The following is a 72089-nucleotide window of genomic DNA, read 5'->3' on the forward strand; positions in this document are numbered from 1 at the left end:
TCTCCTATTTTCCATTACTTTCTTTTGATGCTACAATTTGATGATGAGGTTATTTGTGCTTTTGTCTTTAAAATTTATAAACTTTTCTCCAGATTTGGTTCAAATTTTTCATCCTCCATGAATACTTTGTATTCCATGAAAACTTACCTTATTCTACTCCCTATACTATTTATTTTCATGTTTCTGCACTCAGATCGCACATAGTCTTCTCCCAGTGGTATTTACCTGCTGTCTAATTATTTTATGTTTTTATTTTCTCCTTCAAACTAGTTTACAATCTTTGGAAGAAAGCCATGTCTCTTACAGAGGTTCTCACAGCTACTACCAAAATGATTTTAAAAATAAAATTAATTGATTCATTTCTCATTAGCAAATATAAAATAATACCAATAATATTCTTGATTTCTTTTGTAATACTCAAATAAATTATTTAAAGTCTTTTGTAAAATTTAACTCAGTATTGTATCCAGAATAGGTCTCATTTTGCTCAAATACTAACAATACAAATATATGTTAAGAGATAAGTCATTTGATTTCTAAACTTCTTTAATTAAATACACCTGTTGTAACTTTGCCAAAGACTAAGATAAGCAATCCCTGTATTTGAGCCTTCTGTATCCAGTGAGTGCATAAATCCCAGCATCATATATTAATCCTGTCACATTAATAAGATGTGCTGGATGCACAAACAAAGTTAATGATTGTCGTATTTGAACTACCCTGAAAAGAAAATTATGTTTGCCGTTGGAGACTCTGAAAAAACCTAGGAGATCGTCGTATGACCTGACGTGTTTTATATTCCAACAGCAGAATGAACTTAACCCTATAAACAATATTATGAGGACTATTCTAAAGCTATTTTTTTTTCCTGGAATATAAGGCTTAAGATATTAGGTAGGTGTTTTCTGTACTTTTTCTTTTTAAAATCTCAAAATCTCACTCTTGTGGGGTTTTGTTTATTTGTTTGTTTTTAAGAAAAACATCATTGATAAAACCAGAAGACATACTCATTTCTGTGTATCTTGCTATTAGTAATATAAACCCACAATTTGGTTGGCATGGTGCCAGGGCATAGCTAAACAGAGTCTAGCTTATTTCTCTGTTTCCAGCTTGCCTTCTTAAAAATATCTTTGTCTGTGCCTATTCCTTAATAGACTCCAGTTTTTAAATATTCAACGAATAGTTGTGCTACCTCTAAAATATGTTAATTTAAAACATTACTGTCTCTTTACTACCTTACAGTGTACCAAATCATTCCCAATGGAACTTAAAGTTTGAGTATTTTTATCCATATGTGTTCCTCCAAATTTTGGACCCCTCACCATTCCACCGTCAATTGTCCCTTCTATTTACTTCTCTCTGTTTATGAATTATGCTTCATAAACTATTTCAATAATTTCTTATTTTCATAAGTCTTAAAGCACTAGACTCTCCTTCCACTGTGAACTCACCTGGACATTGTTCAATCCTCATTAAACCCACCTCTCCTCCTACTCAGTGGATGTATCTGCGTCAAAACTTAATCTTGTTGACTGAAACTTGGTGATTCTAAATTCGCAACTGGGTTCCAAGTGGCTGTTCAGTTTTGTCTTCTCTTCTTCCACAGGTTCCCAACAAAATTCCAAGATTGCTATTTAATACTGTCTTCCGTCTTTTAAACCTTTAAATCTCTCTCATAGCCCTCTCACTCCCAATGGAAAACTATTCACTTCCGAAAGCGAATAGCCTTCTTCCAACCAAATCTACCAAACATGCTTATCCGTTTACCCACATTTCTGCCTTTCTTCCTGTTACAGTGAAGAAACTGCTCCTGTTTTAAAGATCATAGCAATTACTTTGCCATGAATCCCATTTTTATTTTCTACTTAGGGCTTTTTCTTAGGTAATGACTCATTCCTTCCTCATCATTTCTGCACTGGAGCATCATTGCCATCAGCATCAAAACAGGTTGCATATTTTACATCTTAAAAATAACAAAACACTCTTTGCCCTCATGTCCCCTCTTTGAACAGACATCTTCCTCTGCAGTAGTGTACAGCAATATTTCTTGTTGGAATTATCTATCCTCACTGACTCTTAGTACCTCGCCTGCTGTTCTCTTATAGATCTGCAAGAATGAGCATAGGTTTCTACACTACAACCTCTTTCAAAATTTCTCTTTTTGAAAAGTTAATGCAGTTTAAAAAGTAAATTTAATTTTTATTTATTTTATAGAAATAGGGTCTCACTCTGTCATCCAGGTTGTAGTACAGTGGCGTAATCATATCTCACTGTAGCCTTGAATTCATGGGCTAAAGCGATCCTCCCACCTCAACCTCCTGAGCAGCTAAGACTATAGGCATGCACCACCATGCCCAGCTAATTTTTAAGTTTTAAATTTTTGTAGAGACAGGGTTTTACTATGTTTCTGAGGCTGGTTTCAAACTCCTGGTTATGAGTCATGAAGAGTGTGGCTGGGCAAGTACTCTGGGTATTTTTCAGTGGCTCTCAAATGTGTAAGAGGAGCCCAAATCTTTGAAGTGCCAGCAAGCCCCCAAAATTTCTTCATTACACCTATCGTTACCTACAAGTGTAGTAGTATGTTAATGTGTATTACTTATTTCCCCTGCTAAAATAAAAATTTCATATTGGCAGACAATTTTGTCTTATTTATTTTTATATATATTGGGCTCATTTCTTATTAAAATTAATTTTTACTTGAATGACTGTCTGAATGTAATATTGTACTACTCTAAATCACATTGGAATTATCAGTTCTTTAAAGATTGTTTGCTTTGAAAACAATTGGGCCTGATAAGATAATTTCCTATAATTTAAAAAAATCATTGTGTTTAAACTGATATCTCTTGGGGTCGAACGTAGGAAAGTATATAGTCTTAGAAAATTGTCCAGTCCTCCTAATTTTAAAATCCATTTGTACAGAGTGGTAGAAAATATAGTCAGAATCATAGTAATGATGTGATTCACCATCCAGAAACTTCTTCAGGAGTGAGGCAATCATTTTGTCAGATGTCAGGAATATTGGTTAAATGGGATACAGCTGAATCCCTCTCCAGTATTTTCTCTCTGTAGAAGAAAGATTCAAATCCAAGTTTACCCCTCCTTGGCAGCAGCCTGCATATGAATGACTAGTTGACAGGGATGTACAAAAGTCTTACCCTCTTTTCTGAAGTGGAAAACTCTGAAAGGCCACCAAGGCTCAGTGCTTACAAATGGATTGGCTGACGCCTCTGCTGCAACATCACTGCAGCTCAGCTTCTATGTTTAATCCTGCTTTCTGTATTTCTCTCAGTCGTCGTTCTTAAAATTAGTCACAGATATATAACCTGTGCCGAAATCTAAAATATAATAGGTTATTTCCTAGTCAAACCAAACTATAACAATTCATACTATAGGTTGCTTTAGGAAGCAGACTCTAAAGTGGGATTTTGAGTTGGATCATTCACCAACCAGCTGGCAGGGAAAACCTCACCATGGCTACAAATACAACATTGATAGCTCCTGACATAAGATTGCAAAGCAATATATACATATTTCATGGGTGGTAAAGTGGGAAGGGAATCACAGTAAAGAGGAATGTGCTAACTATTGAAAGATATTAGGCCTTTGAGTAACTACAGTCATTATAAAGGTCATGGTATCAGATATCTCTTTCCGGATTCTCAATGCACCAGCAACAGACAATGAAAGGCTCAGCATTATTTCTCACAAATGTAAGGTAAAGTGTGATAGCCAGAGAGCCTCCTTGGCAATATATAAGTAACAGAAATTTCCTGCAGCCAGAGAATCAAGCCCAGGACTTAATTGTAAGAGTAATAAGTCTCCAGAACAAGTTGAATTCTCAATCTTGACAGGTCTTCTACAGCAAAACTAAGCCTTAATTGAAAAGATGCAGGGCCCTAAAACTTAAGGTAAGAAAATATGGGTAGATATTCTTGAAAACTGTGAATTTTTAGGTTTCCCTGGAGCCTCTGGGCTGAGAGAAGTAGCTCAAAACAGAATAATAAAAGATAGTACTTCCTCTTTGCTCAATGGTGGTTCAAAACATCTGCACTGCAGGAAAAGTCTGCGACCTTCTCAAGATCTATTCCCACCTGCCCTCCTGGCCACCAGATCAATAACTGGGTAAAGTCACAAAATAACACAGCTGGGAAGTGCTAGTCTTTGTAAAGAAAGATCATAACTATACACTCAAAGAGATGTAGTCATAAGAAACATGTAGTAGCAGGAGCTTTGACACAGAGGTAGCCAATTCAAGTGAAATGGAATAGAAAGTTGTTGATTAGAAAACATTTTGCTGAGTTAAAGAACTTAACTTTCTGGGAGGAAACCCAAAGATACTGCTAGGTTGACTCTTGGCAAAAGTGATTGGCATTTTAAATGAGTTAGAAATGCTTTCTCTTGTATGAAAAATGATAGAGAAAAGAATGAAAATGGTAAGAGATCTACTAACATGGGTCTCCTATAATGTCACATTCTAACAAGGGGCTCACTTTATGGCACAGGAAGTATTGCAATGGGGATAAATTATGGAATCCATAGATCTCATCATCTAATTCATTACTCAGAAGCTGATGGTCAGATAGAAAAATGGAACCATCTTTTGAAGATACAGCTCTGCCACCTCTTTAATAATGATACTCTGCATCCACTTAAACCTAGTAGTAAAGAAATTTGTTTGGTCTTTGTTTAATTATATTATAAAATATTTGCATGTACATTACATGCACACACACACATATATGTGTGTATATATATACCTCCATGTGGATTGTCTTCTTTGTATTATGTTGTCTTGCATTACTTAAGACAGATTTTTTGCATGGTCAACACTTCCAATAAATAATATTTTTAGATGTCCTAGGATATATAAATAATAATTCATTTGTATTTTCTTCTCCATGCTTCTTCTCCCTCTCTAACCTCTACTTTTACCTAATATAAATATTTATACTAATATTTAACTTTAACCACTAAGTTATGTTCATACAGATTTTAAGGAATAATACTTTGACATAGTAACCATTCAACCTGAAGTTACAGCAAGCTTATCTTTTTTTCACCTTTTCTTCATCTCACTCTTCATATTTATTAAGTGCATTATGGTACCCAGTTACCATTAACAAGCTCTGCCGTAAGCAATTCAGACAACTTCTCCAGCATTTAGTGGGTTGTACCTACACTTTCTCCAACAAGATTGAATAGTAGCTTGGGGAGGGGGCCTCCTTCCTTGGGAAGTCTTCCTCAGCCCTGAGATATTTTTTAGAGCTCTATTTCTACCTTTAAAGTTACACCTCTGATACAGCCAATAAATTTGTATATGAAACTTTCTGTGTTCAAATTACTCTGTCTCCTGAATGAATATTGATTGATATGGATGTATCAGGTATTGTTTTCTCTTAGGCATCCTTAGATAAACTTTATACTGAATGTCCTTCCTCTCATTCTAGGGAGAAGTGCTTGATTCAAACTTTTTACTACTTGTAGCTCCAGCATTTTTATTTTCTCCCCATTTTAACCAGCTTCATCTTTAAAAAAAAAAAAAAAATCAGACGTATGTAGAAGCACTTAAAGAAGTATGGTGTTTTCAAATTTTGACTGTGTCCTCATTTTGTTTCAAATGTGTTCATGTAGTTGTTTTCTTTTCTTCTCCTTGTTGCTCTGTATGACCTAGAGAAAGGTAGATGCTGCCATATTCCTATTGGAAGACCCATCCAGTAAAGTTCTTTATTTGATTGGAGACCTATTTTATATACTCTTATTTCTAAAATTTAACTAGTTGGACAAGAGTGTCCAAGGGGAAAGTGAGAAGTTAAGGTTTGTTGCTAGATTTTTTCTGAAATGCTAATAACCACAGATACAGAGTAAAAATGGCTATATTGTCATACAAATTTGGTATAAACAGTATGATTCCAAAATAAGAACCATTTAGTTAAATATAAAATTCAAGCTGTCATTCCTGAAGAGCTTATCTTAGGGGAAAGCCTTGAAGCTCAGACAGGCAATGATGGCAGTAGATAGATAGTGTCCATGTGGAGATGAATTCTCTGGAAACCTAAAGTGCAGAAGGTGAAAATAATTCATGAATATTTTAATAGGTGTAAAAGCACTTATTTAGGTAGTGTGCATACTAAAAAAACACCTGCTGAAGAGCAATTGTTTTCATTCTTTATAAACATAGTCTATTGAATGGCTAGTTCTCTATCACAAACTAGTTCCTAATAAAGGAAACAAAAACACATAAATTGGTATAGAGCATTTAGGTTTACATTAACTACTACTATATAGATTTATTAATTTTTTTCCAACTGGCCTAAATCTTATATTTACTTATAAAGAATATGACTTTAAATTTAGTTTTCTGTTCCTCTGGAAAAAGAATCTCATACTCTTTCCACTATATGTCTTAATTATAAATAATTTTGTTTCTTAGATTAGATGTTTTGTGTCTAAAATTTCTCTTTAATTCTTTTGGGCCTTCTCTGCATCTATAAAATATATAGATAGTGATGTTACATAATATTTAAGATCTACAAAGTTTAAGTTCCACAAAGGATATGGAACTATGCTTTGTCACTATAGCAATGAAAATTTTATAAATTGGAAATATGAATGATAGAAAATATTATACTTGTAGTGGCAGATTTTAGTCTATCCAGAAAATTACTCTGTAACGATGACAAATTATGACTAGGGAATGGACCAACGTTCTGGTTTTAATAATAGACAACTAATAATTATAGAATAATGAATCATGAAGGAAAACATGGAGACTATCAAGGGAATCATATCATTGATGAAAAATTGCAAATTTATACTCTCGTCAGAGGAAGACATTCAAAAGTTGGGAACGGGAAGGGTTGAGGTGAAAAACGAGTTCGTTTTTGGATTTATTTAATTTTATTCACATGGTAGTAGTCTCCTGTAGTCTATTAAGAGTTTGTAGTGAATAAAGATATCCCTTGCCAAAATAAAATGAGAGGCAGATTCCATTGCTGCAATAACCTGCTTAATATAAATCAGAGTCCAAGAATATAATACGGACCAGGTCAGGGGTTGCAACTGAGAAGTAGGGAAATTAAAAATAAATAAAAGAACTAAGCTAGGAAGATAAAAAACCAGTTTAGTAGAAAGAAAATGTGATAGCAACTTCTTCCCAGCTAAGAATAAGTACTAAGTACCCAACATTGTAAAACAAAGATGTTTTCATTTTTTATAGCACCATTATATCCATAGGCTGACAATCACAGTGAATATCGGTAGCGCTAGACAGTATATAGTAACAGGATTGGTAAGGCATAAAATAACAGATATAATGAAATAGAATTAGCAGAACATCATGAATGAGACTGAAACACAAAAGAAAAAAAATACCTATTTGAGGGAGTTTCAGGATATCAGCCCAGTATAGCTGAAAACATTCAAAGTATTTGTCTCTAATTGCTCAACTGGAAAATGACGGGGTTGAGCTAGATATCTCACAAACACTCCAGCTTTAATGTTCTTTGATTCTATCTCAAAAATTAGTAATTTGCTTCATAGGATTTCATATTCAAAGATAGATATCATAAAATACCATAAGAAAAGTGACTATGTAAGAATATAGAGAATCTTTCTTCAGTCTACTTGCTTAAATATATCCCTAAATTTCACTTTTAAAAAGTCGTTGTTCAGGCCCAAGCATGATGGGTCACACCTGTAGTCTCAGCACTTTGGGAGGCTGAAGAAGGAGGATCTCTTGAGCCCAGGAGTTCGAGACCAGCCTCAGCAACTTAATGAGAGGCATCTTTTACAAAAAAAAAAAAAAGTCACAAAATCATGAGACATTCATTGCTTTGTTTTGATTGTAAACAATGAAGCCTGGGGGAAAACAATTAAATATTGTCATAAATTTAATTTAGTTCAACAAACATTTAAGATACTGTACTAATCCCCAGGCTACAAATATGAACATTATATAATTTGGTACCTAAAGTGATTTATAATCTGCTAGCACTATAAAGAAAATTATATTGGTTTAAAAATCTGCTGCAATATATTAGGTCTAAATTAAACTAGGTTTATATAAAATCGGTTTATACTTTAAAATATTTGTATGACATCAAGAATATTCAAGATGAAATGGGTTAAAACCAAAAGGCCAGAGATGTAAAGTAAATAGTAAAATACAAATTAACTGCAGAAAATAATAACATGTGGACAAGGCACTAAGAGAAATTCCTTTTGAAGGAGCACATTTAAAATGCGGTATAAAATAATAAAGACATTTTAAATGCATGGATGATGGGATACGAAATTAAGGTGATGTCCCAAAGCCTGCAACTTTTAAGAAAAATGAAAATCTAAAATAATTTGAATACAATAAAACTTGACTACATTTTGAGACTACCTGTCACCCCCTGGTGGTTTAGAATCTGAACTTTAATGTACAAAGCAGAGGAGACAACAGACGGGTTTTGTTAAAATCAGAGTCTCCAGATTTAAGTTCAGATCCATGAAGGGGATCTGAAAAAGGCGCTCTAATTGCTTGAACTAAAATAAATCTTGTTCCATAGAGAGAGTCATGCTTTAGCTCTTGTTGATCCTCTCCTGGTTCTAAATAAACCACACACTTATGTAGGTGAATTGAATCTATAAATATAGTCCCAAACCCCAACTCTACAGTTTGGTTAAAAGAGAACCCAGGTTGAAGTGCACCTAAGTATCAGGCAAAGGCAAATAAAAAGGTTCTGGAATAATGCATCTTAAAGTTAGGTTGAAAAGAATCCCCATAGAAAATATTTCAGAAATACACTATTCCAGAATAACAAAACACAAGAAAAAAAATCTATTGCAGCTGATAGCTCTCTAAAATGTATGGATATAGAAAATTCTAAAATAAAATTATTTTAAATGTTATACTAAGCAAATCAAAATCTGAACTGGTGTAGTAGGCCAAAGTGTGTTCCCACCCTCTACCTGCAAATTTGTAGGTGGAAGCCCTAAGCCTCCATATGACTATATTAGAGCTATGGTTCTTAAGAAGGTGATTAAGGTTAAATGTCACAAAACGTGGATCCCTTTTAAGAAGACGAAGAGTAACTAAGGCTATCTATCCACCATGTGAGGACCCAGAGAGAAGGCAGCCAACTACAAGCCAGCAATTCAGCTCTAACTAAAAAACCCAGCCATGCTAGTCAACTGACCCGACTTCACATCTAGACTTAGGTCAGACTGATCCAAAAACTGATCTTCCAGTCTCTAGAACTGTAAGAAAATTCATCTCTCTTAGTCTATAGGTGTTTTGTTATGGCATTACAAGCTGACTAATACAGATGGCATATCAGTTTAGGTCAAATCATGAGAAAAAAATTACATAGTAATTTGAAAAAGAGAAGCTTAGTATCAAAATTATTAAGTATAATGGAACATTGGGTTAATGAGTGATTAGAACATAAGAAGAACGCTAAAGAATATAGAATCAAAGATAAATGGAACATCCACTACCAGTAGGATTGAGATAAAACATTCAAGGAAGAGTCTCTGTAACCCATGGCTGAGGTTCAGATACTGCTGAAGAAGGCATGGCCATAGCTGACTGGATGGTAGAGAAGTAAATCACTGTGTTGCTACACTATGAAATGTGCTGAAAATCCACTCTCTAGGGTACCAGGGAAGGACCACGGGGTCTTTGCTACAGAAGATAATAAGATAGATGCTGGAGGAAGACATGGGCTACTCAGTACTGCTGACCACTGTGAAGGATGAGGGGACTAGAGAGGCCAGGTGCAATACATGAGCCAGGGTTGGGAAGAAATCAACACATTCTGTGGAAGCCTGCCAAGTGAGTAAACCGTTTATTCCTACAATGTCTCGTTAGGATACTCCACCTACCAAGATTAACATAGTGCCAACAGAAAAGAAATATATGAGGGCCATATATTTATTTTCACAAAGCAGCAATACAGATACATTTGAAGCAGAGAGGCAATGCATCCATGACTAAAATTCATGGTATAACAGCTATATTGATGTATGAAATCTTAAATAATAAAATTTTTAGCAGAGGTAAACAGTAATGCATAGGAATAGAAATTTCAACTCACTTGAACAGTGTTAACAATTCCAAGTAAATTAACTTTTAATGTACCAAATAAATTAACTTGAAAATATTTGAGGAAAAAGTTAATATAACTCCAAAGAGAAATGAATAGCTCCATAATTGTTGTGGAATAGCTCCATAATTGTGGAATATTTTAACATATTTCTCTTTTTAGTAAAAAGTGAAGAGATGTAATAGTAGTTTGACTGTAAAGGGTTTGAAAGATGACATTAAAGAATACTAAGAGACATACAGAGAACTTTGTATTCCATGCTTGTAGAATATATTTTTATTATTCACAAGGAGTACATGTACAAAATAATTGACTACATACGAGCTAATAGCACAAGTTACAAACTTAGAAATATTGGAGATTACAGAACTTATCCAACCAAAAAAAGTCATTTAGAAAGCAGAAATAAATGAATAACAACAAAGAGAAATTCCATCTATTTGAAAAATAGAATATGTTATCCTCAAGAACGTATGAGTCAAAGAAGAAACGGTAATCAAAATTAAAATATGCTTAGAATTGAATAATTAAAACAGTAAATATCAAATTATGCATAACACCATTAAAGCAGTACTATAGAGGGAAAATACCAGGTATCCAAGTTCCAAGGTTCCTTGAAATCAAAAAACAAAAGGCAGGTGAACTATTTTCTCTGCCAATTGTATATAGAGAATATTAACAGAAAATGTTAGAAAACATGTAGGATCATTCCAAATATTGATGACAACATCTGCAGCATGATATGCAATTGCCATGCATGCCAGGTGAGTTGGTGCTGTGTCCATGTGGGGTCCAATATCACTGCTGAGTCTACAGCAGCTGGTACACAGGGTGAGCAAAAAGTCTTCTTCTCTGAAACACTTGCACAACCTCATTTGGGCCTTGATCTGACTGGGATCTTTAAAGCCAGTTCTCTAGTCTTGCAAAAGGATTCTGTAAGCACAAAGATTTCCTTTCCACAATGTTCACTTCTGTTCTAATCATCCAGAGTCAGCTTCTGTTGCCTGAAACTTTTAATACCGACTGATATCCTTTAGTTCTTAAATTTCTTTAGTTCTTAAATTAGGTTAAATTCTTTAGTTCTTAAATTAGGTTTTCTACTACCTTTCATATACACCAAATCTTCTTCTAGTCTTATTTTCCTTTGGAACAATTATTAGAGTTGATATGTACTAGTAATTATAAACTTATTTCTTTAAAATGTGTCTCCCTGTGAAGTATACTAAGTAATGTCCTTTTTTTTCTCATCACAGTATACCCATTGACTGTCCTCTGTTTAGTTAACTATTTACTTAGTTAAGCAATCCATTATGTGCTGAATGGTCTGCAAAGTTGATGATTCTATAACTTCATATTTATTGAGATCCAATTTACTGAAATTATTGTTTCTTGAAAGGAATATAGGACCTGAACTCAGTTATAGGCTTGAATTTAAACTCTGCCACTAAATAAATGACGGATATTCAGAAATTTATTTATCTCATTTTTAAACCTGTTTCCTTACTTAGAAAATGAACATAATTGCCTCTGAGATGTTTTTCTTGGGAAGTTACTCTGCCCAGTATTTAATTACTTATCAACAGTTTATTTTTCCTTCATAACATCCTTCTTGATGTTCATTGATCATTCAACAAACTTCAGTAGATTAATGTGTGAGTCCAATTCTGTATTTCTTGCTGACATATTTTTCTTTTTATGTGCTTTAACTCTATAGATTTTATTGATCATGTAACTCTTAAGTAAAGATCAAAGTTCTCTTCCTGAGTCAACTAAATGGTCTTGTGAGAGATGGGACCTATATTTATAACCCGACGTACACTAGCAAAGCAACTATTCTTAATGTTACCTTAATCAGAAATTCTACTGTTTTTCTTTAAATTTATTCAAATAACTAATTTTATTTGGTATGCTTTATTGATCTGATCCAAAATATTTTGCCTGTTAACATAAAAACTATATGTAATTTTTTAACTATGAAGTCTTCCTTAAAAAATTTAATGATTTGTTGCTTATATATAATTAAAATATTAATTGTTATATGAATTTTAATTATTTCTATTAGTTTTCAAGACCTGGAAACAAAAAGAATAACATTAAAGGTAGAAAACATATATTCTAGGACTTTTCTCTCTTTGTATAAGTTAGGAGCTCAGAGTTCCTGGCTCAAATATCTTCTTTCAGACACCCAAGGGGATAAAAATCATACATCCTCTTATATCTTTTTAATATCTATAATTCTTTCTTTGATATTCCCTGCCAAGGAAACACTGGGCACACTATGTCATGATTGTATTGCTTCTGGTGCTAAGGTGAGCTCTATCAGCATCTTCCAAAAAGCCCACGTTATCTGAAGTAGTGTAGTAAATGCCTTCCTATACTAGTTTTACTCCTTATTTGCCTTTTCAAAATTGCCCCCAAATTAATTATTATCACAAATAAAATTAGTAAAACCACAACATTCACAATATCAACAAAACAATAGAATACTTAGAATAAAATCAAAAGAAGTTCAATTTTAAAATGGGCAAAATATTTGCATAGACATTCTATGCAAATCATAAAGTTCATATATGAATAGGAAATAGACACATGAAATGAGGTGTCACCGTAGAAAAGGGGTTCCAAACCTCAATGAGCTATCACTGTACACCCACTGGACTGGCTATTAAAAAGGACAGACACTACAAAATATTGGAAAGGATGGAGGGAAATTGAACCAATTATTCATTGCTGGCAAAAATGTAATATATTAATTTTACCTTGGAAAATAGTTTGGCAGTTTCTTAAGTTGGTAAATATAAACTTGCTATATGACCCAGCAATTCCTCTCCTAGGAATTTAAGAAAAACATAAACATACACCCCCACAAAGACATATGCACAGATTTTTACAGCAGCATTCTTTATAATTTTAAAACTGGAAATAACTGATATGTCAGTTAATTGATGATTGAATTTAAAAACAGTATATCCATCCAATGGAATATTATTGAGCAATAACAGAAAATAAACTTCTGTTACATGCAGTAACATGGATGGATCTAAAAAACTATGCTGAGCGAAAGTATCCTAATGCAAAAGATCACATATTATATCATTACATTTTTATGAAATGTGCAGAAAAGGCAAATCTATACAGACAAGTACAGTAGTGGTTTTCTGGGTTGTGGGTGCAAGCAAGATTAACTGCAAAAGGTCACAAGATAATATTTAGTGTGATGGAAATATGATAAAATTAGATTGTATTGGTGGTTGTACAACTCTATAAATTTACTTAAAATTTACTCGTTAAATTTTACACTTACAAGAGATGAATTTTATTTATGAAGAAATACCTCAATAAGGCTATTATAAGATACAAATATGCACAGTATCATGGTATTTATACTTCTATATATTAGAGCAACTCATATAAATATTCCTTTTGTTTATAGTCCCTGGCTCCATAAAAATTCAGACACCAATTTTGAGATTGGGAGGTAAGATATGGTCAGGTATATTTGGGCAAAATAGGAAACCAATACCAAATCTTACCTTTCTGTATTTTTCCTTCCCCCCGAGAATTCTGAGCAAACACTTTGATGAAAATCAACATAATATCTATGGGAGAACACTAAATAGATGGAGGCCTAGTTGAAACAATATTGACCATGAGTTGATAATTGTTGAAGCTGGGGAAATTTTATGGTGATTCATCATACTATTGCCTTTACTTTTGTATGTTTTTGAAATTTCTCATACATCGTGTTTAAATATATAATAAAATAAAACGATAAAAGAATTATTTATTATACATGCTCAAACCTGATTGATTTTACACTTTAGGTTCAAGTTAGGCCCCCTACTGTATACTTGTACTGATTCAATGTCTCAAAATAACATTATTTTACAAGGCAATAAGGCAATTATCACAAGAGTTATCTATTTTATTTATTAACCATTCTATCATTCTATGTCAAATATGACAAAATACTCTTTACTAACATTAAAGATAAAAATGGAAGTACAGCAGAAACTTCCCTTCATTGACTTCTGAAAGTAATGCTGCCAAGATTCAAAGAATTAGTTAAAAACACATTCCCTCTTTAGCTTCATAAAGACTTTCAAGGTATTTGTGTTTTTATGGTTAAACATGATATGTTAGACTATGTTGGACTGTCAATGCTCAGGAACATACCAGAGAAGTGTTTGCTTTGCTGTTATTGCTTACCCTGTTCTATCACACATTCTCCTTTTTATTCCATAACATCACAGCATGACTGGAAAAAAAGAATCACATAGTGATCTCTGAAGATTTCCTCCCTAAATGCTATAGGGTAGATCAAAAGACATCCTTGAGAACTGTATTTCCTTTCCTGGATGAAAGAAGTAGTAGAAAAGAAACAAATCCCTATTTGGGGAAGAGGAACATTGCTTTGGGGTACAAAAGTGATTGATGATTCCTCATCAACCCTGAGAGGCAGTTGTATGTTTGAGCTCAATAAGATCTGACAGGAATTGATGCTTCTGACTCAAGCCTAGTTATCAGAACTAACTGATGCTGAGGGATTTGCTTTTTGCCATGACAGTTCTGCTTCAGCATTCACAGATCCACTAGAGCTGCAGGCAAATGTTTTACTCTATCTCCAGGGATAGCCTAATAGTTTACAGGAAACTTATCTTCCATTAGCCAAATATTCTACTGCTGTAAACCTAGGCTCTGACTTTCCTGAGGATCATGTGTCGTGCAAATGTTGTCAGGGTGTAAAGAGTCACAGGTTTGCCAGATCTCAAATGTATACCATGTTATGTCTTTGAGGTGACAGAAAACGGAAAGAGTATTAAATTTAAGGACCCGGAAGTTTTTTCACCAAGTGTAACCGTGGATAGTCAGATCACTTTAGCTATTTCATTCACATGACACATTAAGAGCAACTCTTCCCATTCGCCAGCAACTGCCTTGCATAGATGTGTCAACATAGCTTGAAGCTAGATGTTATCTCCTCTTCACTTCGGGACACAGCAAAGATGTCTTAGAATGTTAGGATTCCCATAATGGGGTGGGATTAAAAGCTTTGGATGAGAAGTAAGCTGGACTTCTATATATTCTTTACAGCAGTTTTAAAGCTAGAGCATTTCAGCTCCTGGGATGAACTAGAAAACATTAATTATGCCCTAAATATTGTTGACATACTCTAGTTACTAGAAAATTCTGTTTAAAAAAAAGTGAGGCAAAATTGCTCTAGATGTTCAAGACATCATTTAAAAAACTAAGTGAAAATCATTATGAATATCTGATTTATAGTATATAGTAGCCTAATTATTCAAAGAAATAAAAATATGTATACAATGAATAAATTGACTTGAGTTTGATTTCTGTATTCTTCATTATGAAATCTGCAGCTCAGAACAATGTGCTCTCAGTTACTTGACAATTTCTTCTTCTGTGTGTATCAGTGCAACAGCTCATCCCTTACTCTGCTAAGGTTTTCATAAGGATCTCATCTTTTTTTCTCTAATCCTATAAATAATTTTCACTTAGTTTGTAATATTTATAGCATTACACTAAAATAAACTGATTATATTTCAATTTATTCTACAAGATGGTATGTTTCAGTCATAGTAATTAATAATTATTTGCAGAAATGGCTTTTATGTCCACTGGAATAATCATAGAGAATTTGGCATTGCCTGAATTCTATCTATGGCCCAAAACTGGACTTGGAGCAATACTTACTTTTCATTGACCTGTATAAAATAATTCATGTTTTCTAAATTCTAAAATATTTTTGGTCTTCTTTAAATCTTTTTCAGTTTTTTTTTCTTTAGTATTGGGAAACATATTTTAATGTACTCACCATGGGTCTCTGGGGTTCAAATCGCTTTTGCATCTTCTAAGATCCTGGGCAAAACAAATTTCAAGCTTCTTTTGTTCATAGAATTTTTTGATCATTTGGATGTTTTATCTTTTGGGTCTTTGGAAGTCCCTGTATTCTTTACCTATTGGATTGTTCCTATCATGAAAAATCTCTTATTCTTATCATTTTCCAAAAATTACACTAAATATATTGTGTTCATATAATGATTTATACTGCAGAATCAATTTATTAAATATTGACTTATTTAAACATCTCTGAAATACTATAATGATGAAACAGAAGTATATAAATGACCTGCTTGATGTCATATAATAAGTAATAGATTCTGGATTCAAGCCTTGGCCCTTTGTTCCTAAACCATTTTTACTCCAAGAATAAATCTTTGTCCCTTGATCCACAGTTACTTCAAGAAATAAATCTTTGTATGCTTTTGGTATCAGTGTTTTAATGGCCTCATAAAATGAGCCAGAATCTGCTTCCTCCTCTCATTTCTGAGAGAATTGGATAAGATTCCACTTATCTTTTTATTGAATGTCTGTTACAACATGCCTTAAAACTCTCTAAGCTCAGTGTTTCTTTGAGGACAGACTTTCAATGAAGACCATTTATTTAATGATATAGGTTCATTTAGTTTTTCTCTTCTTTGTGAGTCAGTTGTGCCAATTTATGTATTTTTAACACGATTATCCTTTACGCTTATTTTCTAAATGTATCAGGCATAATTTTTTTCATAATACTTTTAAATTTTCTAATATTTGTTGAAACTTTTATGTCTCCCTCCTTTTATCATAATGTTCCAGCTCCAGAGCTGGCTTATCTCTCTACCTTCTAATTATCTCTGATCACCGAAAATAAGTATTTACTTTTCAGAAATACTAATGATTAATTTAAAACCAAATGTTTGGTGATTTTTAATATGCATTTTAGCCATAATGTTACATATACTAAGAAGACATTTAAACACCTGATCCACAATTATACTATAAAGAAACTTATACTATTTCCTTTGGAATATTATGTGCTTCAGGGCATTTCTGAATTCATAACTTGTTGTATTGGCTACATTAAATTTCTGATGGTCAGCTGTTTACCTGATATTCTATTATTGTGCTTTACATATCATTTAAGTGTCAAATTACTTTTCTCTAGCGGAAAATCATAATTTCTAGATGTTATAACTTTATTTAAAAGTTCAAAATTATTGGGATTTTTTTGTAGAAATTTGCCACAGAAGAAATAGAGCTGCAACATGAAATTCAGAATCTTTGAAATCATTTACACATATTGTTCCATAAAGCCAAGTGGAAAACTAAGCTGATTGCAGCCTGAATGAGCTGAATAAACTACTTTTACTTCTTGTCATATTCAAACTTGGTAGCCTTTTGTGTAAACTGGTTCACAACACATAAATGTTGCATATGTCCATTCCAGATTAAAAAAAAAAATTAACAAATCTCAAGAGTAGCAACTTGTCCTTCAATTTGAAGATGATATTTTACCATAAACAGAAATTTAAATGAGGTGGCTCTAGTTTGTGCATTGGTTTCTTATCACATTGTTTGGAATGGGTGTATCTCACCAGGACTACCTACTTTTTCTCACACACGATTTTATAAACATTTTGCATCCATGAAGAGGAAGTGTCATAGCCTTTAGAGAGAGAAAAATCAGTTTCTGTGGAATAAGATTTGATGGCACAGGATAATCCCTAGATATGATGGAAAAAGCATAATGTTGTCCTCACCATGTAAAAGTAATTTTTTAATATTATATCAACTTTAATCAAATTAAGAAAATATTATTTTGCCAATCCAATAGCTACATGATATTTTCTATGTGTATTTTTTCTAGAAAAGAAATAAAAATTCTGATAAGTAAGGAAGGAAGTTGCATCCAGTGAAGCAGAAAACAAACAAAAAGACTCTGATGCTCTGAAAGCTGATTGAAAGAAGAGTTACAAAGAGGATGGAAATATCAATTTCAGTAATTGCTATGAATAGGTCAAGTAATAAAGGATTGACAATTGATAATTAGGTTTAGAAATACTTAGATCCTTGGTAACCTTGATAAAAACAGTTAAATAAACTGATGGGGGTATCTGAGTAGAGTAGGAAATACATTCTTTAAATACATTGAATACATTGGATATAATCATAGCAGACTAATATTTTAAAGAGTTTTGCTTAAAGAAAAAGAAAAAGTATGAAAAGGAGTGGGAAATGATAGAGGTAGTGGGGAGGAAAGATGTATTATTGTTAATGTGCATGTTTACATGCTGATGGCAAAATCCAATGTAGGAGGAAACTTGATAGTGGTGGACAGAATGAGATTTTTTGTAGTGAAGTTTTTTGTATAAGCAAGAGAAGAAGTAATAGTAATTAGAATAAAAACAGGTGTTAGATAAGAAAATCTATGGGACTCAATTTGGTCTGTTCAACATTTGAATTTCTTCCTATTTCAATCTTTGTAGTTTGTTTCTAACTGGAATTCCACTAATTCCATAGGAATTTCTCTAACTAGAGGGGGTGTACAAATTCCTTTAATTTTAGAGTTATTTGTTGACTGGAATTACAATTAGTACACTTCCTCCAGATTTTCTGGTTTGTGTACACAGAACTGTTCTCAATAACTAAGGATCTTTTGTATTTCTGCAGGGTTAAATTTAATGTCAAATTCTGTCACTTCTGATTATGCTTATTTGTATCTTCTCTCTTTTTTCTTTGTTGATCTAGCTAGCAGTCTATTAATCTTGTTTATTTTTTCAAAAAAAAAATCCTGCCTTCATTAATCTTTGTATGGATTTTTGATTCTCACAAATTGTATCAGTCATAAAAACTACCAACCTAAAAAGCCCTGGAGCAGATGGATTCACAGCCAAACTCTGCCAGACATACAGAGAACAGTTAGTACCAATTCTGCTGACACTATTCCAGAAATTTTTTGGAAAAACTCCTCTTTAACTCACTCTATGAAACCAGTGTCACTCTGATACCCAAACCAGGCAAAGACACAATTAAAAAAAAAAAAAAAAAAAACTATAGGCCAATAACCCTGAAACATAGATGCAAAAATCCTCAACAAAATACTAACAAACCAAATGCAGCAGCACATCAAAATGTTAATTCATCATAATGAAGTCAGCTTTATTACTGGGATGCAAGGTTGGTTCGATATACACAAATAAATGTGATTCACAACATAAAGAGAATGGAAAACAAAAACCAGCTAAAAGGGCTTTTGCATAGCAAAAGAAAAATATCAACAGAGTAAGCAGACAACCCCAAGAAAGGGAGAAATATTTGCAAACTATTCATCTAACAAAGGTCTAATATCCAGCATCTAAAAAGAAACTAAATCAACAGGCAAAAAAAAAAAAAAAAAAAAAAAGAAATAAAATAAAAAGTTAAAAAGTGGGCAAAGAAAATGAGCAGACATTTCTCAAAATAATACATACAAGTGGCCAATAAACATATGAGAAAATACTCATCATTAGAGAAATGCTAATCAAAACACAATGAGCTACCAACTCATGCCAGTCAGAATGGCTATTATTAAAAAGACAAAAAAAACAAAAACAAAAACAGATGCTGGCAAGGCTGTGGAGAACACTGTTAGTGAGAATGTAAATTAGTTTAATCACTCTGGAAAGCAGTTTGCAGATTTCTCGATGAACTTAAAACAGAACCATTCAACCCAGCAATCCCATTACTAGGTATGTATCCACAGGAAAATAAATTGTTCTGCAAAAAAGACACATGCACTCATGTGTTCATTGCAGCACTATTCATGATAGTGAAGACAACATATCAACCTAGATACCCATAAAGGGCAGATTGGATAAAGAAAACATAGCACATATACACTGTGGAATACTACGTAGCCATAACAAATGAAATTATGTCCTCTGCAGCAACAAGGATGCAGCTGGAGGCCATCATCCTAAGCAAATTACCAAAAGAACAGAAAACCAAATACTACATGTTCTTACTTATAAGTGGGAGCTAAACATTGGGTGCATTTGGATATAAAGATGGGAATAGTAGACATTGGGGACTACTAGAGGGGAAAAGGGCTGAAAAACTACCTACTGTGTACTACGCTCACTACTTGAGTGATGGGATTTTTCATGCCTCAAACATCAGCATCTTGCAGCATACCCATATAAAAAACCTGCATCTGTGTTCCCTGAAAGTGAAATAAAATTTGAAATTATAGAAAAGAAAAACTATGGTATTATAGAGAAACCAAAATAAGTTTGGCAAATGTGTTTTTGTGAGTTAGTGAAAGTTCTTATGGAGAGTAATTGGTGAAACAAAGTTGAGGTTTGGTGAGGTAGGAGAAAAAATAGATATTAGATGAGACAGAAAAAGTGAATATTTTCTAATCAGACATACAAATGTCAGGAATCTTTTCTAGTTTCAAATTTTCTTAATAATAAAGGTAGCTATGAGTCACAGGTAACTATGTGTCATAGGCAAAGCACAGAGAAGTCTGAGACTCCTGATGCATATTCATAGTTTCCTTTCCTTACATTAGCATGTGCCCTGTTTCAGATTTAACATGTGAGGTCATTAAGTAATACATGTCATACATCACTTACACAAAAAAGCTAGTTTGCTTATAAAATATCTCCGTATTAAACTCTTATACATAGCTGACACTAATATTTCCCATAGGCCATGTTCCATAAATTTATAAATTATAAGTTTATTTTTATATATCCCATAAAAAATTTGATGAGAATGTTTACAAGGAGTTTTGATTATATCTTTTTTCTCTTTTTTGTCTCATTTCACTGACATCACCAAGTTAGGAAGGATGGATTATACGCCGTCTGCTAACATCCTGCTAATAAAATCTGTCAAATATTGTTTTAAAGTAGAAAAAATAATCCATTCCTCTGTCTTGCAAAATGCCTATTATTTTGTCATTTAGCAGTAAAAATGGAAATGTCTCATTACAAATCAGTATTTGTTTATTAAAAACTGCTAGGGGATGATTTTGAATGGACTTCTCTACAAATATACAGGAAAATAATAAATACTAGTCATTTTCTGTCAACTGTATCTCATATTTGTTTTCTGTACATATTGTTATAAATATGGATGAATTATTTTTTAGATATTTGTCAAGAACAGTGAAGAGTCTGAGACTGCACCATTCTTACAGGCTGACAAGTTATCCTGCCTCAGTTACTTGAATGCTGGCAGACAACAAAGAGATGCTTGGGAGAGGAACAAAGGATAGCTTCATACTCACTGCAATAGCAGTGACCGGAGTCAGAAATCCCAACTTTAAGAAAGCCAAATATTTGTGTGGAAAGAAACATGTCTGCCCTTTATTTATAAAGGAAAAACTCTCATTTTCAAGAATATTTGCTCTACTAACATCCTTGGAAAGACAGTTCAGAACAAAGACTGTTCACAAGACAAGCAGAACAGAGAGAGACCCATTGGTTAATTTTTCTCCCAAGAATATTATGGTGTTCTTTGATTTGTGTATGTTACCACCCTTAAAAGGACAATACTATAAACAAGTTTCAAAGAAATAGATCTGCCTATGTGTCACCATAAAACAAATGATGTGGCTTCAATTCTAATGTCTGCTAGCGTGAATTTAAGTTATTTCATTATCTCATTATTGTATTTTTTTGCTTCAATACAGATTTGGCAGGATGCATTTTTCTTCAATTTGATACAACTCTTTTTTTTTGTTTCCCATCACCGCCCTATGAAGAAATGTTCCCTGAAAGGTATAAAAATGACAGCGTTCTGTTAGTGTAACATCAAAATTGGCTTTGAAGACCCATAGATGTTAACAAGAAAAGGTTTGTTTTGGACTAAGATCTTGTTTTATAAAAATATTTCAATATTGTCCTATCTGAGTAAGTCAACATAAGCAAGAAAACAATGTGCTTTACCAAAAGAGTCTGTTGGCAAAACCAAATATTAAGTATTAATCTGATAATACTTAATACTTAATATTCTGATAAGTTATATCAGCAAGAGAACATTTTTCTTATCTTAAAAAACTAAATATGTAAAATCTAAATGAAATGGAATCTTCTCCAGCTTAGCATGAGATGTCAGGGTTTTTACTAGATGAGTAAAAGTAACCAAGAGTCAGGACTGTGGTGATTAGATAGGCAAAGGGGCTAAAAAAATCACATATGCAGAATAACCAAAAAGAATTTTCTGACAATGTCATTGCAAGCGAGATCAATGAAATGTGGTTCGTATGTTTGTATTACATAAACAAGACTGTACATCTTTAAGGTTGCTGAATTTCTTTCATGCATAAGAAAGAATATTACTGAACACTCTATGAGACACGTCTAATGATGCCCTCTGTGCTGTGAGATTCCGGGTCCCTAAAACTCAAGATTTCTTTGAGAGCTTGCAGAAAGATTATCTTGAGTATGTAACTTTGACTTGTGGGTTGAACAGCTAAGGAAATATCACATGATTAGAATGTCTTAGGAACAGAGAAAAGCAGGTGGATTATAAAGTGGATGTCAGGTCCTATATAAGAACCAAGAAGGTATGGTTGAGTAAGGTGTATCAGTGAAGAGATGTCAGTACAGCAGGGTAAAGAGATCTGGATAAGGAATAAGTGAGAAATAGCATCACAATGTAAGACCATAAAGGAATTGGTTGAAATCTTGGAAAATTGAAAACTCTGTAACATCAACATAAAACTTAGAGTCTACCACCCTGAGAAAAAGGATACATTTGCAAAGGAGAATATCGGGATGCACCAGGCTTTAAGAGGCTAACTTTTGGAATCTTTCAAAATCCTAACAGAAAACACTTTCAAGTTGGAGAAAGAGTATTACTTAAATATATTTCCAACAATATCACTTTACTATTTTACATTATGTGGTTGTATACACTGTCTTTAGTATGTAATAAAACATTTGGTCTCAGAATATAATTTCTTACTATGGTATTGGTGTCCTCATGCTATATTTTCCACATGCCACAGATCAAGACATGATATACTTGCAGGTGCATTGAATCTATGTAATTTTGAGAAGCCTGTTGAATTTTTTTAGTGAGTAACCTGCAAAGTCTAGAAAAGCGCCTCTCTCTTGTTAAATTGAAAAGTAGTATAATTGTAATAGTAAATGTGATTATTAACAATATACTGTGCTTTCTCAAAAAAAGAAGTGAAGCATTGGGATGAATGAAGGAATCCCAGTTTGACTCAATATTTTATAAATCAAATCTGGGAGTTAATCAAAAGAATTATTACCATGTCTTTGAATTCCCATCTGTACCACACCACTGTCAGCATGACAAACATCATCATTAACGTTAACATCACAAGCACCACCAGGAAAATATCCCTTTGTATCACACGTTATTATTCAAATGATAGTAAAAGAATGATTTTATTTTTGGGTAAGCTGATAAAATTGCAGAGGATTGCTTAAAACCTGCAAAACAAAAATCATCCTCCCATGAAAGATAGTTAAATATATGGATATTATAAAAACAAATGTTATTCAACAAGGTAACACCCTTTTCCTCTTTGATTATAGTAATCGTAAGTCTAGCAATACTATTCAGTTTCCATTACAGTAACAGAATCAATGATAAAACGGAAGAAAAAGATGATGATGAAAAAGAAGGAGTAAGAGGAGGTGGGTAGGAAAATCAGAAAGAGGATGAGGAGAAAGAGGATGAGGAGAAAGAGGAAGAGGAGTTTGAGGAGAGGGATACAAAAAGGAAAAAAAGCTGCTAGGAGTTTTTGAGCATTTATCTCCATGCCATGAATAGTATAAGGCATTTTTGCATACATTAACCAACTAGATTCTAATAAAAACTACTATCTGGGATATACACTTTCATTCTGTACAGAAAAAGAAACAATTAACAAAATGAAGAGGCAACCCACAGAGAGAAAGAAAATATTTGCAAACCACAATGTGTGCTAAGGGGTTAATATCCAAAATGTATAAGGACTCAACACTACAGTAAGAAAATAAAGAATCCAATTAACAATGGCACAAAATATGACTAGACATTTCTCAAAAGTAAACATACTTTTTACTTTTATTGGAAATAATACTCACCAAATTAAAACCTCATATGTGTTAGAATGAATTAAAACCTCAATGAGATAAACCTCACACCTGTTGGAATGATTATTACAAAATGATGAACTAAGTGTTGGTGACAATGTAGAAAAACAATGAGAGGGCAGACAACAGGAACCCCTGAACACTGTTGGTGGGAAGGGAAATTAGTAGAGCCATTATGGAAAATCGTTGAAGTTTCTTCAAAAATCAAAAGCAAAACTACCATATTTTCCAGCAATCCCACTCTAGGTGTTATATCTAAAGGAATTGGAATTCATATGTTGAAGGAATATCTGCACTGTCATGTTCATTGCAGTATTATTCACAGTAGTGTATATATATATATATACACACACAATATATTGTGTATATATATATACACAATATATTGGTGTTTATATATATACACAATATATTTGTCTATATATATATATACACAATGAAATGCTATTCAGCTTTTCAAAAAAGAATTCTGTTATTAATGACAACATGGGTGAAACTGGGGGATATTATGTTAAGTGAAATAATGCATCACTGGAAGATAAATATTACATTATGTCACTTATATTTGAAATCTTAAAAAGCTGAACTCATAAAATGAAGTGTAGAATGATGCTGGTCAGAGTACAATGTTTCAGTTGGACAGGAAAAATAGTTTTGAGATCTATAACCCAGCTTGGTGACTGCAGTTAATAACAATCCATGCTATATTGTCATGTGCTGCATAATGACATTTCAGCCAACTGTGGACTGCATGTAGGATGGTGGTCCCTTAAGATTATAAAGGAGCTGAAAGATTCTTATTGCCTAGTGATGTGGTAACCCTCATAATGTCATGGTATAATACATTATCACGTGTTTGTGGTGATACTGTTATAAACAAGCCTGCTGAGCTGGCAGTCATATAAAAGTATAGCATGTGCAATTATGTATGGTATATCATGCTTGATAATGATAATCAGCTATGTTTATGCACTGACTATACTATATTTTTATTATTGTTTTATAGTGTACTCCTTCTTATTTACAAAAGAAAAGTTAACTATATTACAGCCTCAGGTAGGGACCTCAGGAGATATCCCAAAAGAAGGCATTGTTATCATAGGAGATGACAGCTCCTTGTGTGTTTTTGCCCCTGAAGACCCTCCAGAGGGACAAGGTGTGGAGGTGGAAGGCAGTGATATTGATGATCCTGACCCTGTGTAGACCTAGGATAATATGTGTATTTGTGTCTTACTTTTTTAACAAAAAATCGTAAAAAGTAAAAGAAAATACAAATACAAGTTTTAAAAATAGAAAAAAAAAAGCTTATACAATAAAGATTTAAAGAAAGAAAATATTTTATAGAACTGTACAATGTGTGTGTGTGTAAATTTTAAGCTAAAAGTTATTACAAACGAGCGAAAAAGTTTTTAAAGCAAAAAAATTTACAATAAGCTAAGGTTAATTTATAATTGAACCAAAAAAACTATGCTATTAAGTATGTAGTTCAAGTGCACAGTGTTTTTAAAGTCTACAGTAGTGCACAGTAATGTCCTAGGCCTTCATATTCACTTGCAACTCACTCACTGACTCAGCCAGAGCAACTTCCAGTCCTGCAAGCTCCATCCATAGTAAGTGCCTTATACAGGTGAATCATCTTATATATTTTACACTGTATTTTTACTGTGCCGTTTCTATGTGTAGACACACAAATACTTGCCTTGTTACAATTTCCTATATTATTCAATCCACTAACTTGCTGTACACATTCATAGCCTAGGAGCTATACCATACAGCCGAGGAATGTAGTAGGCTATACCATTATGTTTGTGTAAATAACACTCTATGATGTTCACACAATGATAAAATTTCCTAATAACCCATTTCTCAGAACTATCCTCATTATTAAGGTATACACCAAGAGAGTACATTTCAAATGTCTCACCAAAAAAAATAAGTGAGATGATGGATATATTAATTAGTTTTACTTAATCATTTCACATCATATGCATATATAAAAATATCACATTGAACCCCATAAATATATACAAATATGATTTGTTAATTTAAAATAATATTAATGTTATTATCAGTTATCAGTTAAGTTTGTGAGCAGATTTAAAGATGTGCTTATTGATGTTTCTTGGGCTAATGCCTGTTATCTGATCATTGCTTTTGTTCTTGGCATCCTTACACACTATACCTGCTGAAAAATATAGACGCATCATCCTAAATTCTACACTGTTTTATTTTCCTTTTTATTATTATTTTTTTAATTTGGAGATCCAGAATTGAAACTCGTGCTTATCCTAACTCGTGTAGACTTTTTGCAAATGCACTATCACTACCACTGTGTTGTTAAACACCCTTGCTTCCTTGCTCCAGTGTCAGAACTGTGGTTGAATTTTTGGCAAAAATTATCAGAAGCAGCCTTTAACAGTTTCTATCAACTTTTAAGTTCAGGGAGTATTTGGAGTGGTTTTGTGTGATTTTCTGGAATGGAATTTAGCCAGAAAACTATTATTTTTATAGTTATATTGAGAAATAGCTCAGAACAGCTTTAAGTACTAAAACAGAGCCAGGAAGTCATTTAATAGCACCTTCAATATCTTGATTCTCACCAACACCAAGTTGGGACTTAGGAAAAGTATGTATGAGTGAACTCTCCTGAATCACTGATCCCACTTATTGCACTAACTGATGTTCCCTTGGAGGTTTCCCATCTACTCAATTCACTCAGCCAAGTTTATGAGATGTGACAGGTTTGTAGTGCAAGGAGATGTCTGCTATTTATATAATAGCGAATAAAATTTGACTGTAAACTTAAGGAAAGTTTTGCAAAGATACTTTCTTTTTCTCTAATTTTCTGTGCTTTATTTTATGTGATTTATACTCAACTCCACCCACCCTGACATAAAACTCACTTTCTCTATTAAAAAATATCAAAGTGTTTGAAATAGATGTGCTTAAAAAATAAGAAATGGCTTCTTTTGTATGTGAATGGTATCACATAAGTAATTTTTACATAACCTTATATGAACCGAAAGTTAGAAACAATGTTTATAAAATTAGATGTGTTCTAACAGCTTTTTATATTTTCCCCAGTGTTCTATTTATTAGAATAGTTAACTTCAGTGTGAAGATAACTATGTATCTTATCTCCTTAGAAAACAGAGCAAAGAAGGCATTTTGATGGCAAATATCTACTTGTTAGTTTTTGTTTGTTTGTTTCTGTTTTGTTTTGTTTTTCTGTCTGAAAGCATTATTATTAGTCAACTCAAGTTTGGAAGCCATTGTTTGGAGAGTGTTGGTACCAATATTGGTGTCAGTACTTTTAATGAGCTTTTAATGAAAAATGTAATTTATCTCTATTTCATTGTTTTACCTTCATATTCACAAGATTCTAGAAAAATAAGAAAATTTCTAATTATTAAAATAATGCCCTTCCATCCCATGCCAGTCTTTAACAGTAAACAAATATTTACAGATTGGCTTTAAAAAGCCATTTTTTGTTTGATTTTTATGGCTATTAACAGGACCCCATGTGGGAGAGCCTTTTTGTGTGGCAGGTTGCAACCACAATCACTAAAAGATAATTCCAAGCCTACTTGTTTTATCCATACAGTTGGTTTAATCACAAATGGCTGGCTTAAAATTAAATGCCAGATATACTTTAAATTTCATATAAGGTATGAAATTTAAAAAACATGAAAATTTAAGGAGAGAGTGATAGCTGAGACAGCTAGGGAGTAAGGCTTTAAAACATACAGTTCTGGGGTGGTAGTCTTTCCCTCCGCCCTAGCACTTTGAAGATATTATTTCAATGTCTTCAGGCTTTCATTGTTTATGATGATAAGTCACACTCATTTGAAATGTTATTATCCTGTATGAAATGCAATTTGCCTTCAGTTTTACATTGCAACTATTTGACCATATATGTAGGTTGCTTTCTTTGTGTTCATTTTGCTTAGGTTTCACTGTGTTTCTTAAATCTCTAAAATTAAATCTTTCATCAAAAGGGAAAAATTCACAGCCATTATATATTTCTTAAAATATTGTTCTTCCTGTCACATATTCCCTTTTCTTGCATTCTGCAACTCCAATTACGTGCATGTTCGAACTTAATACTGTCCCATACGTTTATGACACTCTAATCATTTTTCAATCTTTTCTTTCCTCTATTCTTTTATTCTGTCTGTTTTCTTCTTTTTGCTCTCTGACTCTTTTTTTCCTGTTTTACTGTTTTCTATTCTGTGTTTTAATTGCTACATTTTCCCTTGTTACACATACATGTTATATCCTTAATCATTGTTAAAAGTACTTTAAAGTCTTTATCTACTAATTTCAAAATCTGGGTCATCTCAGGATCAGTATTCATTAGTTGTCCCTTTATCAAGAATCACATTTTCCTTTCTCTTCTTATGTAGAATAATTTTGGTTTGTATCCTGGCATTATCATCTACATATTGCAGGGAAATTTTAATTGTGTTGTAGTTTATGTGCCCAAACTGCAAACTGTGTCCCTTGTTGTGGGAAACAGCTGAATTTTAAAGTTAGTTTTATAGATATAGTTGAGGATACCTGCCATCTGGGATGAATATTCATGTTTTAGAGATCAGACAGAGATTTAGAAAAGATTACGCATAGAATTTGGTGCTTCCCCTCCCTGGAAGTTTCCTTTTCAAGATTTCTCTCCACACTTTTAATGTGTAGTAAATTCCTGAAGCACATCTTCTAATTCCTCAAGTCTGTAAAATGAGAGTGTCTATTTCAGTCTTACCAGCCTGGTATGGTGTAGACTGGGGCCTGCCCTCATTCTAAAATTCATGAAAATGGGAAACTCATTCACTGCCATTCTCTTCTTCCAAATGTTCAACCTTCCACAATCCAAGTGCTTTGGTCACTTTCTGGAGGCTTCACAAGTTTTTTATTTTTTGTATTTTGTCTAAATTTTGTAGTTTTTATTTATATGAGAGTTAATTTAAATAAAACTATTTAATTTACTTTTGAAATGATCTTATCAAATCCCCACAGAAATCCCCACAGAATGCCTATTGATTAAGTAAATTTAAGTTAATTAGACTTACTGTAGTAAGGAAGAATGTCACATTAATGGAATTGTAATATTGGCATGAAAGGTAGAAATCAGGAGAGAATATTTCTACAATCTTAGGACCTAGGCAGGATGACTTTAAAAGGATCTTGCAATGTGGAAAACTGGCTAGGTATATGAAGAGTTTATATGTTAGGTTTTGTCTTGGTGGTCAGAGTGAGGCAAAAATTTAAAATGAGTATTTAAGGTGTTAGTTTTTGTTTTTGTTTTTGTTTTGAGACAGAGTTTCCCTCTGTCACCCAGGCTAGAATGCAGTGGCATGATCTTGGCTCACTGCAAACTCCACCTCCCAGGTTCAAGGGATTCTCCTGCCTCAGTCCCCCAGTAGCTGGGTTTACAGGCACGCACCATGATGCCCAACTAATTTTTGTATTTTTAGTAGAGACAGGGTTTCACCATGTTGGCTGGGCTGGTCTCGAACTCCTAAGCTCACCTGATCTGCCTGCCTCGGCCTCCCAAAATGCTGGGATATCGGGAGTGAGCCACCATGCCCAGCCAAGGTGTTAGTTTTTATAAGTTTCTATTTTAATTTTTTTATAGGCTTTTCTTCCAGGAACAAATATTTCCTGAAACAAGTTGCTAAGTGATTTTTACACTGTTTTGGTATTGATTAGTTCAGAAATAGGAAAGCATCTTTGTTTCTCTTTTCAGAATTTAATATTTGATATATTGAAAAGTTTTAAGTGCAAAATTTGACATAGGATTATGGCGAAATAAAAATATGATTTTTGTTTACTGATAGTATTTTTGACCATTAGAAGATATTTTGTATTCTCACCTAAAAGAAATATCTAAAATATGAAAATATTTTTAAAACCTTGGTGTAAACACCAAAAAAAAGTAACGCTTGAAAACATTATTTTTATTATAATTTGACCAATGTATTTTACACTTTATGCTTTAAGTTTTTTAAGCCAAATTTAAAATAGAATTGATATATGTTTATTTTAAGGTAGAAGGGAAAAGTAATCTTTTAGAACCAAAACAAAAGGTAAAATATTTTTTTGCATATAAATCTATGTATGTATTTATCTATAAAATGCAACGATGCATTGTGTTGAATGTAGCTTTTTTAGATCTCTACTTTTCCCCAATTCCCAACTCCTTGTTTCTAGCATCTAACTAACTTCCTTAGCAGAGAAAAATGGGTAAAAATATGTGGGGTAGGAGTTTGGGTAGCAAATGGAAAAACACAAAACAAGAGGCCAACAAAAGTTTTTTCTTTACCATATTTTACTGATGTTCAATTAGAAAACTAGCATTCACAAACAGAGCAGGTTATGTGGCTAAGATTCTCTCCAGTAGAAATTGCAGAAAAAATGGCAAGACTTTGGTAGTACACTATTAATGCTTTCAGTGGCACCAGAGTATTCTATTTCTTTTTTTTCTTTTCTTTTCTTTTTTTTTTTCCCCAAGACGGGGTCTTGCTTTGTTACCCAGGCTAGAGTGCAATGGCGCGATCTCGGCTCACTGCAACCTCTGTCTCCAGGGCTCAAGAAATTCTCCTGCCTCAGCCTCCCAGGTAGCTGGGATTACAGGCGCCTGCTGCCATGCTCAGCTAGTTTTCTGTATTTTTTTGTAGAGATGGGGTTTCACCATGTTGGCCAGGCTGGTCTCAAACTCCTGACCTCAAGTATCTGCCCGCCTCGGCCTCCCAAAGTGCTGGGATTACAGGCATGAGCCACCGCGCCAGGCCCAGAGTATTCTTAAAGTTATGGTGTAGTACTTTCTAATTCAAAAATGAAAAGGAAAAGTTATGCTGTTTATTATTAACCAAAAATGAAGATAAAATAGTATTCCATTGTTTCCTAAAGTTTTCCTTTTTTTGAAAAAATAATGTTAAGTTTGGCTTAAAGAATATTGAAACCCATTGCAAAAAATAACTAACTAAGAAAATAAAATTTTGGGTGTTTGCTAACAGCCAGAAGACTGCAATTTGAATTATAAAGGGGGCACAAATTTTAAATAATAAAAATCCATGGATATTATATCTTATTATGACATTTCCTTTTAAAATAGGTGTCTTGGAGAAGAGTACTCAGAGGGAATAAACACCTTTCTAGAATCAAAGAAATAATTTGGGTTTAACTCAGAAGAATATAATATCGGGGTCCTGGCTCACAGGACAAAAAGTAAATAACCACTACCACACAGCAATACAAAAACTACCACCACCAACATATACATCACCATTTAGAAACCTTGGATTGAGCTAGGGGAAAATTGTGAATCAATAGGTTATGTAATAAACAGGAAACAAAATAGCAAATCTGAATGACTCAAAGTAAAGGAAACAAATGTTTTTTTCCCATTTTATTTATGGCAATGACAGATAAAAATATGTATGTGAAATACGTAATTATTTGGGTCTGCTAATCTAAACACTATGATGCAGAAAGTATTTTATTTTTTATTCATCTGAATATTTTTATAGTCTCTAAAACTTCTTCTTTTCTACTCAGATCACCCTCAATTTCTTGTCATGTTTCCTGTTCTAAATTAAAATTTCCAGTTAATCCCCATTATCCTCTCTCTCTAAGCAAGCTTACAGCCAAGGCTAGTGCGATGATGTGATATTTTTGCAAATTCAACTTCATTTTTTTGGAAATATCTTGGAAAAAGGGTAGTATATTTCACAGTGCAAAATGAGCCAGTTTCTCCTGGTAATTTATATATAGTTCCGAAACTAAAGATATCAAATATGTCTTTTTTGTTTGAAAGACTAATTCAATATCCTCATTTTTCCCTGTATTTTCATATTACTCCTAGCTTATATTCTCACAGTTAATTACAGACTGTCTAATATTTTCCCTACTTGTTCAAACTATGTAAATGTCCACCCTCCAACTAGTGTGAATCTTTGAAGCACAGACTGTAGAATCCTTTAGAATTACTGAGGTCACTGCCGGGAACTACATTGAAGTGTAAGTTTTTCTATCCTTTTTTAAACTGAGAACTACATATTCTTTGTATACATTATTTAGAACATATACATAGTTACCTAGTTGGATATTAATAACTTGAACCCTTAAATATTTTCACAATTATTATATCTTATTTCACAAATAAGATATAATGTCTTAAGTTCACCCATGAAAAATGTATTGATTCACTATGTATTGATTCACTATGTACACTATCGATTCACTATGTGTTGAGTTGTTTAATGGCATTGATAAAAACAACCAGTATTTTTCTCATCTAAAGTTTAATTACACATATTGTTACTTTGAGGAAATTTAAGACATTTATAGCTTTCATTTACTTCTTCTCTTATACCCTCAACCTCACTAAACGCCTTCATTACTTTAAGCAGGAAAACAACGTATTGCTTTGGTGTTATGATACTATGTGTAAATCATTCCAACTTGCATTCTCCCTCTTGCCTTTTACTTTGTACATTACAGTGAAGGTGCCAAGGCGTATTTCCATTACAAGAGAAAGATTTTAGCCTAAACCGTATTCCCAGCTCTGTGTAACATACCAGATTCCTTCACTAGTAAAGTTATACTGTTGAATTAAACTATCATTAAAGCCCTACCTAATCTAAGTTTTCAATTTTTTCTCAAGATATTTTCTTAATACATGCTCTTTAATAAGCTTTTGTTGTTTGAAATGTTGTTATCCAAAACAAGGCTATCTTTAAATTACACATTATGCTTCAAATCTGTGTCCCACATCAGGAGAAGCAAGATTCAGAAAACAGTACCATTAAAGCAATATTTCCATGAGAACATTTATCACCCTTCCTCTCTGATCAATAATCATTCCAAATTATATCCTAGTGCCTTGCTTTTTTTATGCCTCTCACATTCTCATTGTCTCAATATTTTTGGACTTATTTCATTTGCTGTCACCTGCAATATAATTAAATTTGCCTAGATCAAAATACATCTTGCTCCATCTGGATGTATCCTTCTACTATCAGTACCACCATTTTACTCATAGAGAAATAAAATTAAAAAAAAAATCTCATGCCAACAGAGAAAATCCTACACAAAAGTTGAATAGAAATAAAATAGTTTTATGTTGAGTAAACATTAAATTAGAATGTGATAACAATCTAGTATGAGATTTCAAAATAAAAAAAATCATATTTTTATATAGCCAGGTAGATACAACCTATTATATGCATGTTCTGAAGATAAACAAAAACTAGTCCTCAAGTAAGAAGATGATGATGCCATTTGTCACATACAGTTAATCATAGATTCACATGGTATTTAGGGTGGCCATCTGTGTTAATTGACTTTATGTGAAGAAAAAACAAACTTTTTATTTTTTATATTTATGAGGTGGCTTTGCAACTTAGAGAGATGCACCCATGAGGTTAAGCTCCTGCCTTTTGATGGAAACTGAGAGATAGGGGAGCTGTCTTTCTTGATGATTAATTTCAAAGAGATAGTTTCAATGTCCTTAGGGAAGATGTTTTGGGGGCTTAATTCTGGCAAGAAGCATAATGGCCTTTTAAAAAATTCACACATATTTCAAGAAGACAGAGACACATCTTACAATGATAAGTTTTCTAAGGCAAATGCTCTAAGAAAAGGAAGGGAGAAGTCTTTTCAATTATTTTCCATAGGAGTAATTCAACCTCTTATTTTTATTTGTACTTGTCTTTTACCATGTTAGAGTTCTCCAGTAAAACAAAACCATTCATTAGGTTCTGTTTCTTGTTTTCCCAAAAATCAGAAACCTTATATAAGTAGTGTGTGTATATGTAGTGTGTGTGTATGTGTGTATATATATATATATAATGTAATGTGTATGTATGTGTGTGTGTATATATATATATATATATATATATATATATATATATATATATATATATGTAATGGGGAATTGGCTCACAGAATAATGTAGGCTGAAAATCACAAGATCTGTATTCAAAAGACCCAGAGGAGATGCTGGTGTCTTCAGTTGAGTCTGAAATCCTTGGAACCAGGAACATACTGTGGCTTTAGTTCCAGAAAAAGTCTGTTTAGCCAAGGGTGTAAGTTCCAGTCTGAAAGCCAGCAAGTTCAGTTCTAGACCCAAGAAGAGCTTGTGTTTCTACTTGAGTCCAAAGGCAAGAAAAGATAAATGTTCCACTTCAAAGCAGTCAGGCAGGAAGAGTTTTCTCCTACTAGAGGGAGAGTCAATCTTTTTTTTTTTTTCCTCAAGCTTTAAACTGATTGGAAGATGGCTCCCCAGAATCTGAAAAGGCAATCTGCTTTACTAGGTTTACCAATTTAAAGGTTAATCTCATAAAAAAAACACCTTTACAGACACACCCAGAATAATGTTGATCAAATATATCGGTCAGTCAAGTTGACACATAAAATTAACCATCACAAGTATCAAGTCAAGTACCAAATAACTTTTTTCTAATAACTTAAGAAAAGATCCTCAGGGATTCTAGTTTTCTTATTAGTGTGGCGTGTTAGGTATCATTTGAAAAGAGTGAGTAATATCTGGAATAACCACTGCAAGAAGCACAATACTCAACACTAGTAATGTCCTACTGATACCCAAATAAACATTTTCGCTTAGTACATCAATTAAAATTAACCTTTTTCCCCCAATCTCACACTCCTAATTTTTACCAGGCAAATTATAAGATTCTACTACTTATTTTCCTATACAATTCAAACTACATCATTTTGACTTAGCTCTTGATATGGTTTTACCCTCTGTTGCTTTATATCTTGTCAATCACATTTTCAAGCTTCCCTGTGAACAACTAAAGGAATGTTTTATTGGTAAATCAGGAAGTAAAAATTTTAATTTCATCCTGACTTTGTTGACATTTTTTTTCCTGATTTCATCCCATATTCTCTGCTTCAGTTAACCTGCTGTACCTTTTATTGTCCACATAATGTGCACTTTTCCTGTCTCTTCTATTTTTCTTAAGCCATTACCACAATAGGACATGCTCTGACCTCTCTAAGTTTCCTTTAGGTCTTACTTATTCTTTAATGCTTATCCTTACAACTGTAATCTCCTTAAATCTTAAAATGATCTGTCACCTGGAAGTGTATTTTTAATCTTATGAACATAATAAATACTTCTTTTGTAGTACTTATATTTCACTGTATCATACTTGTATTCACACTTTCTTTCTCCAAAATACTGTACATTCATAGACAGCAAACTATTATTTTCTGTTCCTTACAGTCTCTAGCAGTGTACTTTAACTTATGTGTAAAATAAATCAATTGATATATTGATTGCTACATATAGAATACTTTAATATAACTTCTTTCTAGCCTTGTAAAAGCTGTGTATGCAGGAATTTCTCAGAGAAAATTTACACAATGAAGAAAAATAATTTGTTGTAGTTAAGTTCAGAGACAGTAACTTCAACTTAGGCCTTTAAAAAAGTAATTATAGAGGAAAAAATGAGTACAAGTTTTACTATCTTTACTAAATTTAAGTGTTTAAAAACAAGTGAATTTTGTTAATATGTAAAAATTCATTTTTGATAGTAAAATCTCAGTCTGTGTGTGTGTGTGTGTGTGTGTGTGTGTGTGTTCAACATGAAGTAATCATTTCGTGGCCAAGGACTGAAAAATAGTTGAAACAGATTTCTAGATAAACATTTTTAAATTATCATCATCATTATCATAAATAAAACACAAGAACCAGATGAGGATTTAGGGGTATGAACAAATTTAACTAATAGAATTATTTTTTTAAAAAAGTCCTAATTTTCCATCTGTATTTTTTTCTATAATAATTTCCAAAGAAATCTCTAATATCAGCATTCCAGTATTTCTGTGAAAAAATGCATTATTTTTGTATGCATAAATTTTTGAAAGAAAACAGTATTGTATTTTGATGTTGCAGTTTTGAATGCAGTTTATTTCAAATATTATATTTAATGATTATTAAGTTTAAAATTCTACAATAACAATTTTTCCTGAGTATTAATAAAAGGATTTAAAAAAAGCTATATGATGTCATAAGTCACTGCTCACCACCTTGCCACTATAGGGTTGCTCCTTAAAATACACTTTCCAATGATTTGTACAATGCAATTTGAAATGGTTCATTTGATGGGTTACACATTTTTCTCCTGGGCAACCATTGTATAATACGATTCTCAATTGTTCTATTGCCAACAATATTTTATTGAGTTGTTGCTTCTGGTTTTCTGTTGTTGTTGTTATGTCACAATTCAATTATTTTTCAATGTGTGTAATTTGTTAAATATATATTTCATATTATTGGTCTCTTAATACTATATTAAAATTTTGTATAATGTTTTATATTTTAATATATATTTTATACATTAATTCCATTAGATCTGAATAAAAGAGTTAAAATAGCATCATTGATTGAACACTTACTGTAGGTCAGGCACTATTGAAAGTACTTCACAGGTAATAATTCATTAAATTTTAAAACTCTGTGGGGCCAGGCATGGTGGCTCAAGCCTGTAATCCCAGCATTTGGGAGGCCTAGGAGGGAGGATCATGAGGTCAGGAGTTCGAGACCAGCCTGGCCAATACGATGAAACCCCGTCTCTACTAAAAATACAGAAATTAGCCAGGCATGGTGCCGCATGTCTGTAGTTCCAGCGACTCGGGAGGATGAGGCAGAAGAATCACTTGAACCCGGGAGGCGGAGGTTGCAGTGGGTGGAGATCGTGCCACTGACTCCAACCTGGGTGACAGAGTGAGACTCCGTCTCAAAAACAAACAAAAAACAAACAAACAAAACTGTGTGCTAATTACTACAGCCATGCATCACTTAACAATGAGGATAAGTTCTGAGAAATGCATCAAAGGCAATTTTGTCATTGTGAAAACTTAATAGAGCGTACTTACACTACCTACGTGGCATAGCTTACTAGGCGCCTAGGCTATATAGTATAGCCTATTGCTCATAGGCTACAAACCTGTACAGCATGTTACTATGCTGGATACTGTAGGCAATTGTAACACTGGCAAGTGTTTGTGTATCTAAACATAGAAAAGGCACAGTAAAAATACAGCATTATAATCTTAGGGTACCATAATTTTATATGTGATTTGTCATTGATCAAAACATCTGTATGTGGCACATTTCTACCAGCCTTCCTTGTGATGAGTTGATAATGGTAGCACATTGGCTAATATCTTTGAGGAATTATCCACTCAAATTTCTTTTTTATTTTTTAACTCCCAGAAAGATCTCTTATGAATATGCTGCATCATATTTTCCTAAATGTAATTGTTCAACATTTGTGCACCGAACTACATGAGTATCTCTTAGCAAATGGAATCATTTATACCAACTCAGTGAACGATTTCTTTTAGAAAAACTTAGGAAAATAAACTTTTCTGTGTGTCTGATATCTAGTGATGAATAGTAATAATGTATTATTTAATTGGGAAGACTCAAAATTACAAAGTCCACATAAAGCTTTTGTAATATTCTTGAATGTAAACCATAGCTATGTCTAGTTTTTTGGTTTAGTCTACAAACCCACATATCCAGACTCCTCAGTGAATTTCAGCTGCAACTCTACCATTCTCAAGCGTCATAATAGTTTTACTGCATGAATGAAGGAAAAAAGATAGGATAAAATAATACTTGTGGAAAAGAGTTAGCAGCCTTTTTCAGTTTACAAATATAATGGAAATTTACTGAATGCACACATTTTTTAAAATACAGAAATTTTCATTGTGACACTCAAAATTGGATGAAAGTAATCATCCAAATTACTCATTAAGAATAATAACTTTCTATTATGAAAAAGACTAAAAACACCTTCAATATCTTAATTCAATTTAGATAATACAAGTTCTAAGTTACTTGTAAATTTAATCTGAAAAAACAATTTAAACGCATAGTGCCATTCCTAGAATCTTAATGCTGTCCTTATGTTTCTCTGAAATGTTACTAAGTTTAGTAAGTTTAGAGAATAAATTTACCTCTGATCTAGGACAAGATACTAAATTGATCATGGCCTCTCTTCCACTAAGAAGAAAAAAATATAGGAAGTAAGCTGCTAATTGCATACTATTATATTCCAGTCATTATTTCGTAACTTCAAAGAGAGTACTCTAAGAGTCTTTTCAGTATTGAACTCGCATTCCAATTGATAAGCAATGACATCATAATTACTTCAAGCTCTAGATCGATCTGTTGATTCTTGATGGAGCAAGAACATTTAACATATTGATTTTTCTCATTTAAGTCATTTTCTTAGCATCTTTGAGTCCCTTCATTCTATTCAGTCTTGACTGAATGTATTTAATAATATGTAGCTGATCTTTCTAATGTTTTCTCATATGTTCTATATTGTCTAGTAGACTTCTTCCAATTGACAAATAGTATCAGAATGTCCACAAAGAAACAGGATAGTGTGTAATATATATGATTATGGATGCTATGGAATTGAAGGTGTGCTTTCTGAGGAAGCCCTTCAGGAAGAGGGTTATTAGACAATGATTAGGGTAAGTATTTTCGTAAGGTTGGTAAGAAATATAGAGACAGCTGGTAACTAAGGAAAATGGCTGTACTAAGGAAAATCACTACCAATCTAACAAGTTTGCTGAACAATTTTATTTGTCTAAGTTTGTTTGGAGATTGTGCTAGTTACATAGACTTCAATTTCAAGCACAAACAACTGAAAAATTATTTACATTGTTCTCTTTTTTGGGGCATTCTACCATTTTTATATAGAGCCTATTTCTGCATTTTATGCTTTAAGAATACTGCAGGTCTTCAGGAGTTTGACTCTCCCAAAATATTTTAAAGGATGGTGCCATTTGCCTAGCTACCACATAAAATATTGTGGTAGACAGTGAGCCAGTGAGCTCTGGAACCATTTCTATGTACTCAAATACTCAGTCCACAAGTGATCACTGGGGATAACTTGGGGCAATTATGTAACCTCTCTGTGCCTCAACACTATATTTGTAAATGGAAATTATAATAATATATATTATAAGATTGCCATAAAGTTTAAATGTAATAATGATCACAATGTACTTAACTTAGAACTGTGCGTGACACTTAATAAATGATCTAGATAAGTTCGCTATCACCATGAGATCCTTGAACTTAAATGTAAAAAGGTAATCAGCTAGGTTTTTACTAAATTTGACAAACTGGTTGTTTCTATTTTCTTAGCAGTCAAGTTGTTTGTTATTCTCATAAAATGCCTCAGAAAATATCTGAGCTTCCTTACACTGGATAGTTTTGAACAGAGGCTGTTTGATCAATTTTCAGGAATGTTATAGAAGATATTGGGAAACTGAACTTAATAATGTTCCAAGTGATTTCTAAGTTTATTAGTCAGAGACATTTTAAGTGACAGAGTAAAACAGAGAAATCACTCAGACAAAACAAACAAAGTAACATTCTTAGACAGATACATATATCCAAAGGAGGGGTAAACAATTCTAGAGAAGGGCATTCAGAGTCAGAGGCACAGCTAAGTTTCAGACAAAACATTGTCATAATTCCGTCCCTCAGCATCTTCTCTATTCTTGTCTGTACATGTAAACATTGTTTCCATCGCGTATCTTGGGACATTAAGACTTCCCAAGTTTCATGTTCTTTAATACTTACAAAAATAGAAGGGCTAATTTATATTTTCCCCCAGTTCATAACCTAGTTTCTAGAAAGAGTGGTATGCACTTATTACATCTCTCATCTCCTTTTCTTCCTCTTCCCACTGTTCTTCGGTAACCATTTTCTCCACTTGGAAGAACTTTCACAAAAATCATCCGACTGCCAAATCCAATTGATCCCTATCCAGTCTGTATCTAATTTAAAACATTTGACTTTTGAAATACCTATAACATTTTTCAATAACTTTTTTCTTTATTTAATCAAAACACTCTTTTTTTTCTTATTCTCTGTCCATTAATTGTCAGAAACAGTTTTAACGTTAGCTTTCACTAGTGATCTCACAGAAGTCTCATTACTTCTCACATTACTGTCTATATGGGCAATTTCATTCAAAACGCACTACTCAATGAGAGGCACCATTTGCCTAAAAAGGGAACTTGAGAAACTTCGTATATACATCTCACCATTTAACCTTTAAGAATTATTCGGAAACATATGATTTTAATTAACTTGTAAATATTTACTTGAGAGCATCAATTCCCAACTGTCATTTATTCATCCTGTCAGTCAATTTATATTTATTGTGCACCTATAATGCTATAGGCATTGAACAAAGATTTGGGGACTGAAATAAGTATATACATATGGAATAAGAAGGAATTATAGTTTAAACATATAATTACAAAATATTTACTTGCTAACTATAATAATGCAATGAAGGGACTGGGATATATACTCTGATGCTTCAAGAGCACGAAAAGGCAATCACAGCTCATTAGATGCCCAGGAAGAGCATATGTTCACTGGGTAGAAGAATGAGGAGGCATGAATTGGCCTCTGTGTGTATAGTCACAGATCCTCATCACCATTCATTATATTTATGTTTTGAAAGTGTCACGGCAAACAAGATGATTTGATTATTGGAAACACCTTTAATATTTTTCGATAGATTCTAATCTCCTGAATTTTTTATAAAAAAAGTTAATGTTCTTAGCAATATCTTCTTAACTACTCTGCTCACTCATCCTCTTCTAATATTGTTAAACTTTTCATATTTCTTTGACAATGTCATACTAGTGAAGGCCTTCATAATTTGTGTGTTTTCCCTCATAATATCTACCTGAAGAATGCTAATTTCTCTAATATTAAATCAAAAGAAGCCTCAGTTTTGCATTTTTTTAACTGATCATATAGCAGACTATTATTTTCCACTGTGGTTTTTCAAAATGTTAAATATCTCTCTATTATGAAAATGATTTCATAAAAATAATGAACTATTTTTCTGCTGTTTCTTATAAGCTTATTGAGAAACTTGCTGTATTTTTAAAATAGTTATACCTTAGCATACCATATGATATCTTAGAAACTCAAATATATTCTAAATTAATTAATTTGAACTCATATCAAATATAATTTTATTTAAATATTAAAATATTTATTTTCTTATTTGATTAAAATATTTTGACATCCCTAAAAGTTGTAAAGGCTGTCATTTAATGTTAATAACTAGAAACATTATTTTTCCACATTTGAATTTTCATATAAATTTTATTTATTTCTCTTTTTATTCAGCTTACTTTTTAGAGACATTCATTTCTGTTGCGTTAAACCATTCCATCCAAAATCTAACATAATAAAAATACACGCATGAGTTAAGCAGGACATGTAAGCCAATTTAAAGTGAGTAATTTGTTTATGTATTAATGTGATATATAGATATTTTTTATCTTCTCTAGTTAAAAAAAAAGTACCCCCTCCTGCCCAAGAGGGGATACTGCATCCTGTATCCCTAATGAGTGTCTAATATTTTGCAATTTTGAGCCAAATAACAAGGTGATATAATTGTGTCATGGTAAAAATAATGAAGCTGGATTAAATAGCTCTCCTAGTTGGATTCTTTTATTCTTTTTCTTTGCTTTCAATTCCCAGTAGCTAACCTTATTTTAAGGAGTTTTGCTCTTTAATGATATCTGTTCATGAAACTTAACTGTTGGGGCTTAGACTTCTACTGTAAGTTTTGGAGCTATATTGCAGCTTAGGGAATAGTGAGATATAGAAAATAATGAGACAAATTAATTTTCTGTTCCCAGAGGTCCTATATTCCCCATAGCTATCACTCAGTGGACAACCCTTTTTCTGAAAGATTGATATAAAAATAATTTATGTCAGGCTAAGAGGCAGAGCAAATCTATCTGCCTGGAAAAGCACATAAATGCCTTTAAGAAAAGAGTAGTAGCTTGTGGAGACAGTGCTTCTTGGTAATTAGGGGTGTTTATTATCCTTGTCAGGCTTTAATAATCAATTCTGGAGTTATATAATGAAAAGGATCTCAACATTTAATATATAACCACACTATCCAAGTCCCTGTATAATTCAGCTTCAGATAATTCAAGGGTGTTCTGTTAGTAAGCTGCAAGATTTTTTCAGTTTAAAATGCTGCAGCCATAATTAGGAAATATTGAAAATGAACATCTTACTAAGCCCAATGAAATAATAAAATTCTAGACCTTGAAGAGCTGAAGTGAGGTCGTGTAATTCATTCCCTTGCTCTTAAGTAATAACTCCACAAAACCAACCATTAAAAATTATAATTAAATATTTTATAAATATTACATATAACATTTTATATTTTTATAGTGTAAACATAAAGAGATGCATAAAAACCTCATTCTAATGTAGTTTATGTCTATGGTTTTGAAGAATATCACTAACAGGAATATCACAAAAAGAAAAGTATCAACATCAAATGATTCCAAATGAAAAAAAAGATAAATTAAATAAAAGGGCTCATTGTGAGTCACCTGAATTCATTTTTTTTCAATTTGAAGTAACTCTTCAACTACTGGCTTAGTTGCCTATATAGAAATCTTTGTGCCAAAGTGTTTGGATTATTGTACGGTAATGTATTGTAAGTAATGGTATTGACTTACTTCCACACATGGAGCCAGAGGGCTGCTCACTCATCCTGTGACATTGAACATATTTTCTGTAAATATCCAGACTGTAGGAGTTAAAGATGAAGAAATTTACAGACTACCTCCATATTAAAACTCTATTTAAAATGTTCTTGAGCAGGCGTGGTGGCTCATGCTTGTAATCCCAGCACTTTGGGAGGCTGAGACAGGTGAATCACCTGAGGTCAGGAGTTCGAAACCAGCCTGACCAACATGGCGAAACCTTGTCTCTATTAAAAATACAAAATTAGCTGGGTGTGGTGACACGTGCATGTAATCCGAGTTATTGGGAGGCTGAGGCAGGAGAATTGCTTGAAGACGGGAGGTGGAGGTTGCAGTGAGCTGAGATCGTACCATTGCACTCCAGCCTAGGCAAGAAGAGTGAAACTCCATCTCAAAAAAAAAAAAAAAAGAGTTCTTTTTTTGGTCTAATGTTGAAAAATTTATTTTTACGCTAGATCTAATAGCCACAAAATACTATCTTAGGTTCTGAGCTTAACACTGTATGAATATTAATTTTATTATTTCAGCATCTTTGAAAGATTATGTAATGCTGTTGTGCTGGTTGTCTAGTTCTTAATTTATTACCAGATTAACAGCATGTTCTTAACTATCATAATTGAGTCATGTGAAATCTGTATCTATATCTAAGTTCTCCAGTTTAGTTGAAGAGAAATACGACAACAACAGCTACTACTACAACCATCATTTAACAAAGCCTTCATGGTGTTTGGGAAGAAGTTGTGACATGGGACTTAAATACTAAATTTTTAAGTCTACTCTCTACCACTGTAATTGTCCAAATTATTTGCCCAATTTAACATCTCTGAGACATAATTTAATCCCTAAGATTGTAGGCAATTTTTACTAAATAATCTTTAAATTGTTTCAGATTTAAGTTCTAATGAAATAACAAATCAACCGAATATTTTTGTGTATATGATTAAATATTAATTTAAATTGGTTAGAATTTAACCAATGTTGCTTGTAATGGTGACAACACATGAATTTATGTCCAGCTTTTGGTTAACTTCCTGCTATAAATATTATTTCTACAATAAACAGTTTTACCAATATTCTCTATGAGTTATTTTATACAAATTGGAAAAAATGAATGCCTTTCTTACCACTTTTAAATATTGAGAAGCCAGTACATTATTAGCTTTGCATATACGTTCTTAAATAAAACTAAGGTCATCAAAACTTAAAAGTACAGTAACATTTTCCCACATTGTCACATTTCTTAAAACACCAATATATAAGGGAGAGAATAGTTTACATCCATATACACATGCATACTGTATCAGCAAAACCTACTAAGCAAAATCCCATAGTTTAAAAAAAAATATGATTTCGAAGTAGTTTGTAATGCTGTTAATTGTTGTAGAGTCACTACAAAATAAGACAAGTAATTATCATAATAGGGAATGATTGCCATTTAAGTATGACTGAGGGGTTAAATACCTAAAAGCTGCACTTAACGTATTGAAATCCATAGAAATTAATTTGGTGTGCAAACAGAATTATGTGAAACTTATTTTTGATATGTAATAGAGACTACAGAAAGATTCTGTCCAGGTTTTTTTCCCCTTTTCCTCATGATGAAAAAAAATCTGTATATACTAGGAAAAAATGCAACGGGAATTGTTACATAAATGCATAATTTATTTTATATAAACAGGCCTTTATGGTATAAATTTGTATTGTTTATATATCTATATATCTAGATCTATATTTGTTCTAATATATCAAGTAAATGGCAACTAAAATTATTATGATATAGGACTATTTACTAACAAGGACAGTTTAAATTAGAAGGATAGACCGTACCAAGTGTTGGGAAGAATCTGGAATTATTAACAGCTCTTATACAGTATCAGGAGGAATGTAAATTGTTGTAATCACTTTGAAAAACTGTTTGATCTGATCTACTGAAGCTAAATATAAGTTTAGCCTATGACAGAGCAATTTTATTCCCTACATATATATTTAACAGAAATGTGTATATATGAGTCAATACACAAGAATATGAATAGCTACATTTTAAAAATACTAAACTGGAAGCAACACAAGTGTCCATCAATCGTACAATGAATGCATTAATTGTATTATATTCATACAATTGAGTATTATACATAGTGAAAATATATATACCATTACTAGAGCAGCAACATGAAAGAATCCCATTAACATCACTTAGGCAAAAGTGATTATAAAAAAATGTTGCAAAAATGTTGGAGTGCAGTGGCGTGATCTCTGCTCACCGCAACTTCTGCCTCCCGGTCTTGAGCTATTCTCCTGCCTAAGCCTCCAGATTTCCTGGGATTACAGGCGCCCACAACCACTCCTGGCTAATTTTGTATTTTTAGTAGAGATGGGGTTTCACCATGTTGGCCATGCTTGTTTTGAACTCTTAACCTCATCTTATGTGCCCGCCTTGGCCTCCCAAAGTGTTGGGATTACAAACCTGAGTCACTGCTCCTGGCCTATAATTTTATTTTTATAAAGTTAGAAAATATTTGGTGTGGGATATTAAGATAGTGATTACCTTGGGCTAGAAGAAGTACAGCAACTTAGATGAGAAATAGGGAGTACTTCCGGGGTAAGGGGGGTGTTCTGTTTTTTTGTTGGTTAGTTGGTTGATTTTTTTTTTTAATTTGGGTAAAGGGTTACATTGGTATTCTCATATAAACACTGTGAAAATGTATTGGGCTATTATTCCATGTTTTGTATATGAAATACAATGAAATACATATGAAAAGTGTGTGTCATATTTCAATATCAGTTAAAAAATAGGATTGTTGCAATGATTCATCTTAAAGGCAGTGATATTCCACAGGGTGATTATGGAATTTTAAAATTATATCTTTAAAAAATTCAAATTTTTTGTACCTGGATTATGTTTCCTCAGTTACCACTAAATGGTATTATTTTTCTTTTGTGTCTAGTAACATAACTATGACCCTGAGTAATTTGTTAAAATAAGTATTATTATTATACAAGGAATATGTTAGAAAAATATAGATAAAATGAGATACTAATTCTATGGTATAGATATTTAAGTATTGATTTATACAGTAATTCATTTTTAATTTTCTTTTTTTACATGACATTAGTATTTTGTTTATGGTTTTTGAAATACTTGGGAATATAACAAATACATAAATTTGTATTGATATTTATAATATCTAAGGAAATATAGTTAACTTTGTAATCACTGGTTAAAAAGCTTTTTATAGAAAGTCTTAAGGCCTTTTAACATCAGATATCTTTAATATGTAAGAAGTCTGTATCTTAAAAATATTTTCTGGGCATTTATTTTAAAATACAGTTAATATTAAATAACGTAATATAATGGTATTATCAGATATATTTAATATGTAAGAAGTCTGTATCTTAAAAATATTTTCTGGGCATTTATTTTAAAATACAGTTAATATTAAATAACTTAATATAATGGTATATTATAAAGTATTGTTTTCAAAGTTTTCCAAATGATCGTGTTAAAAAAAGGTGCAGCATTACAGAAGTGGAAATATCAGAAGGGAAGACAAGGGAACACAATTTTAGGTATTCTTGGTTTCTTTATTATATAAAATATGCTTTAGTTAACCCAAGAGCAACATATTCAAGAATCTCATTGTTCATTATTGTAACTTTCCCCACTGATGCTTTGTAAGAGGCTAAGTGCTAAAACTAGAAAGAAAGTTTAATAGAAAAATAAGGATACCATTAAATGTCACTTCCAATCTCAGGTTAAATTGCTGCAAATGAGAAGCTTAGGACAAATGAAGGCATTATATAATGGGGGTTGAATAGAGCCAAGGTCATATATAACAAGAGTTCCAATTAGTGCCTATTTAAACAATGCCAAAAGGAAGCAGTTTGACAATGACTACAGGTTATTTCCTAGCACATGTTAAGAAATGCTATTTTCAGATATAAATGACCTAGTCAGAAAAGATGTGCCATGGAAAACTTACATTTTTCCTAATAAGTTTTGGCTCACAAAGGAAAACACTTTATTTAAAATATTCCTTTTTAAGAAAATGATCTACAAAAATTCAAAATATATTGATTTAAATAAGACGCTATTTAGTTTAAAACTATTGTAAAAATAAATCCTCAGAGTATTGTTTGGAAGCAGAAGACAAAGTATAAATTTTAAAAATGAGGAATTTTATGCAAATAAAATAATTGTTAGGGGTGAAATTAAGTTCTATTGTCTCTGAATCTGAGAGAGTGAGCTGATCAGGAATGACGTGTCAGTGAGGAAAGTAGGTAGTGGGCAGTGGGCATGTTTTGGAGCTAGCCAAGTGCTGAAAGTGCTGAAAATGAAATTAATGAGCTTCTAGAAGATATTGAGTAGTTCTGCTAATGCTAAGCAGTTGTCCTCATCTTCAATTCCTACTCAATAAAGATTTTTATTTCACACTTTTGAAGATTTTTCTCTATACGAATACTATTTAGGCTCAAACTTAAAGTTTGAATTATTTATTTGCATGATATATTTTATCATAATTATAATGACATCTAATTTTTATATGAAAATTAATATAATATGTTTTTATAAATTGTATGTTTGTTTGAAGATGGTATTATATAAGCATAAACTTTAGAAAATAATAAGCATGGATCCATTTATAGTTAGGAGAGATAGAAGATAATTCAAGTTCATCTGGTTACATGTGGTAATAAAACACGACCACTCAGAATGAATGCTTACATCTGCCAGTGAAGGGCACTAGTCTCAATAAGAATGCTTTAAATGATTCCAGATTGGCTTAAAGCTGTAGATTAGAAAAGATGAATTGGCATTCAGTTTAAAGATTTTACAGCGTGATTACATTTTGAAATCCATAGAAATTAATTTGGTGTGCAAACAGAATTATGTGAAACTTATTTTTGATATGTAATAGAGACTACGGAAATATTCTGTCCAGGTTTTTTTCCCCTTTTCCTCATGATGAAAAAAAATCTGTATATACTAGGAAAAAATGGAACTTCTTTGGAGGTAGAGCTTTAATTCGTATTCTTACATTTTCCTTGGTTTCCATAGTTAAAACAATACTTAAAATTCAGTAGAATGAGCAATATAAATTCAATACCTTTAGAAAACTTTGTTGCTCTTCTGGGCAGTAAGTCTGTATGTCGGTCACTTTCTTTGTCCCACTCTACTGCATCCTCTGGTCCAATTCCGCTACCCCATCTTTCAGATATAGGTTGCCTGGCCTTCTGACTTTCAAATGGATTTGGACAATGGAGCCCCAAAAATTAAATGAAGAGAGAGAAATAAGATTGACATATTTATTTCTGAGGTCTCTATCTGAAAAGCCACTGTAGCATTGTGTTTAATTAAGCTCAGACCAATGTTTAATTAGACATATTTCTTCTAGGTTGACCTTTGACATTCCTGTCTTTCCTAATTTCAAATAACTGTTTTCTCTACTTGCTTTTTCAGACATAGATATTGTTACTGCATTCTGCTGGTAGTTACCATAACTGTGTTATCTCATGTGACTTCCTAATACTATGTGTTGTATTAAATTTCATTTATTGATATTCCTCAAATTATACAATAGGAGTGTGCCATCTGTTTTTTGCTAGGATTCTCATTGATACAGCCAGTTGCTATTATTCTTTGAACTAACATAAAATTTCTCTGGGAGGGGAAATCCATTTGCTAATGGTGAAGAAAGGTAGTTGTTAATCATTCTTAAGATCTGGATAAATTGTATAGATACCATGTCAGTATAATTTGTATTCAATTTTTAAAGGTCTCATTGGCCTTATAATGCCAAATACAAATAGTTTTCTTTATTCATCTTTTCTAAGTCCCATTTACTTATTTGAATACAGGCAGGACAGCTTATAATACCTCACAAGCCCAATATGAACTTACTGTACTACTAATGGACATAGGTACTTTCAAACCCACAACATTTCCTGGGACACAAACTATTGAAAGAAAATGTACCTTCTAAGAAAATTTTTAAAGACTTTGCTCACTATACTAACTAATTCTTAAAGTCTTGACTTGTGACATTATCACCTAATCACCTAAGAAAATAAGTATGAAGGCCAGGCATGGTGACTCACACCTGTACTCCCAGCACTTTGGGAGGCCAAGGCGGGCGGACCACTTGAGGTCGGGAGTTCGAGGCCAGCCTGGTCAATATGGTGAAATCCTGTCGCTAGTAAAAATACAAAATTAGCCTGGTGTGGTGGCGGGTGCCTGTAATCCCAGCTACTTGGGAGACTGAGGCAGAAGAATTGCTTGAACCTGGGAGGTGGAGGTTGCAGTGAGCCGAGATCCTGCCACTGCACTCCAGCTTGGGAGACAGAGCAAAACTCCGTCTGAAAAATGAACAAACAAACAAAGGAAAAAAGAGAATAAGTATGAGGAGAAATTAATAATGTATATTTTATAAAAGACAAATAAATAGCAGTTTATGGAGGAATTAAATAAAAATATTTGAGTCTAAAATGATGCATTTGAGAAGTTTATTATTTTAAGCATATATAATATTTTGGTTTTAAAATGTTACTTTTCTTGGGACAAAACCTCCAATACGCTTAGGGAAAAACTCTGTATTAAATCTTTGAGTTATAGTGAAATAAGGATTATTATTAATCCTTAGTTTAGGCATCCATATCTACTTATCTGCTTAATGTTCTTTGTTTACATGCTATCTCAAAAGGAATTACCATACACCTGCTCAGTCCTACCGTAGACGAGCATTTATTTTTGCTTTTTTCCACACATAATCAGTGTACAAGATAGATACAGCTAGATGCCATGATAGATTAACTTTGAAAGAGTGTTGCTTTACACAATAGAAATTTATTCTCACTCAAATAAATCCAAGTGGTAGCAGTAAGTGGAATGTGGCAGTGTAAGCCTTCCTTTTCATAAAGCTGGGGCAGCCATATAGTGATGTTGGTTATGTATAGTGGTGGGCATTATTTCTATTCACACTCCACCAGCTTGAACTCATTAACGCAGCCACTCTACAACAACAAGGAAAACTACAAAAATGTACTCAAACTCCCTGCCTAGAAAGCGTAGGAAATAGTTTTAAAGAGAAGCTTTCCAATCTCTGACAAAATCAGTCATAGTTCAAACAGACTTTTATTATCTCTAGTTAACATTTAAATCTCCTACATGTTCTCCTAGGTTTTAGTCTTCAGACAATGCCCTCTGCAATTCATATTTAAAACTGCCATATTTAAAGAAGATAAATCATAACCCTCTTTCTTAAATCATATAAAGATTTACCTTCCTCCACTGAACACAGTCAAAACTCCTTAGTATGATATATAAATAAGAATTTACACTGAACAAAAATGCCTGTGTATCTACGTGTCAGAAACTATTAAATAATAGAGTATAGATCCACAAAGGAAAACTAAGCGTAAACCTGGGATAAGCAAATGATAGCCTATTGCATGTTTTCAAAATAATAACTAGGATTTCCCAGGAAGAGGAGAAAAGAAAGAACATTCCTAGTAGAGGGAAAACACACACACACACACACACACACACACACACACACACACACACAAAATGTAGATAAAGTAGGGAAAAAAATTGCTCACCAGATGAAATTGTGGTGGCAGTGATAATATTTTCATATAATTTCCAAGGTTCTATAAATAGTTATTAAGTTATACCATCAATTTTTAACCTGGCACATGACACATGAACTGCACTGAATTTTTTTTTTTTTTTTTAAGGCGGAGTCTCTGTCACCCAGGCTGGAGTGCAGTGGCGCGATGTGGGCTCACTGCAAGCTCCGCCTCCCGGGTTCTCTCCATTCTCCTGCCTCAGCCTCCCGAGGGGCTGGGACTACAGGCTCCTGCCACCACGCCTGTTTAATTTTTTGTATTTTTTTTTTTTTTTTTTTTTTAGTAGAGACGGGGTTTCACCGTGTTAGCCAGGATGGTCTCGATCTCCTGATCTCGTGATCCGCCTGCCTCGGCCTCCCAAACTGCTGGGATTACAGGCGTGAGCCACCGCTCCCAGCCCTGAATTCATTTTTAAAATATTTTATTACATTGAGATATAAATTCATACTCATTACGATGGCTAGTAACAAGGAACAGGAAATAACAAGAGTTGGTGAGGATGTGGAAAAATTGAAACACTTGTGTATTGCTGGTGGAAATGGAAAATGTTGCAGCTGCTATGGCAAATGGAATGGTGGGTCTTCAACAAAAGTAAACATAGGATGATCATATTATCTAGCAATTCCACTTCTGGATATATACTTAACAAAACTGAAAGCAGAAACTGAAGCAGATATTTGTAACCCATTTTCATAGCAGCATTAGTGATAGTAGCCAAAACTGCAGAAGCAACAAAAGTGTCCATCAATGGATGAATGTTTAAACAAAATGTGGTATATACATAGCATGAAATATTATTTTGTCTTTAAAAGGAAATAAATTCTGTCACATACTACAAAGAGAGATGAGTCTTAAGGAAATGCTAGATGAGCCAAGTCAATCACGAAAGGACAAATATTCTATGATTTCAATTATATGTGGTATTTAGTAAAATTCATAGCAAAAAAAGCAGAATGGTAATTGCTAATGCTGGGTAGAAAGGGAAATGGAGAGTTAGTGTTTAACAGATATAGAATTGAAGTTGGAGAAGATGAAAAGTTCTGGAGATGGACGGTGGTGATGGTTGCATAACAATGTGAACATACTTAATGCCATAGAACTGTGCACTTAAAAATGCTTAAAATAGGACATTTTGTGATGTATATTTTACTACAATAAAAATATTTTACTTTCAATCTGTATTTTGAGTTTTACTTTACCTTAAATCTGTCAATAATACTGTTCCTGTCACTATAAAAATATAATTTTCATTCCTTTAAATTTGGAAAATATATATGGTGGAGAATATTTTAATTAATTACACTTGAATGATGATTATGAAAAATGTATGATATTGTATATTTGACTTCTGCAGCAATAGAGAAATAATCTTTCTGAAAACTGCATTGTGGTGTCCAAAGGGGAGTGATTTTTGTGCCCTCAATAAATAGGAGTTAATAAATTATCAAAAATAAAATACAAATAAATAATAATAATATATTTGTAATTGGGGAGATCAATATATTTCAGTATATTCTATATGCCTTTTGCTTCAAGGAGCTTCTAAAATGGATCTTCAGAAGACGCACTCTACGAATATTTTTTATTAAAATTGTATTCATCATTTGTGCTCTCAGATCTAGAAATAGAATTCCAAGCATGCTATTCTTGCAGACTTCCAGGATGTGCTATCTATTCATTTGATTCTGCACCTACTGAAGGAAAGCCTTAAGAAAATGGAAATAGGTTTTTCAGAATCTTATTTCATTTGGTAATTTAAACACATATAGGTTTTGAACCTGTTATTTCTGCTCATTTCTCCCATATAAGAATTTTTAGAGCAGTTACATTTCCAAAGATCTCTCAGACTTGTTGCAGTGATACAGAAACTGTAACAAAAATATGTTTAATTTTAATCTCTATTGTTTTTCAGTAAATAGCTAAGTTGCTCCTTAGTGAAAATTGTCACTTTTCTTGGCCGAAAAGAGAAAACAAACTATTAAAAGACTACAAACAGAGACCATCACTTTCTTACTATATAATTCATAACTCCAATATACCATCATCACTTTCAGACATTTCAGTTAGAATCTTCATTGCTTAATGTCTATCAGCATTTTGCCATTTATATTATTTTTACCATGAAAATATTTTTTATGGGTTACAAATAAAAATTGTCTTTTTTCAGATTTAATCTTTTTCATTTGCTTAAATTACTCTTCACTGAGTGGAATATTTCCATCAATAAGGGAGAAAAATTATGCTTTATAGTTATATAATAGAAAGATCCTACTGTACATATCTATTGGCTGTCACATATGGCCATACAATTGTTGTTTTATATGATCCAAGGATACACTTAATATACCAATTTTCTCAACTCATTATTCCCATCTTTAAATTACTAGTACTTACAAAATATACCCATCTTGGCAAAAGAAGGTATTTGATTATTTTTAGTATTTAGAACGTTTTTTCATAAAAATATTTAGTTAAAAAATAGATATAATTGAACAGTCTAGCCATTTTAAAAGAATGATTAAGAAAAGACAAGATCCAAATGGTAGGATAGAAAGTATAACGACTTACCCTCAATTATAACAGAGTTGATTTGCAATGTAAAGAAAAGTGTGTGTGTGTGTGTGTGTGTGTAGGAGAGAAACAGAAAGAGGGAGACCTGGGGAGAGAGAACAGGGCATGGACAGTGAGGAAAGGTGTATGGAGAACTGTAGTCTCTCTGTAGATTAATACTGGACAGGATTTGGGAGATTTAACTTGAAAAGATCTGGTGGAGGTGGAAGTGCTACTGGCTGGAAAGAGCCAAGGGCTAAGGGACATTTGAGGAATCGAGAGGAACTTTCACAAGATGATATGAAAATACAAGTATATCAGATTAACTTCCATTATTTTTGCCGGGGCTATGTACAAACTCTTGGAGATAAATATACATCTAAAATTTGAATTTCAGTTCATGTATTTGATCAATTCAAGGAATGTTACCATGGGGATGGAGAGGCACTTTTTAAGTGAAAGTAAAACAGTATTTTTTGCTGCAGTCTATTTTTTTTCCAGTCTTCCTCCCTCATGTGTACTTGGGTTCCGTCATTTGTTCCAGACCAATTTCATGTCACAATCCCGCTTGGGTTTAAGGTGTAGCTGAGTCTTAATTACAGCTTAGTTCCTACCAAAATAGCATATGATAAAGCTTAAACATCGACCATGATATTTCATTTTTTATGGGAGACTCAACTCTAGTATGATGGATATTTCTCATCAGTGTATCTCATTGGTTTAGTGCTCCCATTAAGAAGTTCCTACACTGTTCTCAATTGCAGGTATCTATTCTCTTTTAATTTCATTTATTATCATATAAATTATAGTTATTCATTGAAAAATAGAACATAAATAGAAACAAAAAGAATTTAAAATATTAACCCCATCTTACTACCAAGAAAAAAAATCTATCATTTTCAAGGCTGTTTTCATGTCTATGTTTGAGTGCCTTGTGCTATAAATGCATTGACAAAATACAGCCATAATTTGTATACTATTTTATACATAATGTTTTAATTAAATGATAGTATATCATGTCTACCCTATATCCTTTATATAAATACATTTAACTTTATAATATATTTTGATATTGAGATGGCATATAATATCTTGGGTTCACCAAACTTTTCTAAATCCATGTTATTGTTGAGTATTGTTATTGTTGAGCATTATTTTGTAAATATTTTATTTTTATAAGAAATAACATGATTATTTCTTACAAAAATAAAAGTTTTAACTAATCCAGAGACTTAAGATATATATATATCTTTATATATATATATATATATCTTAAGAGATATATGTATCTCTTAAGAGATATATGTATATATCTTTATTTCCTAAGAAAAAAATTGTAGATGAATTTCTGAGGCAAAAGCTATGTAGCACTTAATGCATTTTATTCATGTTCTCAAAGTTTTCATTAGCAAACATAGATGCATTTACAAATCCCACAAGCAGTGTTTGAGTGTAACTGTCCTTTACACTTGGTTGTCATCTTTGAATAAATACGTTTTTAATTTCTTGAGCTACAACAGATACCTTGGAAGGTGTGAATAATTGAGGCAAGTTCTGCCTCACGCTTGTTGGCTTAAATAATTGTGGCAACACTCCAGCTTTGTTTGTATTAGAGAAATAATGTGATTTTTTTATTGGTTAATATTTTACAAGGCTGAGTGAGATTATCCCAAAACACGTAAAAGCATTTCTTAGAAAATACAAGGTCTTCAAGATGTTGTATTTAGCTATCTCAGTGGATGGTACTGATATACTCTATGCCAGAGGGCAGTGTAGTAATTACTTTATTATACATCTATGGAACAAAATGTGGTATGCTAGAAAAGAACACCCAAATTTCCCAGAGTATTTAATGCAAAATAATTATTTCTATTTATTAATTCAAGTTAATTTCTACATATTAATGTTTTCACTAGTAATTATTTTTAACTTTCAAAGAAATAGTAAATCCATGATGGCACAGCTCATTTTTCTAGCTTGGTTTTTGAATAACTTATTTTTAACAATCATCTTGTAAAAAAGAGCATTTGATTTATTTTAAAATTTGGAAAGCTAGATAGTTTCTAAATTGCTTAAATTATTTCATATAATAAGAACTAGTCTTAGAAAAGAGGTTACTTCCTCAAAACTACAAAAATGAGCATATTTCACACACATAAAATAATGTATAGATCATTGAGCTAGTTGTTTGTGATACTTGCTTGGAAAATGCAAAAATGAAATGGTCAATTTAAAGAGATATCATAAAATATATGAGCAAAATCATGGAAGATTAAACATTCATAATAGGACATACTGTGGCCCACTCATGCTCATGCAGGCATTCACCCAACTGTTGTTCTCACGTCTGTCACATAGGATTGTGATGCTCATCATGGCACTGTTTTCCACGAATAGGACCATGATGAGATGCAAGGATAGCGAACTAATTACAGGCATGGTCTGTCCTTTGAGTAATGACTCTATCTCCAGCCTCCAGTGTCTGTCACTATTTGTGGGCACTCTCTTAGTCTTGACAGGCCAAACATAACTTTTACTCAAAAAGACCTGCACCACCTCTCATTTTTAGAATGCTGGCACCTAAAATTTATCAATTTCTGTCATCTCTGAAGTATCAACAGGGGTAGTATCATGTTTTTTTTATTATTCTATTTAATGATGTTAATGTTGAATGCGAAACAACAGCAATTAAAACAAAGGGGGAAGCCGTATGATTATTTTAATTAAAATTAGACTATTTTGCAACTTTATTTTTACTCATATAACAATTTATTCAACATTTGTTCATTTCAGGGAGATACACAGGAAATAACCTGGCAGTAAAGACGCCCACATTTCTTATTTATTCATCAGTTTACACTGTCACACATGCCCCTCCAGAGCTCTCAATCATAACTGATCAACACTTGCCAATGTAATACTACCTGTCATTTGAAATGAACATTCCTAAGGAACTGTTTTTTTCTTTGTAACTATACTCAAATAAAACTTTCACTTGAGAAACAGAACTGTATTCCTGTGTTATGACTTATTGGCAATGAGATGCTATGGGTCATACAAAGCAGGATTCTATAATGTGAAACAGATAATGTTTCATGTGATCCCCCATATATTAAATGGACAATAATCTATACAATGTCAAATGTCTTCAATACATAATGTTCCATAAAAATTCAACTGAAATGGCTTAGATTTAGTATGAAATGTAAGAAATAAATATATCTTAAACTGTCTGCATTAGCCAGCCCAGTGGCTCACGCCTGTAATCCCAGCACTTTGGGAGGCTGAGGCAGGCGGATCATGAGGTCAGGAGTTCGAGACCATCCTGGCCAACATGGTGAAACCCCGTCTCTACTAAAAATACAAAAATTAGCTGTGCGTGGTGGTGCATGCCTGTAATCCCAGCTACTTGGGAGGCTGAGGCAGGAGAATCACTTGAACCAGGGAGTCGGAGGTTGCAGTGAGCCGAGATCACGCCTCAGCACTCCAGCCTGGTGACAGAGCAAGACTCTGCCTTGATAAATAAATAAATAAATAAATAAATAAATAAATAAATAAAACTGTCTGCATTAAACAACTTATTTTTCAATGATATAAATGATTAAACTCTGAGTATTCCTTTAGGGCACTGTCTTTTGGCCTTTTGTAGTCTCTGCAGTACCAAACTGAAACTCTTCTAACATGAACACTTTTTTTCCACCAGCACTACTAGTCCTGTTACCCTGAAAATCTTCTTCACCCTCATAAGGATTCAAGAGCCAATTTCTTGAGCCAAGTGACAGGACAGCTAAAGAGTACTAAGGAAATATTAAATTGGATGATTTTTTTCTCATTGGCTAGACTGTAAGTATTCTGATCTAGAGATGAATTTACAGATTAGTCACTACATTTGGTGACAAAATCACTGGGCATAAATACTTAGTGATTTGCCAAGAAATAACTATAAATTACTTTTGCAGTATAAAACATTTAGGTCAAGCTTGGATAATGAAACTTTTATCTCAAATTCTAATCTTTGCTCCATCAACTGATAACCTCCATGTTCCATGTTCTAAGCATAAACGAGAAATACTAAAAAGCATTTTCTTAGTAACTCATCAAAATCTTTTCTATGTGATGGAATTAATTAAAATTTCAACATGTGTTCTTGTAATCTTGTAATCTTCAATAATCCTGGAGGGCTATGTCCAATAAAAGGGTTAGAGGGTATAGTTCAATAGATTTTATATAGCATCTGATAAAATATCTCAAAATATATAGGTAGCAATATTACTAAATGGAGCTAATTCAGTATTTCATGCTATCGATGTACTCACTTACATATATGGATTTGTTATTCTCTGCTCTGCATGTTATAAATGCTTTAGTATAGAGTTTTAACTACTCCAGAGACTTGAAAATTGGCAGAGGTTGCTGCAATAAAGTTAGTCTTAAAATAACTGAAACTTCACAGCTGCCCAAAATATACTGTTGTAAAACTATCATCAGGACTTAGAAGGGACTTACTGTCAGATTGAAATTATTTGTAAAAGAGATATTGATGAGTCCATAAATCTAAGTAAGCACTTCCGAAACTTGAATGAATTGTGCATTAAAAATTTATAGTGTGGTGATTTGAAGATCTTATTCTGTTTTAAGGGTTGTTATGTAATTTTAAAGCATGTAACAATTTGAAAGTATAATATGGATCAAGTTAATGTCAGGACATCTTTTTCTGAGAAAGAGAAATAATTTAATACTTTGGTGTTATTTCCCAAAGTTGTATTTAAACTGTATGTACTAAAAGAGTGCTATCTTAATCCAATAGCACTTGTCTATTTCTAATATATATATTTTTCTCTCTGATCAATTTTCAAGTCTGTGCTATTTTCTTCATTTTTCCATTCTCTAGTTCTAATAAGAGACAAATAAAGGAATTACTAATCTTATCTCACAGAGATAATTCAGCTGTTGAAATAATTATAATATTTATATCACTTGGATAACAAAATGCAGTATAGAAAAATAGTCTAGTAGAAGGTTTAACAGATAAACTGGTCGATTGTGTTATAATGAGCATTTAAGGCTGACAGAAAACAGGCGAGTAGATGAATCTAACATTTGCTATTTAGTAATTCTATGGATATATAACCTAATACAAACATGAAAGAAAACAATCTAAGAAACTTAACAACAAACAGAGTATACAACTATCACAGTAAGAACTCTCCTTTTGAAAATAAATATAACTCATCTAAATGGAAGGTTGGGCATGTTAAAAACACATACACTGATTCCAGTAAAACTTTGAGAACAAAAAATAAATAAATTAGGACACTAAATAATATACAAAATATTAAATCCAAATAGAGATGCTTCCCAACTTATGATGGGATTATGGTCCAATAAATCCACTGTAAATGGAAAATATAATAAATCAAAAATGCATTTAATGTACCTAACCTATGGAACATCATAGCTTAGCCTAGTCTACCTTAAATGTGCTCAGAACATTTACATTAGCCTATAGTTGGGCAATATCATCTAACACAAAGTCTATTTTATAATATGGTGTTGAATATCATGTAATTTATTGAATACTGTATATTATGTCAAAATTGTGATGATTTTGTACCAGGTAAGGGCAAAAGAATTGTTTGTTGAACTATCTAAGCTGGGCATCTGTATTTCAATCGAACTGAACTGTAACATTTTTCTATTACTCTTGAGAAATCTTTTCTTCATACAACAAACATTCTAGACTGGCTATATTGAACAGTAATAGGAAATTTTAGGAATGCAAGCTGAAACGATTTATCTTGATTACTAGAAAGCCTAACAGAAGTAATTGGCCCATACATATTTTGTCATCAAATTCCTGATCATTTCCAAAGAAGTTATCATACTCTACAAAAAGTTGAGAAAGAGGAATAAATCAAAATATTATATCTTCTAACCACTAATATTTAAAGAAGCACAAAAAAGATAATGGAACACAACGTTGCTTTTTTTATAAATCACAATCAAACAACAAAGCTGTTTTATTATAAATCTATCTTTAGAAACGATAGTCTGGTTAGGAAGTAAAATTATTAACAAATGTAGATTTGGGAGTTAGTTGTCCATGAAAAGTTTTCATAGAGATTTTGTAGAATAATAAATTATACAAATACTAGGGAGATATATTCTCCTAGTTTATAATTTTTTTTAGTTTCTTATATCACAAAATTATTTTTACCTACATTTTATCAAATTAGAAATAATAGAGGTTAATCACAATAATTCCAATAAATCTCAGAGAATTATCTTTAACCTAGAACCAGCTAAGAATTTTTGGTGAATTATTTACCCTAAATGACTTGTGAAATAGAAAAATTCTGGGAAAGATCTTTGTCTTCTGTATAAAAGAAGAAAAATAGAAAAAGAAAAAATAGATTGAGAGGCATTGTCCTTTATTATATTAATAGAAGGAAGAATATGGAGAAATGGCAAAGAGAAGGTCTAAAATAGGATTCAATAAGATCTTATGTCTGCATGTCTGTTTTGGGAAGAGGAATGTGAATAAAGATAATTTTGAGAATGAGCAGCCAGAAATGTAGATAAAATCCTGTGTAGTCTAGTCTCAGAAAGCCAAGGAAACCCAAGTGTTTCAAGATTGAGACTGTAAACAATGCCAAGTCTGGAAGATAGCTGGTGTAACATATTGGTGATATTGATGAAATCTGGTTTATGAAATGTTGTGGGTGGGAATGAGCTTGCAGTCACATAAAAAAGAGTGAGAAATGAGATTCAGTCAGGGAATGACTCAGTGTCATTAGGACACAGTAGTAATGAATGTGGGCTACTCTTTCCAAAACTTTTGCTATAAATAGAAGAGTTAAGATAACAGTAAATTCAGGGGAATACGAAGTTTAAAAATTTTTCTTATTTTTGTTTTTTGTGGCTGATGTTTGTACAATTAGAGAGATATAAAAAAAGTTTGAAGTTTGAATGGAAATTTTCAGAAAGAGGAGAACCAAAAAGCATAGTCCGTGGAAATAAGTCTTTGGTAGAACTGCAAGAAGCTGTAGTAGGAAACCAGGGAATTAAATTTATACAAGGGAGTTACAGTAATTTCAGTGTGATTCAAATGAGGAAGAAAGTAATATTTTTGGAAGCAGCTGAATTTGTATGTTTAGTCACAAAAGTAGACAAATCTCATCTGTAAAGAGAGGAGAGGGTTGTCAGGTGAAGAGTTTAGGGCAATAAAGATGGCATGAAATTGTTAATGTGATGAACGTGGTAGAAACCCAAATAAGGAACCTAAGTCTTAGAGGGAGAGATTTGTGAATGAAAGAATAATGCTGAAATATAATTGCTTCCTGTATTCTCTCTCTTCCAACAATTAAATCACAGAATGATTCTGCTTTCTGAATTGTTTGTGGTTCTACTAAATTTTCAGCCCTTATGAAATCAAATAATAAAATGACCTTTTATATCGATTGTGTATCACAGACCTTCAGTACAATGCTGGTACTTGGTGATTAATATATTCTTTTTTTTTTTTTTTTTTTTTTGAGACGGAGTCTCACTCTGTCACCCAGGCTGGAGTGCAGTGGCGCGATGTTGGCTCACTGCAACCTCCGACTTCGGGTTCACGCCATTCTCCTGCCTCAGCCTCCCGAGTAGCTGGGACTACAGGCGCCCACCACCAGACCCGGCTAAGTTTTTATATTTTTTAGTAGAGACGGGGTTTCACCGTGTTAGCTAGGATGGTCTCGATCTCCTGACCTTGTGATCCGCCCACCTCGGCCTCCCGAAGTGCTGGGATTACAGGCCTGAGCCACCGCGCCTGGCCTAATATATTCTTTTTAGATTAAAAATAAATGTGTTTATGTACACTATAGATCTCAATTCGTTTGACAAACAATTGCAAATGACTGAGACATTTGTCATAGTAGGAAACAGCAGTCAGAGAATGGAGAGGTTAAATCTGAAATTTCAGATGTAGTGCTTTTCTGGATTGATAACAAATTCTAAAGAATGGTCTTGTCAGTAAATGGCTTATGTGAAGTAGAAGGGAAAGTTGTTTTAGGTTATGGAGGAAAGGAACTTGCAATTTTTATAGGCAACAAGTTTCTTCCATGAATATATAATTTTACACACAAAAAAGTAGTCAGAATACATGTAAAACTTATATAACATAGAGGGAGTTCCTTGGCTTATGTGATAAAATAAAACATAGCATTTTTTTCAGTTGTAAAATATTCTTTTACAAAAGTTAAAATCTATACTGATTTGGAAGGTAAGAAAAAAACATAATGGGTATTACGGATCCCTGAGGTGATTCCATTGACAGAGCAATAGAGAAGGGAAAAGAAAGAATAAAAAAGACAAAACAATAAGACATAAAACAGTAACGGATTGAAAGAAAATGAATTGTATATTTGAAAGACTGCAGTGCTCATCAAACTAAAGTAAAATGTCAAATATGAGAAAAGTATTTTGTAGAATAAATCACAAAGAAAAGGACTTTGGGGAATTTTAAAAATAATATGAGCTATTCTTTGTGCACCTGAAACATGTCAGATACCATGCTAAGAAATTTATATTTATTAAATAATTCAATTCTTCCACAAATCCTCTGAACTAGATATTACTTTTTAGTATTTTACAGATGAGGTGACTAAGGTTTGGAGTAGGTAGATGATTCTGCCAAAATCTTACAATAAGCATGTGGAAACACTGGGAATTCAACCTTGCTTGACTCACTTTAAAACATATATCCTTAGCATTATCCCCTGTAACTTGTCTATGATTACAATGCTATGCTCATATTACTTAGGTTACAATACAGGACTGAATAGGTAGTCAGATATTTGACAAAAGGGCCATAAATTATAACCTCTATAGTAAAATAAAGGAAAGGTTGATAAGGAAATTTGTTATTGAGGATGAAGAGTTGAAGACTAATAGCAAATGAGCAAGAACAAAAGAAATGGCATTTTACATGAAACGAAACTGACAAATATCCACAGTGTTCAAATTAAAAATCTAACAGATGTGATTATTTTGAATTCCCGAAGAAGCAGATTCCGAGACAAAGATATGAATCCAAATAATTTACTTTGGAGATTTTCCCATGAAATACCCGCAGACGAGTGCAAAAGTGAAAACAAAAATAAAGGAATATAATAGAAAATATGTTATCAAGCAACTTATTGTGAGCAAGTAGGACTCAATGCTTCTGGGGAATTCTGAAAAAAAGTTGTACAGTCTGTACCTCAAAACTTCGTTCTCTGATGGGTTACGGAGCTAAATCGTATGTATAGCCACTTTCAGCAGTCATTGGTTGAAAGCGACTTCAAAGGGGTGTTAATTCCCTGGTACTTCTGGCCTGCCATGCATGCATGCTGAGTGAGCTCTGCAGCCAGATTAAGTGGATGCTGACATTGCTATTTGGCTAAGTACGTCTGAAATAGTAAACACTACTAGAGCATCAACAGTGTCTGCTACAGTGATATTGAACTCAGAAGTATTAAAAACATGCCAAAAAATGAACTTTATATATGGTTCTAGAAAATCTAAAGATTAATTCTCATATTTGAAAATTGTATTATAATATTCCACCCACTCATTGAATGAGGGAGAATGAAGCATAGTGTAATAACACTGCCCTTAAAAGCAACACTTAGTGAATTTATGTAATAGGATGTGTCTATTACAGAACATATTCACTTGCCAAAATAAATTACATTGGAAACACCTGCCTACTTTTGAAATTTCTTTTTTACAACTAACAAGTACAATTCTTTACTATTTCAAAGTTGTCCTTGCTAGATCTAGATAAGTGAGCCAACACGAAGTACACATATGCAGAATTTGTGGTAACTTGTGATACAACACATATGCTGTATAGTTTGTTGGGATTATAAAAAAGTAAACCAATACCAATGACAGAATGAAGTGACATATGCTAAACATTGAAGAAATACTGAAACAAAAGCATCTTTCTTAGCCACAGAAATTGACACACACTTTGCCAAAACTTAATATTAATTATTGAATCTTTAATTACAGAAAGGGGAATCAATTTCTCAGGAGAACTAAAATTGAATTTCAGTAATACATCCAAATAATGCTCAATAACATATGGTTTCCTCAATAATAATTTCAAGCACTGAAATTGAGTGGATATACGCATTTATCATAAGAGAGACTTTGATGAAGTTAAGGGCATAACTAAATTGCAACTCAGTGAAGAAGCTAATTGGTAAGGCGATAAAGGCTGTCCCTAAGTATGCCATTGGTTTTTCTCTGTGTGTGGAGGGGAACACTGAAAACCTGGAAGCATAAATGGATACATACAATAAATAAATATATGGTAGCACAAATATATAAAAATTCTTCCTGTCTTACTGATAATGACATGGGGTGCTGAAATGGCATACGTTCTGATATTCTAACATTATTCTTTGCATCTCTCAAACTGAAACTCATTTCAGCAGTACAATTTTCCACAGTTTGAGGAATCTCATGTTTGTTCATACTTTAAAGTCTTCATATTTGCTTTCCTTTTGTCTGATATACAATTTTATTATCTTCTTCTATCTAAAATGTCAAATGTCTGCTTAAAATTATCTCTTCCAATAAGGAGATAATGTTAGGCATTTTTAAAAGTTGTTTTATTAACTCAATGCTCACTTTGATAATATTTTGACATGCCACACACAATAATTTTATAGTACTTCTCTATAACGAGATGATTTTTAAATAATGCATGTAAAATTCTACTTAATTCCAACCAATACGTGATTTCATTATATTGTCTCTTGCAATAAAAAATTTAAAATACTAATGACTATAATATTTTTTGTTTTTTGTATTCCAATATACCCTCAGACAAAATTTTAAGTGGATGTTAAAGTATTAACTGTATGTGTGATGTTGTACAGCAGATCTCTAGAACTTATTTATCTTGAATAACTGAAGCTTTGTAACCATCAAATGGCAATTCCCCATTTCCCCCTCCCATATCCTGCTCTAGGTTCTATGTTTGACTATTTTTGATACCTCATATAAGTGGAAACATGCAATATTTGTCCTTTTCTGACTGGCTTATATCACTTAGCATAATGCATGTTGTTGCATTTTACAAGATTTTCTACTTTTTTTAAAGGCTGAATAATATTCCATTGTATGTTTATACCAGTATAATCTTTATCCATTCATCTGTTGAACATTTACATTGTTTTTACATTTTAACTGGTGTGAATAATGCTGCAATGAAAAATAAAGTGCAAATACCTCTTTGAGATTTTGATTTCAATACTTTTAGATAAATACCAAGAAATGTTATAATAGTTCATTTTTTTATTTTTTAGAACCTCCATGCTATTTTGCATAATGTATGAAACAGGTTACGTTCAAACCAACATGTAAATGGGGTCCATTTTCTGTACATTCTCGCCAATACCTTTTAGCTTTTATTTTGTTGGTAATGCCTATCCTAACAAAAGATAATGTCTCATTGTGGTTTTGGTTTGTATTTACCTGATGGTTAGTGATGTCAGGCATTTTTAAATATACCTGTTAGACACTTGTATATTTTCTCTGGAGAAATATCTGTTCAGGTTTTTTGCCAATTTTTAGTTGGATTGTTAGATTTTTATAGGTTATCCAATTTGTTAAATGTAATTGTTCATTGTAGTTTCTTGTGATCCTTTTTATTTCTGTGGCATCAGTTGTAACATCTCCTCTTTCAGTGCTTAATGTATTTATTTGAGTTTTCTCTTTTTCTTAGTCCAGTTAAAGGTTTGTCAACTTTGTTTATCTTTTCAAAATGTTAACTCAATTTCATTCATTTTACTATTTTTTAATTTCACATTTAATTCATTTCTGCTTTAAGCTTTATTTACTTTGATAACTTTTGGCTTAGACGTCGCTTGCTTTTCTAGTTCTTTGATGATTAAAGATAGATTATTTGAGATCTTTTTCTTTTTTAGGTAGGAATTTATTGCTGTAACTTTCCTGGTTAGTGCTGCTTTTGCTGCATCCCATTGGTTTTGGTATATTGTGCTTACATTTTCACCTGTCTCAAGATATTTTCTAATTTCCTTTTTTATTTTTTCATTGACCCATTCCATGTAGTCAGAAAATATACCTGATACAATTTCAATCAGCTTAAATTTGTTAATACTTGTTTTGTGGCCTAACATAGGCTCTATCCTGGATAATGTTCCAAGTGCACTTGAGAAAGATACACATTCTGTGGATGCGAGTTGGAAAATTCTGTATATGGCAGTTAGTTCTATTTGATCTATTGCCTTTTCAAAGTTTGCGGTTTCTTTATGTCTGGTTTAGATTTCCTATGATTATTAAAAATAGGTTATTGAAGTCTTTTACTTATATTAAAATCAATTCTTCCTTCAGTTCTATCAATGTTTGCTTTGTATATTTAGATGCTCTGATGTTGGTTTCCAATATATTTATACTTCTTATATATTCCTGAGTTAACCCTTTTATCATTAAATACAGTAACCTTATTTTTGTGATAATTTTAGACTTTGTCTATTTTTTTCTGAAAATAAGCATAGCTACTCCTCCTTTCTTGCACAAAATATCTTTTTCAACCCTATGCTTTCAGACTATGTATGTTCTTAAGTCTATAATGTGTCTAATGTGAACAACATATAGTTGAATCTTAGGTTTCTTTTGTTGTTTGTTTTTATCCATTCAGCCACTCTATGTGTACTGATGTTTAATCCATCTACATTTAAAGTAATATCAATTTTAGAGAACTTGCCATTACCACTTTATAATTATTTTCTGTCTTTTTGTAGTTCTTTTGTCCCTCTTTTACTGTCTTGCTGCCTTCTTTCATTTTTTGCTGATTTTGTTTGTATTGATAAGCTTGTATTGTTTTCTCTTTTCTTTTGTATTTTCTATAGTTACTTTCTTTGTGGTTACCATGGGGCTAACAAAATTATCTTATAGTTATGACTGTCAATTTTAAACCAATAACCACTCAACTTCACTTGCATACAAAACTACGTTTATACATCCCTCAACACTCCACCTGCCTCGGCTTCCCGAAGTGCTGGGATTACAGATATGAGCCACAGCACCTAGCCAGATTTGATCATTTCCAATGACTTATCTGTACGTTTGCTGAACTTTTCTTCTGCTAGATCTAGTCTGCTGCTGAATTCCTCCACTGAAAATATTATTTCAGTTATTGTTTTCCTTATCTCCAAAATTTTTGTTTGGTACATTTAATGTTTTATTTCTGCTAAAAATTTCACTTCCTTCATGCATTGTATTCCTGACACCTTTGAGCATCTTTATGACAGTTACTTTATTTTATTTATTTATTTATTTTTTTTGAGACTCGCTCTGTAGCCCAGGCTGGAGTGCAGTGGCGTGATCTCCGCTCACTGCAAGCTCCCCTCCTGGGTTCACGCCATTCTTCTGCCTCAGCCTCCCGAGTAGCTGGGACTACAGGCGCCCACCACCATGCCGGCTAATTTTTTTTTTTTTTGTATTTTTTTAGTAGAGACGGAGTTTCACCGTGTTAGCCAGGATGGTCTCGATCTCCTAACCTCGTGATCCACCCGCCTCGGCCTCCCAAAGTGTTGGGATTACAGGCGTGAGCCACCGCCCTCAGCTATGACAGTTATTTTAAATGTTATGTCTTATAAATTATATATCTCCATTTCATTAAGATTGTTTTCTGGAAATTTATTTTGTTCCTTTGTTTGGAACATGTTTCCCTGTTTCTTTATTTTTCTTGACATCTTATGTTGGAAAAAAATAGCTGAGAAAATAACACTATTTTCTCAGTGTTCATAGAGAAAGCAACCTATCGTAGAGGAGAAATCATTCACAAATTAGCTTGGCCAGAGATTTTGGTAGCCTCTTAAGCTTTTATATGAGTGCAACCTGCCTTCTTTTTTTCTAGTGGCCCTCCATTTCTAGAATCTGACTGTCTCTGTTAAGTGCTCTGAGACAGTGAAACTAAAGCCAATCTGTTGGGAAGCCTCCAGAAAAGTTGAATTGTTAGACTATGTCCAATACTTTCCCTCCCTGGAGCAAACCTGATATATTTTGTTCTCTCCTGTTCACTCTATGCTGAACCCATGAGAGGGGCTATGGAAACTTGTTGCTTACTAGAAGAAACAACCATCTTCGTTTTCATGGATCTCCTGGTGTCTAGAGTATTGCAGGCTTCAGCATTCTGAAGCGGTCAAGACAGAAGCGATTCCTTTGGACAGCACCCAAAATACTTGGAACATTAGATGCACAGTCTAACTCTTTCCCTCTTCAGAGAGAAGCTGGAAGGTGAATTTTTTTTTTGTTTGTTTTTGGTCTACTTAGGCTGTGCTAAGTCTAAGGAGGGAAGTATGGTAATCGTTAGCCCAAACCACTGTCTTTGTTATTATAGGCCCATAGATGGCTAGAGAATGCCAGTACGTCAGTTCCCATCAGTACTGCATTACAGAAGTCAGTCTTCTTGGCATCCTTGGAAAAGTTGGGACATTGATCTTTTGGGTTGTCAACTCTCCCTCCCCAGGGAGAAACTGGGAGGTTTTTTCTCCTGATCATATGATGCTGTGCTGGCAGTAAGAATTATGCCTAGGTGTCTTTTATTTATCTATTGGCTTAAATGTGGCTTGGTATCCTCACTCAGGATGAAGGAGCCTTCTCAGTAGTTTCTGGATTACTTACAAAGAGAATTTTTCTGTGTATTGTTGTTGAATCAGTGTGTTAATGAATGGAATGAGGGTCCAGGGCTTCCTATCACCCCATCTTGTTGACATCACCCCCTATATTAGAATTTAAATCTTGCAGAATCTCCAGTCCCTATGTTAGATATTATATGGAAGGTTCTAAATATTCCCTTCTAATTCATTTCGTTTTTCTTCAAAATAAATATTAGTGTTTGAGACAACAAAAAAACATAAATTTTCCCACCGCATAACTTCTTTCTATATTAAAATGTCAGTGAAAGCACTGAAATAACTGATTACCAAGTGATTAGAATAACATTAATTGTAGGACTTATAAATGACAATTCAATGAGATTAATTTTACTACGAGGTCAAACATATATATGACTTTTAAAAATGTCACTCTCATTTTCTTTTTTTTGCTTTTAAATAATATTTAATTTAGTTTGTGCTATTAGAGAAAAAATTATTTTAACATTTAATTCAACAAATGGCAAGCCAAACTGGTTGGTATATGAGCAATTTTGACAAAAATAAAGTCTTTAACAGAAAACTATAGCTACTCCCTTCTCTATATGTTTGAGACATACTGGGGAGGCTGACCAGAAAACTAAGCAAAGCTGCTATATTAACTTTATACTCTCGGTTAATCAATCTATTAAATTTTGTGGCAAGTAATATTTACTATTTCATAAATTGTAAGACTTTGTAGAAGACTGTTGTAGAATTTATTTTATAATTCTCTTAAAGCTTAAAGAAACTCATATGAAGTATTTTTAGATATTTCTCTTAAAAAATTAACTACATCTACCAATAAAGGGAAGTCAGGTGTACTAACCTTTAGTTTCTGAAACCATCTTAAGTGACCCAGAACTTCAGAAAACTTCTATTAGCATGGCTGACTTCTAGCCCACTTTTTTACTTGATAGCTTTGCTCTTAAGAATCTCATGCAAAATTCACTGGATATTATGGCAGAATGGATCATGTCAGCCTACTGTGCTGAAGCAGGAAGGAGAGTGAGAATGGGGCTTTTGCTTAATGCTTATGACACATTGCAAGTAGCACCTAGAAACTTAGAGCTGGGAGAGAGGAAAAGTAAAATTGCTGGGCTTTGCAAATAAGTAATATTTCTAGAGATGTCATAATTCATGTACCTAAATGCTGATATTATTTAGTCCACTTTGTTGTATAGTACTGAAGCAGAGCCAGTTCACAGGAAAACTCAGCCTCAGATTGGTACAGGATAATATAAGACACACACCACTTACCTGGAAAAGTGATAGAATTAAATTTAGAGGCTTAAGGGACACTTCTACCTAAATGCCACCAGACATTCAGTTAAATTTAAATTTTCTCTATCGCAGACCACCAAATATTTGCTTTTTGATACCAAGCAAATCATAAAGTGAGATGCCTACAGAAGAATAATAAAAGCGAGTTTGTTATATACTGGCTTATCCACAGAATTCATTTTAAACGTTTTCATACAACTCTCTGCATGATAAAAAATATACGTTCCAGCTGAAATTCTTCTAGCATATAGAAAATAGTGAAATGAGAAAAAAAATAATAATCTCAACTTTTTGAAATTACACTCCATAAATAAGTCTCAAAATAACACAATAAGTGGTTTTAACACAGATCTATTTGTTTAAAATATTGAGATATGCTTTTGGAAAATTTAAAATATAGGAACAGCTGCTTTAAATTTCTCTACTGAAAGTAATTCCATTTATGTAAAAAGAAACATGAAATGTACATGCTGAAGAATTACAATTGCTTTTTACTAAGTTCTGGGTATTATTAATAAAAGTTACATAGATGTATTATTTTGAATCTATACATATTGCTGGAGGGGAAAACACAGTGCTATGGTGCTACGAGGAGTTGTACACTCCCACCAACAGTGTAAAAGCATCCCTATTTCTCCAGCATCTGTTGTTTCCTGATTTTTTAATGATTGCCATCCTAACTGGTGTGAGATGGTATCTCACCGTGGCTTTGATTTGCATTTCTCTAATGACCAGTGATGATGAGCTTTTTCTCATGTTTGTTGGCCACATAAATGTCTTCTTTTGAAAAGTGTCTGTTCATATCCTTCGCCCACTTTTTGATGGGGTTGTTTTTCTTTTCTAAATTTGTTTAACTTCCTTGTAGATTCTGGATATTAGCCCTTTGTCAGATGGATAGATTGCCAAAATTTTCTCCTATTCTGCAGGTTGCCTGTTCACTCTGCTGATAGTTTCTTTTGCTGTGCAGAACCTCTTTAGTTTAATTAGATTCCATTTGTCAATTTTGGCTTTAGTTGCCATTGCTTTTGGTATTTCAGTCATGAAGTCTTTGCCCATGCCTATGTCCTGAATGGTATTGCCTAGGTTTTCTCCTAGGGTTTTTATGGTTTGAGGTCTTATGTTTAAATCTTTAATCTATCTTGAGTTAATTTTTGTATACAGTGTAAGGAAGGGATCCAGTTTCTGTTTTCTGCATATGGCTTGCCAGTTTTCCTAACACCATTTATTAAATAGGGAATCCTTTCCTCATTGCTTGTGTCAGGTTTGTCAAAGATCAGATGGTTGTAGATGTGTGGTGTTATTTCTGAGGCCTCTGTTCTGTTCCATTAATCTACATATCTGTTTTGGTACCAGTACCATGCTGTTTTGGTTATTGTAGCCTTGTAGTGTAGTTTGAAGTCAGGTAGTGTGATGCCTCCAGCTTTCTTCTTTTTGCTTAGGATTGTCTTGGCCATATGAGCTCTTTTTTTGGTTCCATGTGAAATTTAAAGTAGTTATTTCTAATTCTGTGACGAAAGTCAATGGTAGCTTGATGGGAATAGCATTGAATCTATAAATTACTTTGGGCTGTATGGCCATTTTCATGATATTGATTCTTCCTATCCATGAGCATGGCATATTTGTCCATTTGTTTGTGTCCTCTCTTATTTCCTTGAGCAGTGGTTTGTAGTTCTCCTTGAAGAGGTCCTTCACATCCCTTGTAAGTTGTATTCCTAGGTATTTTATTCTCTTTGTAGCAATTGTGAATGAGAGTTTGCTCATGATTTGCTTCTCTGTTTGTCTATTATTGGTGTATTGCACATTGATTTTGTATCATGAGACTTTGCTGAAGTTGCTTATCAGCTTAAGAAATTTTTGGGCTGAGACAGTGTGGTTTTCTAAATATACAATTGTGTCATCTGCAAACATAGATAATTTGACTTCCTCTCTTCCTATTTGAATATCCTTTATTTATTTCTCTTGCCTGATTGTCCTTGCCAGAACTTCCAACACTATGTCGAATAGGAGTGGTGAGAGAGGTCATCCTTGTCTTATGCCAGTTTTCAAAGTTAATGCTTCCAGCTTTTGCCCATTCAGTATGATATTGGCTGTGAGTTTGCCATAAATAGCTCTTATTCTTTTGAGATATGTTCCATCAATACCTAGTTTATTGAGTGTTTTTAGCATGAAAGGGTGTTGAATTTTATCGAACGCTTTTTCTACATCTATTGAGATAATCATGTGGTTTTTGTCATTGGTTCTGTTTATGTGATGGATTATGCTTATTGATTTGCATAGGTTCAAACAGCCTTGCATCCCAGGGAGGAAGCCGACTCGATTGTGGTGGATAAGGTTTTTGATGTGCTGCTGGATTCAGTTTGCCAGTATTTTGTTGAGGATTTTTGCATCAATGTTCATCAGGGCTATTAGCTTGAAATTTTCTTTTTTTGTTTTGTCTTTGCCAGGTTTTGGTATCAGGATGATGCTGGCATCATAAAATGAGTTAGGGAGGAGTCCCTCTTTTTCTATTGTCTGGAATAGTTTCAGAAGGAGTGGTACCAGCTCCTGTTTGTATCTCTGGTAGAATTCGGCTGTAAATCAGTCTGGTCCTGGGCTTTTTTTGGTTGGTAGGTGATCAATTACTGCCTCAATTTCAGAACTTGTTATTGGTCTATTCAAGGATTCAACTTCTTCCTGGTTTAGACTTGGGAGGGTGTATATGTCCAGGAATTTATCCATTTTTTTCTAGATTTTCTAGTTTATTTGCATAGAGGTGTTTATAGCATTCTCTGATGGTAGTTTGTATTTCTGTGGGATCAGTGGTGATATCCCCTTTATCATTTTCTCTTGTGTCTATTTGATTCTTCCCTCTTTTCTTCTTTATTAGTCTGGATGGCAGTCTACATATTTTGTTAATCTTTTAAAACACCATCTCCTGGCTTCATTGATTTTTTGAAGGGTTTTTCGTGTCTCTATCTCCTTCAGTTCTGCTCTGATCTTAGTTATTTCTTGTTTTCTGCTAGCTGTTGAATTTATTTGCTCTTGCTTCTCTAGTTATTTTAATCATTATATTAGTGTGTTGATTTTAGATCTTTCCCACTTTCTCCTTTGGGCATTTAGTGGTATAAATTTCCCTCTAAACACTGCTTTAGCTGTGTCCCAGAAATTCTGGTACATTGTGTCTTTGTTTTCATTGGTTTCGAAGAACTTACTTATTTCTGCCTTAATTTCGTTATTTACCCAGTAGTCATTCAGGAGCAGGTTGTTCAGTTTCCATGTAGTTGTGAGGTTTTGAGTGAGTTTCTTAAACCTGAGTTCTA

At 32.9% G+C, this 72089-nt stretch overlaps 1 long non-coding RNA gene across 1 annotated transcript; it reads right to left on the reverse strand.

Moving 5' to 3' along the window:
- Positions 1–2627: 2627 nt before the first annotated feature.
- Positions 2628–38175, reverse strand: LOC105370232 (uncharacterized). Its single transcript, XR_942011.3, has 3 exons — positions 38030–38175; positions 3159–3338; positions 2628–3066 (listed from the first exon to the last, which is right to left on the reverse strand). It is a non-coding gene; the product is annotated as an uncharacterized LOC105370232 (long non-coding RNA).
- Positions 38176–72089: the final 33914 nt, after the last annotated feature.

Source organism: Homo sapiens, chromosome 13 (assembly GCF_000001405.40).
Source record: "Homo sapiens chromosome 13, GRCh38.p14 Primary Assembly".
Classification (NCBI taxonomy): domain Eukaryota; kingdom Metazoa; phylum Chordata; class Mammalia; order Primates; family Hominidae; genus Homo; species Homo sapiens.